We start from the raw sequence: 72,089 nt of genomic DNA, 5'->3' as shown, positions 1-72,089 counted from the left end.
AAGTTGAGAAAAGGCCAATGAAATTGTTATTTCTTCAATTGATCACTATATTGGCAAGGGTTGTCTGGAATTAGCAGCAGCATTGTAACTCAGACATGAATGCTACTTTCTTATCACTGGTCAAACATATTATTTTCTATTAAAGTTTCTATATGGACTTTCAATGGTAATGAAAACTATTTTGAAGATAAACTTATACTTAAGATAGGGTCTTTGATGTAGCACAGGCTGAACTAAAACTCCCAATGTCACAGAACTTGTCCTTGAACTCAATGAAAATCATTTTTTTTCTGAACCTCCAGAATGCCGGAATATCATTTGTAGCAGTAAATATTTTAAGTATCTCTTCCTAATAATAAAGTCTTCAAATAGTGTTGAGTGCAATTTTTTTAATTTCATTTATCAAGGAAAGTATAATACTGTCAGACTTGTGCTGGATCCCACTTTGGGTCTGTCACCAGACCTCCTTTCCCTTATGTTCTTCTCTGTTTTTGTCCCTGCAGTTTTTCAGACAGAGTTTTTTGACTGTTGGATGGTAACCCCATCCCTCCACTTGATGCCCTGTCTTTCTACTGGAGGTAGACTCTGCAAGTTCCCTCTCCCCAATGTAGGGCATTTTCTCTAAGGTCCTGCTCTTTGGGACCTGGGAGTCTTCCATGACCCAGGTCTCTAGTACCTTTTATAGGGTTTCTCCCATCTCTTACCTCCCAAGGTTGCCTATTTCCGTTCTTTCTGCTAGCCCACAGGGCTTTAGTCCTGTTTCCCATGCTGCCAATACTTATCTTGTTCCCCTATTCTCCTTTCCCATCCAATCCAGGTACATCCTTCTCTGTTCCCACCCTCTCCCATGATTGCTTTCATCTCCATGACAAATGGGATTGGGGCATCCTAATTGGGAGCTTTAGCTTGTTAACCTTCTTGAGGTCTGAGGATTGTACCCTGGGTATTCTGTACTTTTTGGCCTAATATTCATGTATTAGTGAATATATACCATGCATGTCTTTTTGGGTCTGCGTTACTTCACTCGGGATGATATTTTGTAGTTCTATCTATTTGCCTGCAAAACTTTGTATACTTAATAGTTAAGTAGGATTCCACTGTGTAAATGAACTATATTTTCTCTATCCATTAATTTGTTGTGGGACAGATGGATTATTTCCAAATTCTGGTTATCACACATAAGGCTGCTATAAATATTTTGGAATGCATGCCACCTGTGGCATGGTAGGTAATCTTTTGGATATATGCCCAGAGTGAAATAACTGGATCTTCTGGATTATCTATTTTAAATTTTCTGAGGAACCTCCAGATTGATCTCCAGAGGGGTTGTACTTGTTTTCTATCCCACCAGCAATGGAGGGGTGTTCCTCTTTTCCCACATCCTCACAAACATGTGCTGTCTCCCTAGGTTTTGATTTTAGCCATTCTGATTAGTGAAAGGTGGAATTTCAGGGTCTCTTTGATTTGAGTTACCCTGAGCTAAGGAATTTGAACATTGAGATTCCTTCCTTGTTATTTTTTGTTGTTGTTGTTGAGTTCTATATCCCATTTTTTGATTCGTTTTTGGTTTCCTGGTGGTTAGCTTCTTGAATTCTTTATGTATTTTGGGTATTAGCCCTCTATTGTATGTGGGGTTAGTGAAAATTTTTTCCCAATCTGTAGGTTGCTGATATTGCCTATTGATTATCTCCTTTGCCATATAGAATCTTTCAGTTTATTAAAGTCCCATTTATCAATTCTTTATCTTAGAGCCTGGGCCATGGGAGATCTGCTTAGGAAATTTGAATCCAATGCCTATGAGTACAAAGTTCTTTCCCAGTTTTTCTTCTATAGATTCACTGTGTCTAGTTTTATGTTTAGATCCTTGACCCACTTGGACTTGAGCTTTGTGCAATGTGACAAATATAGAACCTTTTTTTTTTTTTGATGCATAGACTGCCAGTTAGACCAGAGCTATTTATCGAAGATCCTTTCTTTTTTCTATTGTATACTTTTGGCTTCTTTGTCAAAAATCAAGTGTTCATAAATGGTAAGTTTTATTTCTGGGTCTAAATTTCTATTCCATTGATCAACGTGTCTGTCTCTGTACCAATCAATACTGTATAATTTTTTATCACTATTCGGTTATAGTACAGCTTGAAGCCAGGGATGAAGATTCCCTCAGAAGTTCTTTTATTACTAAGAATTATTTTGCTCCCTCTTGGCTGTTTGATTTTATATATGAAATTGAGAATTTTTCTTCCTCTATCGGGTTGATTTCTTCAAAGAACCTGCTTTTGGTTTTGATGATACTTTGTATAGTTATCTTTGTTTTTATTTGGCTGATTTTATCCTGGAGTTTGACTATTTCCTGCTCTCTAATCCTCTTGGGTATTTCAGGTTCATTCTGTTCTAGAACAGTCTAGTGTGCTGCTAAATTGCTAGTATAGAATGTCTATAGTAGTTTTTTAATCAGAACAGTTAGTTCTACGAATTTTCCCCTTTGCACTGCTTTCATTGTGTCCCATATGTTTGGGTATGCTGTATAATTATTTTCATTGATTTCAGGAATTTTAATTTCTTTCTTTCTTTCTTCCCTGACCAAGTTATCATTGTATAAACAGTTATTCAGTTCCTATGTGTATATGGGTTTTCTCATGTTTTGGTGTTATTGGAGACCACCCTTAGGCTGTAGTGGTCTGTCTGCTAGGATGCATGGGATTATTTCAATTGTTTTATATCAGATGAGGCTTGTTTTATGACTGATTATATGATCAATTTGGGAGAAAATAACATGAGGTGCTGAGAAGACAGGATATGCTTTGGTTCTAGAGTGAAGTGTTCTGTAGATATCTGTTAAATTCATTTGATTCATAACCTCTATTAGTTTCACTGTGTCTCTGTTTAGTTTCTGTTTCAATGATCTGTCCATTGATGAGATTGAGGTGTTGGATTTGTGTGGGTTTCATTGTGTTTTTTGATCTTTAGTAAAGTTTAGTTCATGAATGTGGGTGCTAATGCATTTATTTAGGGTATAGATATTCGTAATTGCCACTTTTTCTTGGTGGACTTTTCCTTTCATGAATATGACGTATCCTTCCCAAACTCTCAAGATAACGTTTGCATTGAAAATCTATTTTATTGGATACTATAATGGCAATCCCTGCTTTTTTCTTGTGACTATTTGCTTGGAATACCTATTCTTTCCCTGCTTTTCACTCTGAGATAGTTTCTGTCTTTGTTATTGAGGTATATTTCTTCTGTGCAACAAAGTGCTGGATCCTGTTTGTTTATCTAGTCTGTCAGCTTATGTCCTTTGATTGGGGAATTGAGTCCATTGTTATTGAGAGATATTAAATCAGGTGATTTTTAGTTCCTGTCATGTTTGTTGTTGTAAGTGGCACTATGTGCATGTGATTCTCTCCTATTTGCTTTGTTGTGAGTTGTTCAATAACTTTCTTTTTCTTTGGTATAGGTACCCTCCCTATGTTGGAGTTTTCCTTCTAGAATCCTCTTTAGGGCTCATTGGTAGATAAATGTTGTTTGAATGTGTTTTTGTCCTGGAATATTTTGGTTTCTCTGCCTATGTTGATTGGTAATTTTGTTCAGTATAGTATCCTGGGCTAGCATTTTCTTTCTCTTAGGGTCTGAATGATTTCTGTCCAGGCTCTTCTGGCATTTGCTGTCTTTTTTGAGAAGTCTGCTGTAATTCTGATCTATCTGCATTTGTATGTTACTTGACTTTTGTCCCCTACAGTTTTTAATATTCTTTCTGTGCATTTAGTGTTTTGGTTATTATGTGATGACAGTACTTTTCCCTCCTCCAATCTATTTGGTGTTCTATACACTTCTTGTCTATTTATGACCATCTCTTTCTTTATGTTGGGGGAAGATTTCTTCTATGACTTTTTTGAAAAAGTTTTCAGGTCCTTTGCTCTGGGAACCTTGGCACTTCTCTATTTCTATTAGTCTTAGGTTTCGTATTTTCATTGTTCCTGGATTTCCTGGATGTTTTTGGTTAGGAGTTTTCTTATGTTTTGAATTTTCTTTGACGGTTGTGTCAATATCTTTTTAGGTATCTACACTTGAAATTCTCTATACTATTTTTTTGTATTCTGTTGGTGATGCTTTCATCTGTAATTCCTGACCTCTTTCCTAGGTTTTCAAATTCAAGGGTGGTCACTTTTTGTTTTCTTTTTGTGTCTACTTCCACTTTTAAGTCTTGGACCACTTTCTTCATTCCTTCACCTCTTTGATTGTTTTTTTTCCTATATTTCTTTAAGGGATTCATTTGTTTCCTCTATAATAGCTTCTACCTGTTTACCTATGGTTTCATGTTTGTCTTTCCATGAATTATATCCTCCTTAAAGGAATCTAACATCTTTATGAGATAGGATTTTAGGTCAGCTTCCTTATTTTTCATTGTGTTCACGCAATCAGGGCTTACAGTGTTGGGCGAACTGGATTCTGATGATGCCGAAGTATATTGGCTTCTGTTTCTTATGGTCTTGGGCTTGCCTCTAGCAAACTGCATATCTTTGGTGTCAGCTGTTCTGGCTGTCTCTGTCTTGATCCTATCTCTTGTGTCCCTGGGTGGTTGCAGTTGTCTGAGTAGGCTTGTGTCCCTGCCTGTAGCTGACCTCTTGTGAAGCCTTCAGAGTATGAGGTCTTCATAGGGGCATGCAGTGAATGACCTGTTGCCCTGGCTACAGCAACTCTGAAAGGTCTTCAGACTGTGGAGTCTTCATATGAGAAGACAACCCGCTCATCTGTTGCCCTGCCTGCAGCAGGTCTCTGCGGAAGCCATCAGACTGTGAGGTCTGTTGCCTGGTGTGCAGCACAACTCCTGAGAGGCCTTCAAACTGGTCAATTATCCTGCATGCAGCAAACCTCATGGGAGGCCTTCAGACTGTGGTGTCTTCAGAGAAGCAGACAAGCATTGCAGAAGTTGCAGGCTGGAAAGCATTCTCTTTTGGGAGGATCCCTTACTTATTGCTCTGTGTGCAGTAGGACTCCTGAGAGACATTCAGGCTGTGATGTCTTCAGAAGAGTAACCAAGCTGGTTGGACCTTATTTCTGTTTTTTCTTCATGTTTTGGAGGAGGCATTCTCAATAATTTAATGGTTGCATGCACTTTTCAATGCTTTTGAATACACAATTTGAGTGTGCTATCTCTAATAGTTGCCTAAACCCCTGTTACTGAAGTCACCCTAAGTGTTTGTGTATCATCATTGATTAATGCTGACATTTTATCTTCCAATGAGTAAGTAGAAACTGAACTTACCTTCAAAATTCAATTATTTTTCACATTTTCTATGTTTTTGTAAATATTCCTTCAGAGTTTTCTGTTACATATATTAAATGCCATTCTTTTTTGTTTTTATTTTTTCAGAGTCCTTGTTTCATATAATTACTCTACTTCTTAGTTTTGTTCTTTGAATAAATCTCTTTTTTTGCTTTTCATCATTACTCATCAAGTTTTTCTTTCTTTTTATTATTTTATTTATTTAGTGCCAAATGTTGGCTCCCTCCCCAGTCCCCCATTCCTAAGCTCTTCATTGTACCCCTTTCCTTTGCTTTGGAGAGGGTGATCCCTGACCTATTCATCTACCTACACCTCACCCCTACCAGCATAACTCTTCCCTGGTGCATCAAGTTTCTACAGGATTTGGCTGTTCCTCTCCTACTGAGGTCAGAGAAGGCAGCTCTCTGCAATGTATGTACCAGGGGCCATGGATCTGTCCATGTATTCTCTTTTGTTGGGACCTTAGTCTCTGGGAACTTAGTTCTCGTTATTTGATACTGTTGTTCTTCCTGTGGGATCACAATCCCCTTCAGCTCCATCAATCCTTTGTTTAACCCAACCATAGAAATCCCAGAACTCATTTTACTGGATGGCTGTAAGTATCTTCATATGTTTCAGTCTGCTGCTAGTAGAGCCTCTCAGGGGACAGCCATGCTAGGCTTCTCTCTGCAAGTACAACATGGCATCAGTAATAGTGTCAAAGTTTGGTGCCCATGCATGGAATGGATTCCAAGTTGAGAGGGTCACTGGCTGGGCTTTCCTTCAGGCTCTCCTCAATTTTTATCCCTGTGCTTCCTATACACAGGAAAAATTCTTGGTCAAATATTTTAAAGGGGACTGGGTGATCCCATCCCTTAACCGGGGGGACATGTCTACCTACTGGTGGTCTCTTTGGATTCCATCTCTTTACTGTTGGACATTTTGACTAAGCTTATCTCCATTGGATCCTAAGAGCCTCCTCTCATATCGTTGCTTTCTAAGACATTCTAGGGTTTCTCAAGTCCCCCAGCCATTCATAGTAAATATTTCTATTCATTCCTAAGGCCCTCTAGGATTCTGTCCTGTCTCCCACCATATCAGATCCTGACCTTCTTCTTTTCCCTCCTCATCCCCTCTGCCATTCATGTCCTCCCTCCCTCTGCCTCCTATGATTACTTTTAACACTATTTTTATATGCTAGTTTTCACTTGAAACACAAATTGATTTTATGAAAACAAAGATTATCTACTCTATACCCTTTATTTTATAGTTAAAATTTTCCTACCCTTAATTTTAATTTTTACTTATGTAATGAATTCTAATGGTTATTCTTTAGGAAGAACTCTTTGCTGTAGATTAATCCCCTTTGTCTTCTTTGATCTGATACTGTCTCATTAATGTCTTTATTCGAAAGGCAAACACAACAGGATGTAGAAATTAAGGCTGACACTCATTTTCTTCTCCTTGCTATGGTCTGCATGGTGAGAAGATAGGAGTCACTTTCTTTGGGACCTTGGTCCAGTGTGATTGATGATGACTTCCTACTGATTTTTCTTCAACATGTTTTCTTTAAACAATTTCAGTAGATGGATCTCCAGGAGCTACATGGGACTTGTCCTATTTGACTTTACTCAGCTCTTGAAAATGTACAGTCATGTATTATGGAGAATTATTTTCATTTTCCCTCACACTAAACCATTAATTTTGCTTGAATCTTGAATATGTTGGTTTTATCTAAAAAATGATTGAGTTTGTCTCAGATGCATGATGTTCCTCTTGAGATCTTTTAAAACAGAATCAATACTTTTGAATTCAGACTTTTCCTGTATCCTCACAAGAGCAATCAATAGTCTGAAGAAAAGCATAGGACAATATTATACTGATAGATGAGTTCTGAAATTCTTTGCTAGAATTTCCAATGTCTCATCTTTTCATATAATGTTTACGAAAAATACTATATCCAAGCATTTCAGATATATCTAGCTAAAGTAAAACATAGATGTGCATGTTTATGTTGACACTATCAGATACCCAGAAAGCCTCATTAGCCTTCTGTAATATTAAAAGTTTTCAAGTCTTGTTTACAAATGTATTTATATGAAATGGTAAAGAGTGGGAATATATAGGGTTATATACTATCGAGTTTCTTAAAAAATTGCCTATCTGTATTGGCATCTGTGTGCTTAGAAGCTGTTAAGATATTTACTAGTACTTGAGGGTTTTCTGAAACATGTTTGCTGTAATTAAGTGCTTAATGTGAAAAGGAAAGAAGAACTTGTAACTCTCAGTTTATATTACTAATCTTTCTTCAAATAATCATTTATTTAACCAGAAATCACTAAAGTGTTAATACTTCATTCTTTTTGGCTCTGCATAAGCCTGTACTTTGACTTGATCGCTTGACTACTCAAATGTTGTCTCCTTAGAATCAGCAGGGAAATGTGGGCCTCCTCCACGTATTGACAATGGAGACATCACCACCTTGTCATTACCAGAATATGCACCATTATCATCGGTTGAATATCAGTGTCAGAACTACTTTTTACTTAAGGGAAATAAGATAATAACATGCAGAAATGGAAAGTGGTCTGACCCACCAACCTGCTTACGTAAGTATCTTATTCTCATAGGTTATAAGAGATTCTGTTTTATATTATGGATACTTTTCTGTTGATGATAGAACATTCACAAAAACAAGTGCTGTTTTGTCTGTTCTTCAGTGCCAAACATCAGCATGTGATAAAACAAGATTATTAGATTCTTAAAAAAATAACCTGTTAAATAAAATTGTGCATATTATTCTTTATAATTAAGGTTTTACCAACATGTATAAATGTCTACACAAGAGGATGCCAGGATAATATTTTATACCTCTTTTCTTAGTCAGTGTTCTATTGCTATAAAGAGGCAGTATGACCATGGCAACTCAAAAAAAATCATTTGGTGGGGATTGTTTACAGTTTCATAGATTTAATCTATTATCATCATGTTTGGGAGCACAGGGGCACAGAATTAAACTTGATGGTGGAGAAGTAGCTGAGTATTCCATATCTGGCTCTGCAGGGAGCAGAAAGAAATAGACGTACATCTAACAAGTCTATACAAACTCCAACAAGGACATAACACATAATTCACAAGTATCACCATTCCCCAGTGAATAATCAATATGTGTGTCTATGGAGTCCAGTTTTATACAAATCAGCAAATCTCTATACATCTTGCAATTATTAAATCCACACATAGATAAGACAGCTAACATCTATTAATCACTGTCATGCATTCTAGAGAAATTATAGTCTTTCTTTTCTCTTTGTGAGAAAGAAGACAAAGTAGTTGTCTTTCTGTGTTTGGTTTATTTCACCTAGTGTCCTCCAATTTCATTTTCTAACTAAAATATTAAAAATATATCTTCAATGTCTGAACAATATTTTACATTTAAATATACCATGTTGTCTTTATAAATTCACTAGTTAGTATTAGTTCAGACAGTTTTTCATCTTATCTGTTTTCATGTAGCAGTTTAATATATATATATATATATATATATATGCAGATTGAGTAATTTGATTTTATTTCCTTTGTATACATACCAGAAGTAACATACAGGAACAATAAATTTTTAAGAAATCTCAATTGTTATCTATAGTAACTTCAGAAAGTTATAGTCCCATGAATGGTTTGTGAGTTTTTCACAACACACTCATGAGCACTTGTAATTTTAAGGGCTCCTTTCTCGGGTGCTATTTAACTGAGTGAGAAGATATCTTATTATGGCTTTGCCAATGAAATGACAGCTAATGATACTTAGGTGTTTTTTCAAAGAAGAATCTATTCATTTATCCAGTTTTAATTGGCTTATTTTTCTTTTAAAATGCTTTTTTTAACCACAGACTAATGATGGTTCAGCTAAAGGTTATCAACGAACTGAAATCTTTTAAATTATTTAAGTATAATTTGAGACAGATATAGTGCAAAGCCTTTTCACATTCAATTTACTAAAAATGGTGTTGCAACTTCTAGCAGAACAACAGGGCCCAAGGCAATCAAATCAAATCAAATAAAAACCAAACCAAACCAAATAAATGTATTTTCAAATCTTTTTTTTCTTGACATAGGACACCCCTATAAAAGACATGTAAATACCTGGAAACAAAGAATAGACAACCATTTACTTCAATTAAACTTGCTGCCAATTTCTTAGTTGTATTGACTATGCTCTGTGATATGCACAAGAACCACAATGGGATCAAATCCATAGGTCAAAGTTTGCTTTTTGCCTTGTGATTTGGAGTCCCAGCCAAACACGCAGTGTTCAAAACCGTGAAATGTTTCCCTGTTGTGCTTCCTTATACTTTCAGTGGTTTGTTCTTACATCAATGTCTTAGACCAACTTTCAGTTGACTTTGCCCAGAATGACAGATGACAAATTTTAATTATCTCCATGTGGATATCAATTATTATTACATCATTTATGAATATGGTATCTGTTCTCTAACATAAGTTTGGGAGAGTTTATTAAGATCAGCTAACTGTAGATGCATAGATCAATTTTCAAATCACTTTTCTCATTCATTGGAGTCCTCAGAGTGTTCTGGTTACTGTGGGGCTCCGTGTACATGTTGAAACAAAGTATGATAGCTCCAGATTTTTCCTTTCTGCTCTAATTATAGTTGTCTATTCATTCTATTGAATTTCCACACAAATTTTAGATTTTTATCCCAAAAGTATGAAAAATGATATTGATATTTCAGTGTGGGCTCATAGAGACTGCTAGTTACCGTAGGAGATATGGACATGTCGATACTAATATTAATTCTTACAACCCATTAATATACAACTTCCTCTATTTTTACCTTTTCAAATGCTTTTATCAGTTAACTAATATTTTTGATTGAAATTTCACTTGTTTATAAATTCATAGCTGAATTGATTTTTGAAGTTACTGATAATGACATTGCATTTATAGTTAATTCTCAGAAAAAAATGGAATTTGTCTATAGAAAGGGGGTGATTTCTATAGGTTTATGTATTAATTAATGAACTTTGGCAATTTATCTTTCAGATGCATGTGTAATACCAGAAGATATTATGGAAAAACATAACATAGTTCTCAGATGGAGAGAAATTAGAAGGATTTATTCCCAATCAGGGGAGACTATTGAATTCTTGTGTAAACCTGGATATAGAAAATTAAGAGAATCGCCTCCATTTCGTACAAAATGCATTGATGGTCGCATCAATTATCCCACTTGTGTGTAAAATCACAATAGATTTATTAGTAAACCTTATGGATGAACCTTTGTTTAGAAATACACATGCTTACTACTAATTCAATTTCAATTTACATTTGAAATATTGGTTAGTTCATTTCTTCTAATAAGCATATAAACTTTTTTGTTATATGGTGATTAATCTTAGCGACTGTTGCTACAATGCAAGAAGACTGAATTCAAAACTTCTAATCCAAAACATGAAATGCATATAACTAGGTACCGTATGCTACTTTTGTATCAATAAGACTCTAAGAAAGTTCTTGCATATGAACCTCTAATATTTTGTACATTGAAATGATAAAATATTCATACAATTATACAAAGGGATTAAATTTTTTCCTATGTGCATGATTCTATTAATGTAATAATATTTACATTTAAACTATAAATTTTGGGATCACTTATAAACAGGCAATGAGCATTGTCTTAGACAGGGTTTTGCTGTTTGGAAGAGACAAATTAACCAATCCAACTATTATGAATAATAACAATTAATTGGGACTGGCTTACAAGTTAACATATGTAGACCATTATCATTATGGTTGAAAATATGGGAATTTTTAGGCACACATGATGCTGGCAAAGAAGCTGGGAATTCTACATCTGGATCCATAAACAGCAGAAGAAACAGCATAAAGAGCATAGCTTGAGCCTAGAAACCTTCAAAGTCTGCCTCCACAGTGACATACTTCATCCATCAAAACCACATCTACTTAACAAAGCTATATGTCCTAATAGTGTCATTTCCTATGGATAAGCATTCAAACACTTGAGTATGGGGCCATAGGCATTGAAACTACCACATACACATGAACACTGTGTACCCAAGTTAATAAAAAACGAAAATAACAATGAATATATTTTAACTTATTAAAACTATAATTAGCTTTGGATTTAGTATTATGACGGGTTCCTATTCATTATCTTTAAGGAGTTTCTTATAGTGTATGGACATCTCATAAATATTTTGATAGAGAAAGTGATATTTATTCAGCAAATATTGAGTTTTTAATTTTTCTGTTATATATATCCTTTTGTTCATATACATATGCACATGTATAAATATATATTATATATACACATTATATACACATGTTTATATATGTAATAGGTATATTATATATCTTTATATGCACATTCACATATATATATATTTGTACATGTTTGTGTGTATATAATATGACAGTCTGATAATGAGAAGAAGTAATCCACCATAGTTCCTGTTTGACTAAGGAAACCAGTTGTCATTTAAAAACCTCTGTTACTGAACATGATTAATAATCTGTTAGATATTTATATTAGATTTAATCTAGACCTGTTTTCAGTGTACCTTGGTGTTTTAATCAAGTTTTTCTAGAGTTACAGAACATATGGAATGAATCATACACACACACACACACACACACACACACACACACACACACACACACATGATTTATTAATATGACTTACTTGATGCATGCTGGGTATTTAAGACTGACTGTAAAGGAACAGAAAGTCCAAGAATTCAACATTTGTTCAATTTGAAAGGCTGCATGAACTAGTTGGTTTTTGTGTACTCTGCAATCCCAAAGACATAATCTCTAGTTTTAGGGAATGAATCGGACTGGTTAGCAATGCGAGGACAAGAAGAGAAAGAGCAAAAGAGCAAAAGCCATTTCTTCTATGTCCTAATGTAGTCTTCCAGAAGAAGTCGTGCCCCAGATCAAATGTGTGTCTTCCCTCTCAAATTCTGGACTAAAGCCATTTGTCTTCCTGCTTCAAGTTCCAGAGCAAAAGTGTTTAATTTCCTAACGCAAAGATTCAGACTAGAAAAGAGGATTTGCCTACTTCAAATCAAGTAGAAAAATCTCTCATAGGTATGCACTCTATCTCTGGATTGTACTTTGTTCAAGAGGGAATCGACTTGACAATCAAGATCAGCCATCACAAGCTTGACAATTATCAACTTGACACACAAATATATCTCCTCATTTCATGATTAATTTCCAAATTAAATCAATATCCAGTTTATAGTCACACTTAAATATATTGACTGTTCTATATACAATTATAACTTCATTATAAATCTAGCATAGAATAGAGCATTTATTGTGATTATCAAAAACTTTAAGAGAACCATTGATATTCCCTTTTTTGATGTTAGAGCACATGATCATGAAATACAGCAAATAGAAAGAAAACAGAAATATGTGTACAAATGCATTCTCAACAAAATAAAACCAAAGCACTCATTTCACCTATAATACTTGTTTCTCAAATTGGTTACACTGTCTTAGCTGATGGCCTTGTTAGGGTGCTATTGCTGTGAAGCGACACCATGGCCATAGTAACCCTTACAAAGGAAAGCCTTTAATTTGGTCTGGTTTCCTGTTTCAGAGGTTTTGTCATTATCATCATGATGTGAAGCATGGCAGCTTGAAGGTAGCAATGTTGCAGAAGGTGAGATATTTTTTACATCTTGATCTTCCAGCAGCAGAAGGAAACTGCATCACACTAGTCATAGCTTGAGCATAGTCCTCAAAACCTGTCCCAACAGTGATACACTTCTTCCACTAAGACTATATCTAGTCAAAAAGGCCATATCTCCTAATAGTACCACTCCTAATGTGCCAGCAATTTTATCAGGTGCTATATGTGGGTCATTCTTATTTAATTATCACATCTGGTATTTATAACTATATTCCTTTAGTGTCCATTTTGTATTTCCTCCACCATCTGCAAGCACCTCAGCAGGTCTTGGCTCTCTTCCTGGATGAATGACTCATTTTCACTCCTGAAACGTCTGTTATCTTTGTCATGTTGCCTAGATTAGGCTATGGCAATTCCTGTTGACTTTCATCACAGGACAATGTAGCACCAAGAGAATACCAAAAGTATTCTATGCATGCAAGACTTAATCTTTCTTACCTCCATTGTGGAGTTGGAATCCAATTTTATCATCATAATTTGGATCAATCAACCCCCTTAATTCTGTTATTCCTCTCAACCTGTTTGTTAAAGAATATTCGAAACTCAAAGTGGCCATATGGAAGTGTGGAATTCTAGGTCAATAGAATGTTTGTTGTAGAGATGCAGGATCATTCTCTAATCTGAAAACAAAACTTCCAGGATAGCAGAACTTAAGGTCTCAGGAGCAGGAAGTAATTTTTTTCTGAGTCCACTACTAGGGATGATTGTGGGTTTCTGTTTTGCAACCCATGATTCTTGACCCATGGATCCTGGCTATAAGAGACATCATACTATATATTAGCTGAATATTCAAAATATATTCTGCCCTCTGGAGAACTCTGCAACAGCTCTCCTAGCTGTTGTCATGTTATTTTACACTATAGCTCTGCCTTCAAAAGGAATTTTAATCTCTCCATTAGGTCAGTTGCTGCATAAAAATGGGGAACATAAGTCCAGTGCATTCAATGACTATGGGCCTTCACCAGATGCAATACTGTGTAGAATATCATGATGGTGAAAAAGGCATTCTTTAAGTCCACATATGGTCATTTGCCAGAGGGATTATTGGCAGGAGAGACAAATTTATAACCAAAATATGTATATGCTCCAGGAGGACAAAAAGATGTGCTTCCTACAGAAGAAGATATAAAATATCAGTCAACCTGTCATCAGGTTCCTGGCTAGTCTCTATCAGGAATGGTGCCATATCAGGAGCTCAGTACTGGTCTATGTTGTAGGCAGAGTTGACACTCAGAATAAAGGTGTAGCCAGTGCAGGCTTGGAGAGTGGAAGTCAGTGTTGCCAAGCCCATTTATATACCTCATTTTGTCACTACTTTGTTCATGGGCACATTGGACAATGACAGAGATGTCTGTGAAAAGAAGCTGACTAACCACAGAATGCAGCATTAAGACTACTTGATTGTTGAACTCTTCCTCAGCATCAGTCATGTATTGATGAACATTTCCATGGGACACAAGTTTCTTCACAACTTCTGACAATGTGGACACATCTATCCACACAGAGCTTCTTACTCAGACGTCATTAGCACCAATATTTCAATCATGATCTTCCTCAAGCCCCATCCAAGCAAAAAATTAGCTATAGCCCATGATTCAGTGAACAACTGGACATCCAACTATTTCTCTCTTTAAACAAATTATGTATCCATGTGTACTCTCTGAAGTTTTCCATCTGTGAAGATTTCTGCTAAAACATGACTTTCAGCATTGCTACAAGAGTTTGTAACACTGCAGCTATCCACTTCTGTGGTTGCCTGTATAATAATCAGAATCCATAGTAAACCAGGCCGTAGTCTTCTCCATCTCAGTCAATCAATCATAAGGAACACACCATAAGGCTCTAGGTATATAATTTTCATCTGACATCATTTCAGGAGGAGTAAAAATCATTTGGCCAACTTCTTCGTGTAATTTACTTGTTCTTGCCTTCAGGAGCTGCTGAGACCCACTCTTGTATATATCACTTTCATTTGATAATAAATTGCGGCTGCGTACATCTTGCTTTATGATTGGCACATCAGATAACACTTATCTCATCATGGACTTCTCAGGTCACATGATAGATAGGGCCCCAAATAGCAAGCCAAGAACTGTCTTTCGAATGGAGAATAGACTGTTTACAGCTTATGGTAGAGATTTGCTTCTAAATCCCAAAGTTCTATTTTTCAATTCACCAATGGAGGCCTGTGGCAGGCTCCAAAGACCATTCCTATCTGCCATTGGCACTTCAAGTACCATCTACTCTTCTGGATCATAAGGTCCAAGTAGTAGATCAGTCATAGACCTTTCAAAGAGATTTCACCTGTTTTAGGCTAACCAAAATCTACCAGTCACTTGGTATATGCACCAGAGTAGCATACCTAAGTGAGGAATGTGATTTCTCTGGAATCAAAATAGGCCCTGTAAACATTTTATTTTAAGGGGGTGAGATACACCAGGTATAATAAAAAAAAATCTATCCTCTATAAATTTCCTACTTTTATGAATATTAATATAAGTATCTGATATTCAGGATATCTGATAAGCACATTTATGAAATTGATGTTTGGTTCCCCATAGGCAGCATAACACATGGCTGAGGATTCCCTTAAGGAAGATCTATGTCAGATGAAAACCTAAGATATGGTGTCTTATCAATGTTTACCTTCCCTTTTCATGCTGCTTCATGGTAGAATCTTGGTAAAGAAATGCTGTGTGCTTTGCTTGTAATGGATCTAACTTTATTATTGAGGAAACTCCCACCTTATCCAGTTGCCCAGAAAACCCCATTATCTTTACTATCTTGAAGGTGATGTGGAAGAATCAAGTAAATGTTAGGTAGAATCTACCCTGTTGCCTCTGCCTGTCGTCGACTATTCCAAAACTACCTGAATCCCTGGAGACCTGCTGCTGCTCAGGAGAAACAGAGGCTTGCACCCATCAGGAGCTCCCAGCTCTACCTGTACTCCTGGAAGCCTGCCCCCATGCAGGACAACCATCTGTTTAAAGTTATCAGAACCTACCATCTCTGCCTGCATACATGGAAACCTGTCACCACCAAGAACACACAGTTCTAACTGAAATGCCAGTAGCCTGCTGACTTAGGGATTAGGAGCTCTACTTATAAACCCAGAGACCTGACCTCATCAGGGATTACCAGGAATGCCAAAACTAGGGCCAATCTGATGATGAAAGGCAAGTGTAAGAGCATAATCAACAACAGACAGGCAATATGGCAACACCAGTACTTAGGAATCCGATAACAGCAAACCCTAAATATCCTACCATACCTGAGTCACAAGAAAATGACCTTAAATCTAATCTTATGAAGATAATAGAGATCCTAAAAAAAGAAATGAACAATACTTTTTTTTTCTTCCATCATTATTAAATTGGGTGTTTCTTATTTAATTTTCAAATGTTATTCCCTTTCCCGGTTCCCAGGCCAACATCCCCCTAGTCCTTGCCCCTCCCCTTTTATAAAGATGTTCCCCTCTGCATCCACCCTCTCCCCATAACGCCCTCCCCCAACAATCCGGTCCCCTGCGGGTTCAGCCTTGGCAGGACAAAGGATTCCTTTACCACTGGTGCTCTTACTAAGCTATTCTTTGCTACCTATGAATTTGGAGCCCAGGGTCAGCCCATGTATAGTCTTTGGGTAGTGGCTTAATCCCTAGAAGCTCTGGTTGGTTGGCATTGTTGTTCGTACGGGATCTCAAGCCCCTTCAGCTCTTCAAGTCCTTTCTGTGATTCCTTCAACAGGGGTCCTGTTCTCAGTTAAGTGGTTTGCTGCTGGCATTCGCCTATATATTTGCCATATTCTGGCTGTGTCTCTCAGGAGAGATCTACATCCCGTTCCTGTCAGCCTGCACTTCTTTGCTTCATCCATCTTATCTAGTTTGGTGGCTGCATATGTATGGGCCACATGTGGGGCAGGCTCTGAATGGGTGTTCCTTCAGTCTCTGTTCTAAACTTGGCCTCCCTATCCACTCCTATGGGTATTCTTGTTCCCCTTTTAAAGAAGGAGTGAAGCATCTGCATTTTGGTCACCCTTCTTGAGTTTCATGTGGTCTGTGCATCTTCGGTAATTCAATCATTTGGACTAATATCCATTTATCAATGAGTGCATATCAAGTGCATTTTTCTGTGATTAAGTTCCCTCACTCAGGATGATATTTGCTAGTTCCATGCATTTGCCTAGGAATTTCATGAAGTCATTGTTTTTATAAAACTGCATTCTTTATTATAAAACTGCAGGTATAAATGACAAAGTCAAAACTGAATAGATATCTTGAATCTTTTTATCACATGATATTGGAGAGTTGAAAGATAAATTATCCAAACTTCAGTGAAATGCTTTACTCTTAACAGTAAAAGTACTTTACAAAAAGAATTGTGTTTAACAGCTGTGAAGTTAGTTGTCTAAAAGCACTAATGGAATAAATTACCATAAGCAGGATGTTCTAGCTGAAAAGACACTCATCTCTTGAAGTTCTACAGGATGACATGTCTAAATGTCTAAGATGATGGCATAAGATTTGGTGTCAGACCAGGGCTTGCCTTCCCTTTTATAAGTTTGCTTTCTGGCTGCACCTTGGCAAGGACAAACTCCGAGATTTATTTGTAATAAAATTAACTCCATTAGTGAGAAAAGAACCTTCTTGACCAATAATCTGGCAAACCCCATCATATCTATCATCACAGAGGTGATATAGAAGCAACATACAAATGTTGAGGAGAATTTCTATTAGGACTATAACAGAGGAATGAAAAGAAACTATTCATGGATTGGGAAGCAAGGATATCACTAAGGTTACTAACATCAGAAAAATAGAACTTAAAAACTAAAAAGAGGAAACCACAAATAAATTTGTAATTATGAGATAAGTTCATAAAATATAGCTGACAAGTAGGTGTATGTATAACTAACTTATAAAAATATATTTATTTGTATACACCCAAATCCAAAGGAAGAATACACTTGTGGGCCTTAACTATTAGAGTCTTGCACAGCACTATTTAAATTTGTATTAATTAGACAGACAGAAACACTATACGATGATAGTAGAATATTACACATATTGTCTTGTTCTTCAAAATAATATTATTTCACAAAAATTTAAAACTAATCTGACAAAATTTACACTATTGCTGAGTATAAAACTTGAGTCTGTCAGATATATGCAGAGCATGCTAACTAAAAAGAGCGTGGTGCACGTCATTTTCAGAGGCATTGAAAAATATTCTAAAAGATAGATCCTATGCTATACAAGGAAACTCATCTTTAAACAATAATTGGGTTTTCATTTCAGCCTACTCACAACTCCATATCCATGCCATGTAAACATCAGCATCTGCATCCTTAGCCATTATAGCCTTGTGCATTCACTGTGGGAAGCTTTTCAAAATGCTGGAACCCCAAAGCCTGGCTGTACAATGACCAGCATCTGACTCCCTAGTACATTAACAAGGAGCACTCTGATCTCTCTCCCCTTGTCATCTGATATCCTATGCTGTCTGAGAAACTTTTTAACCTAATGGTCACATGCAGTACTTTTTCTCTCATACCTCGAGACTTAACTTCATAGGAACCCAAGTGTTTAAGCTTTCTATTTCCTTCATTGAAAAATAATAATACATTTTATCTGGGTCATGCTTTTCTAAACTCTCTTGTCTCATAGGCTTCACATACACCGAATCCATGAGGGGCTTTCTCATTCTCTTTAGAAAACAAATGGGCCAAAGAATAAAATCAATCAAACAAACTAATAAGTAAAAAATGCAAAAAGCATACACAGAATTCAAACAGTAAAAACACATTGCCAATCACATAAATAAGACAAAAGAAACACTCAAGGAAATATGAAACAAAAAGTCTATAAATATACCATTGACTTTGTTTGTGTTTTCTTCCTCCTGCTGGTCATGGCACCTACCTTTAAGTGTGGTTCACATGCCCTGTGCAACTGTACTGAAGCAAACCAATTTCTTTCATTCTTCAAACAATGTCCATAGCATTTTGGTTAGTAGTGGGAGCCCCAAACCACTTCTCTCCTTAAACACCGATGTTACTTCCCTAAGGACATTCTGCTACACCCAGAGATAAGTGCCTTGCCCACTTAAAATTAGAGACCATCCTCTTGTATTAGACGGGAACTAAACCGGATATTGTTCAGCAGGAAAATGTGCTGGGTATAAGGGATACTGGAACATGCAGTTCTAAACGGGATGTCTGCATCAAAGCCTCCACTCAGGTCTCTGGGAGCTATGCAGAAGCAGAAGTAGAAAGAGTCTAAGAACCAGAGGGTGAAATATCCAACATTATACTGAATGGGAAAAAATTAATGGTTTTTCTGATATGGAAAATAAGACAAGGTTGTCCACTTTTACCACTCTTGAACAATATAGTACTTGAAATATTTCACACAACAATAAGAAAAAGTATAAATTAAAGAGAAGCTTACAGCAAATTAACTGAAATTGCATATATTATGATGTTATCCATGAAAGGCCCTGATGACTTCTTCAGAAGATTGCAATATTTGATAAGTAATTATGGTACAATATCAGAGTACAGAATCAACACCCAAATATCCAATACTTTAAACACGGTAAGAATGATTTCCTGAGATATATACAGGAAGCAATTTCATGCACCACAGAAATCAAAATTACCTGAGAAGTAGTACAATATAGAATGACTTAGTAAAGTATCTGCCACACAGGTAGAAGGATCCTCAGGTTCTGTATCAAAAATGGGGTGTGACAGTATGGGTAACTAATCCTAGAACGGGAGAAGCAATACAGTTGATTTCTAAATAGCTACACACACACACACACACACACACACACACACACACACACACACACACACACACCTCGAGAATAAACAGGCTCCCCAGCCCGTTATGTTTGATGAACTAGATTTTAAAAAATAATGTTTACATGGAAACACAAATAGCCAAAAAAAAAATCCTAAGAAATTAGAGCAAAGATGAAGGTCTCGCAAACCTGATTACATGTGATATTTCAAAGCATGAAACTGTACAGAAGTAGATGTCAAGCCCAATAGAACAAATGGGATTTAAATTAGCCCATGAAACTATAACCAGCTGATGTTTTTTATGAAAGAGATAAAAACTTCATTTAAAGGAAAAACAAAATATATAATAATTAGTGCTGGGACAACTTGATATCTATACAGAATTTTCAAACTTAACTCTCATGCTATGGAAAATATCATCAAATGCCTTATCATAGGACTGAAGCTTTCATACTGCTGAAAAAAATGCAAGTATATCAAAGAAATAATTGTAACCCATTGCTTTCTGGTAGGATTCCAATGGTTAAGGAAATAATGTTGATAATCAATAAAAACATTGCATTAAATTGAGTGTTTTTTTCAATACAGAGGAGGAAACAATCAGCAAAGACCACAGTTAACCTATGGATCAGGAGAAAATGTTTTCTAGCTGGACATAGGATGGGGGGGATAATGTATAGAATGTACAATGGGTTTAAATCATTTACCACCAAAAAACAAAAATTCCACCACAAAATTGGGTAATGTTTTAAGTTTATAACTTTCAAACATTTTTGCTTACACTGAAGATTCCTACTTCTAAATCTTCACACATATGTCCACATCCTGGAGTAACTACAGAAATGGGGAAAGTAAAGACAGACTTTTGCCATAGTAATTTGGTGGGTGAGCAATGGAAAGGTGAAAGGCAGGATACAAACGATCAGACAGGGGAAAGGGGAAAGTAAGATGGCCCTAATTAGGGAGAGCTGAAAGAAATAAGTTCACGAGGGAGAAGGTAAAATAACAATAAGGATGTATGAGAAAATCATAACAAATCATGCTATTAACTCTCCACATTCAGAATGAACTATCATTTGAGTAATTCTATGTACACAAATATCATACAAATAGAAATTATTTATATGGATATTATTATGTAAATATAATATTAGATAAAATTTTCTCTTCTAGGTTGATAATGTTCCCTCCAAACACCAATGATCACCTAATAAATACAGTAATACTAGACAAGAGAAATACTCTTGTAAGTTGTTGGTCAGGGTTGTCTTATAGAACCTAAGAGACTACTTACTTGCATTGCATTTGTTGGAAGATAAACACATATTGCAGAAGGCACAATGTACTTCATCACAGGACCTGATGCACCTTGAGCTGGAACTGTTCTGAAAGTCTCCTACCTAAGGACCAGCATTCATCATACCAGCAGTTGCCATATAAGGATTCAAAGAAGAAAATCAACCAACAGCCCAAACCAGCTAGCATACCTATAAGCAAGGCAAGAGGAAGTGCTAACTTTCATCTTCTTTTCTGAATAGTTCAGTTTGATTGTCTAGGATACTCACACCAAAAATAAAAAAATAAATAAATGCTAGCATATTGCTAAATAAATGGTAAATGTGAGTGCTGGATGTTAATGTAAAATGCACATTGGATGTTGTTTATTTGTTTAGCCCCTCCCTTGTGACCTTTGATATTTACCAAACTGGCTGCCAGTTATACACTGAAACTCAGTGTCATGCACTGTTAATGACCAGGTTCCCAGAAGGAGCACCACGGCTGGAGTGCCCTCGGCTTCAGAAGATGGGGTTCTGTATCCTGTTGTTCTTAGCCAATGTCCTCCTAACTTCATGGTTCTCTTTTGCCAAAGGGGAAGGTAAGCAGAAAGATATGGGAAACATTCACATCCTGTTTTGTATATTAGCATATTTTTGATTTATTTTATTTTTAATACCAACCAACCAGAGCTCTCAGGGATTAAAATACTCCCCAAAGGGTACACATGGACAGACCCATGGCTCCAGCTGCATATGTAGCAGAGGATGGCCTTGTTGGACCTCAATGGGAGGAGAAGCCCTTGCTCCTGCAAAAGCTGTTAACCCCCTCAATCCCCACCCCCAGTGTTGAGGAATGTCAGAGTAGGAAGACAGAAAGGTGTGGGTGGTTGGGGATATGGAACACTCTTATAGAAAAGAGGAGAGGGGGATAGGATAGTGGGCTTATGGATGGGAAACTAGGAAATGGAATAACATTTTAAATGTAAATACAAAATGTCCAGTTAAAATGAAAAATAAACTATAAAGTATTTTAAGTGAAAAATAAGAAACACTTTGAAGTGTAAACACCAGTGTACTTATGAATATAGTTTCTGGTAGGCAATTAAAGGAAAAATTGAATAAAAGGGTTTCGCTCCTGTTTTCTAAACTTCCAATGCAATTTAGACAAAACAAACAGTAATATTTTAAAATGCATAGATAATGAGCGTTAACAAGATTTATTTTCAAAGATAATGGCGATATAAATAAACAGAGCCACTGACAAAGCCAAGCTCCATACGGACCCTAAAGTCTCCTGAATCTGTGTGAAGTTGATTTTCTTTTCACAGATTAGACTTAATTCTGTCGTCATCAAAACGTGTACGTCTTTCCTTTTCAACCAAATTCACCTTTTATCAACTGGAAATGTCTTACGAAAGATTACATGAGGAAACCGGGAAAGGGAATAACAATCGAAATGTAAATAAGAAATACTCATTTTAATAAAGATGAAAAAAATCATAAAAAAAAGATTACATGAGGAACACTGTTATTTTTGATATCACTTCCATGAAATCTCAAATGACACTTTAAACAAGGGGTGGGGTTCTGGAATTTAGTCACTGTACTTGAATCTAGTTTCAGAAAGACTTTATTTTGCGATATATATTTTTGCTAATCTTCACATAAAATTAACAGTTATTTAAAGAGTGATTCATTTTTCACTTAAGAGAATAAATTAAGAACAAGATCATCATTTTTGTTTTGAAATGCATCCTAAGAAATTTTACAATATTATTTCAGAGATTAAAACATGTTTTTTTTGATTACTACATCTCACTGTGAGAAATAATAGTTACAGAATGAGAGAAGAATTTTATCCTGCCAAATGACAGAAAATACTTATTTTTTGAGTTTGTAGTGTATTAAAATTTATCTTTCCCTTTTGTCTCTACAAAGCATTGTGTGTGTGTGTGTGTGTGTGTGTGTGTGTTCCTAAATACAGTTAACTATGTCACACAATTTCATTTGTAAATACTGAGAGTTTGGTATTCTGTACAGTATGGAAAATGACCTATGATATTCAAACATGTAATTTTGACTTAGTTTACTAAGAATGAAGCAAGTCAGAGTTAAAAATAAGTAGCAGCTAAGAAATTTATGAATAGATGAGAGATCAGCAGACAGGGTGGCATGCAGACAAACAGACACAGAGAAGTAGATTGAGGGAGAGAGAGAGAAAGAGAGAGAGAGAGAGAAAAGAGAGAGAGAGAGGGAGAGAGCACAAAACATTATTTTTCACAAAATGATGTCCAGCAATAATCCTCTAGGGCTGCTAATTTATAGCAGGCATCATGACTTCACCTCTGAGAGTCTTTTTAGATGACACATTTAAGTAATAGAACAGTCAGCAACAGATATCACATGATCAGTTCTCACAATATCCAACAGAAACTGACAGAAAAGGTTGAAATCGTAGGCTGAAGTGTCCAGTGAATTTTCCTTCAAAGATAACTTAGCCACAGCTGATTTCTCAGTTGTTTTCTCTGCTCTCCTGGGAATCTGGATGGGGTTCTCCAGTTGGCTGCCTTAGACACCCTTTCTAAGTTTCTGCAGGATACTTGATGATGCTCCATTTCTGTTACTTTTGCTATTTACTTGTAATTCTCATCTAATGGGACATGTCTTTGCCTGTTGGACCTCTACCTGACTGTCATTAAAAAACAAAGTTTCCCTCACCTATTTCTTCAGGGTATTCTGGACATACAACGTGTGTGTGTGTGTGTGTGTGTGTGTGTGTGTGTGTGTGTGTGTGTGTGTGTGTGTGTGTGTGTGTGTCCTATAGTAGAGGTATTTGTAAGTTCACATCAGAATCTATAGGAAAAAATCATTTTCCATTTCGTAGTGGGTAGTTGAGTAAAGGCAGCATAACAAGGGTGGTAAACATTTCTGGTCAATGGCATCAATGAGTAAACTCAATAATAGGTGATTGGTGTAAAATATTTTGAAGGAAGTCGGAATGTTGTTGGTGGATAGGAGCAATATTATTAGAAAACACAAAAATGTGCAAATAAGTGTATGCTCAATAATTATAGACTATTACTTACCTTTTTTATTTTTTCCAAGGGATATATTGTAATTTTCCAAATATAAGACATGGAATAGTGTACGATGAAAAGAAATATGAGCCATTTTCACTGGTTCCTGGTGGGAAGATTTTATACTACTCCTGTGAATATAATTTTGCGTCTCCTTCAAGTTCCTTCTGGAATCCCATAATTTGCACAGAAGCAGGATGGTCACCAGTTCCAAAGTGTCTAAGTGAGTAAACACCCATCCTTAGATGAACACTGAGTCCATGAAAACAAGAACATGTAGGAAGGGAAGTGGGGTCTGGAAAATCCCAGAATTAGGCTGGAGAAGGGGCAGATAAAGCCTTTCTTTTAAGAGTATTTTTGTCCTCAGAAAAAATCCAATGAAGAACATATTGTCAACAGGTTGTCTACAAAGAAAAGTATGAATTGGAAGCTGATGATGAATATATTTAACTACTAAGAGCTCTTGTCAGGAATGTACTTAAAACCAATATGGCCACTCTTTTATGGAAAAATAAACACGTAACTATACACTGTATTTGAATTATTTTTCTCATAATGTCTAGCAAGACATTTTACTAGTCTATTTTCCAAAACTTACTTCACCCTAAGACTTGTTATCTATAATACATAGATCCTTAAGTGAATGCATGCAAACCCCGTGATGAAGGATATATTTTAAAAAAATGAAGGGAAACAATATAGATCAGTGAAGAGCAGATTAATAAAGTCATTATTTGTTGAAGAAAGAATCAGGAAACCTGTATATCATAACTATTCTATACAGAGAAATTTATCAGTGAAAATAATTTATTCAAAGAATATTTCAAAAGCACCATGAATATGGAGATTGATTGGTAGATGAGATGCTTGACCTATAAACGGGAATACCAGAATTGAGTCATACAGAACCCACATGAAATGCACAGTGGCCATCTACAGTCTCAGCACTAGGGATGTGGAGGTATAGCATCCTTGGGGAACCTCTCTATCTGGACCAGCTAGGATTCACAAGCCTCAGGAGATTCATTTGTATAGTTTGCGTTACTGTGTCATTCTTGTAACAATATTCTAAAGTGTAACCTACCTTTCAATTAACATCCCTCATATTGGGAATTGATATTTTTTTCTCTCTCTTAGGGCTATGCTTCTTTCCTTCTGTGGAAAACGGTCATTCTACATCTTCAGGTCAAACACGCAAAGAAGGTGATATTGTACAAATTGTTTGCAATCAAGGCTACAGCCTTCAGAATAATCAGAGCACCATCACCTGTGCTGAACAAGGCTGGTCCAGTCCTCCCAAATGCATTTCCCCCAGTAAGTACACAAACGCTGTCCTTTCAGATCCTTCCATGATCCACGATACTTAAAATCAAGTTTACTGTTATGGGTTAAATAAAGTTCTTTCTACTGACTTTTACCATTAAGCACTTGGATTTAGGTTACAGCATGTCTTCATTCTCACCATTTCCTATTTCTACAACCATAATTAGAGGAATACAAGAAATGGTTAAACAGTAAAAAGTAAACTTAATTATAAATTTGAACTATAATTTGCATATTTTTGATCTCAAAAGAAGTTGAGGAAAGGCCAATGAAATTGTTATTTCTTCAACTGATCACTATACTGGCAAGGGTTGTCTGGAATTAGCAGCAGCATTGGAAGTCAGACAATGAATGCTACTTTCTGATCACTGATTAAACATATTCTTTGCTATTAAAGTTTCTATATGACCTTGCAATGGTAATGAAAACAATTTTGAAGATAATCTTATACTTAAGATAGGATCTTTGTTGTAGTGCAGGCTGAACTAAAACTCACTATATTATACATGTCTTTGAACTCAATGAAAATCAATTTTTCTGAACATCCTGAATGCAGGAATATCATTTGTAGCAGTAAATAAATTGAAGTAACTCTTCCTAATAATAAAGTCTTCAAATAGTGCTGAGTTGTGCAAAATAATGCTGTTCCTTGAATTTCATTTATCAAGAAAAGTTTCCTCCAATTCAAACAAAAATATAGACTATATTCAGAAATCGGCACTAATGGGTCATTATAAATAGCAGACTCTAACTTCCCTCTCCAAATTTTGGGAAGTGTGAGAAGAAACATTAAACCTGCTCTACATGTTTAGCAGGATTAAATACTCTCTCGATTTTATCCCAGTCTTCTCCTTGTTAGTGTTTATGCTCCCTAAGTCCATTCGTAATTCTTTGCACCATGTTTCAATGTAGTGGATCACGGGTGTTTAGGATTTGTTTCTTCTAAATTTTCCAATTTACTATCATCAACTCTGTCATAGACATCTTCTATGAATTAAAGCTGTAATGCATGTTTTAGGTATTTATTCCACATGAGCTCTGAGACAGCCCCCCCATGCTCAAGCCTGGGTATAGGGATTTGTGATGAAGTAACTGGCAACCTTGTCAGTGGTGTCCATTGAGACTGTCTGCTTCATGCTGTCTACTGTGGTACAGATTGTCCTCCCTTAGAAAAACAGTCTCACTTTAGCTCATGTTGTAGCTCACAGTTCCGGCACTGCTTCAGTTATCTTCATTCTCCAATGCTTCTTTGTATCTTTTCTTTGGTAATTTTTGGTTTCAGAGTGGGACTACTACTACTGAGTCTGTTTAGTCTTCTGTAATTTTTGATGTTTACTATATTGTTAGATACAAATATGGTGTGTGGATAATCTTTAAAAAAATTTTTTTTTGGAATTGTTACGTATAACTAAACATCTCCAAATATTCTGTCACCTTTAAATCTATGATACTATAGCTATTAAAGGTATTCTGGTGATAATACCTCTTTAAACTACCTTTTACTTTTTGTTTGGTTTTTAATATCTCTTTTATTTAAACTTTTTTACAGTCTAGATTTTATCCCAGTCCCATTCCAGCATCTGACTGATCCACGTTACATACCTCCTCCCCCACTCGCTTTCTCCATGAAGATGTTTCCACCTCCCCAACCACCACCCAACCAAACCTCCCCATCCCTGTGGCCTCTAGTCTTTTGAGGATTAGGTGCAATTTCTCTCAGTCCAAACCTGGAAGTCTTCTGATGTAAATGTGTTGGGGGCTTCATAACAACTGATGTATGCTGGCTGGTTGGTGACCCAGTGTCTAAGTGATCTTGGGGTCCAAGTTACTTGAGACTGCTGGTCCTTCTACAGGGTTGCCCTCCTTCTTATCTTTTTCTGGCATTTTCCTAATTCAACCACAGGTGTCAGAAGCTTCTCTCAATTGCTTGGGTGTAAATATCTGCGTCTGACACAGCTGCTTGTTGAGTCTTTAGGAGAGCAGTCTGTCATGGCAGGCCCCTTTATGTGAGCATAGGATAGCCTGAGTAATCGTATCAGGCCTTGGGCCTCCCCTTGAGCCTGTTGTTGGACCTCCTTTCCCACAGCCTCTTCTCCATTTTTCTTCTGCAGTTCTTTCAAACAGGAATGAATATGGGTCAGAGTTTTTGACTGTGGGATGGAAACTCCATTCCTCACTCTATGCCCTGTACTTCTACAAGAGGTAGGCTCTACAAGTTCCCCCTCTCCACTATAGGGCATTTCATCTAAAGTCCCTTTCCTTTGAGTCCTGAGAGTCTCTCACCTCTCAGGTTTCTGGTACATTCCTGAAGTTGCCTGCTTCCATTCTTTCTGCTGCCCCTCAGAACTTCAGTTCTCTTCCCCTAAGCCAATAGGTGACCCTTTTCCCCTTCCTGTCTGCTTTCCTACCCAGGTACCTCCCTCCCTCCCCCCTCCCCTCCCTCCCTCCCTCCTACTGTGATTGCCTTCTTCTTCCTCCCAAGTGGGATTGAGGTATCCCCACTTCTGCCTTCAAATGTGGCAAGATTCTCATTGAGTTTGTTTTCTGTTAACCACTTACTACTCCGCATGGTACATGGCATTCAGCATGACTTGTTTACCCAAATAAACAAACATGGAAAAAGAACTAACTTTTCCATTGTGAGCTAATATCACTTCAAGATAGCTTCTGGGCTTGAGTTCTCTTCTTCTCTCAGGTCATGGACAACATCTAGCTTAGTCCATGCATGCTCTGTGCACGCTGTCAGAGAGTCTGAGTTCATGTGTGCCTGCTGTGCTTAGAAGTCCCTTTTCTGGTGTCCTTCATCACTTCTGACTTAGACAATATTTTGCCTCAACTGCCTGATTGGATTGTTAGCCTGGTGAACCTGGTTGTTTTACTAAATAAATCAATATCTTAAACAGATACTATAAGTGAAACACATATTTTAACAATTATTTGTATTGTTTAGGATTGTATAACATATAAAGTTGATAAAATACATGAAACCTATTTAATAATAAAATATCTTGATAACTTATACAGATATCTATGTGAAGTTGTTCTCACCTACCCAAAGAGACCATTTGTCCTGTAATTCCACTTTCTTTCTTGGAAAAGAGGATTGGATAAAAACAAAGAAAAAATAATTGAATGACAGTTAATGGTGAAAGAAACTAGCAAGGTTTCTTTAACTCAGTGTTATAAATGAGGCATTTTCACAGTTTTCTTTGCCATTTAAAATTATCTGTGCTCTATAGCTGTGGGCGTGGTAAACATATCCTCAGCACAGTTCATGAGAATATCCTAAATCTAATTTTTATTTTCTAATGTGAAGGTAGAGAGAGCAAAGATGTTTAGATCATTACAACATGTAAATATTCGTGAGAAATAGGTAGTGGGCTTTAGTTTTAGAAAATAAAGAATACCAATTGGTGTCTGACTTTACAATTTCAGGAAAAAAAATTGTATCTTGTTTAATGTAACCAAAAGCCATAATTTGGATTTGCAGTTAAACAGGCAGAAAGGTTTCCTCCAAATCCCATATCTCCTCCTTGTCCCCCTATTTCCATGAGGATGTCTCCACCCCACTTCACCCCACCCTCCTCAAACCTCTGAACTACATGTGGTCTCCAGTCTCTTGAAGGTTAGGTCCATCTTCTCTGAATGAACCCAAATATGGCAGTCGTCTGCTGTATATGTGTTGAGGGTCTCATATCAGCTGGTGTATGCTGTCTGGTTGGTTTGTCATTGTCACAGAGATCTTGGGGATTGAGGTTAGCTGAGACTTCTGGTCTTCCTATGGGCTTGCCTCAGCTTCTTTCAAGCTTTTCTGTAATTCAACAGACACTGGGTCAGCAGCTTCTGTCCATTGGTTGGCTGACTTTTTCAGCTTCTAGTCTGGTCTTTTGGAGGGCAGTCATGATAGGTACCTTTTTGTGAGTGCTCTATATCCTCAATAATACTGTCAGGCCTTACAGCATCCCCTTGAGCTGGATCCCACTTTGGGTCTGTCACCAGACCTCCTTTCCCTCACGTTCTTCTCCGTTTTTGACCCTGCACTTTTTTCAGACAGGAACAACTCTGGATCCGAGTTTTTTTGACTCTTGGATGGTAACCCCATCCCTCCACTTGATGCCCTGTCTTTCTACTGGAGGTAGACTCTGCAAGTTCCCTCTCCCCAATGTAGGGCATTTCCTCTAAGGTCCTGCTCTTTGGAACCTGGGAATCTTCCATGACCCAGGTCTCTGGTACTTTTTATAGGGTTTCTCCCATCTCCTACCTTCCAAGGTTGCCTATTTCCATTTTTTCTGCTAGCCCACAGGGCTTTAGTCCTGTTTCCCATGCTGCCAATACTTACCTTGTTCCCCTATTCTCCTTTCCCATCCAATCCAGGTACATCCTTCTATTTTCCAACCCTCTCCCATGATTGCTTTCATCTCCATGACAAATGGGATTGGGGCATCCTAATTGGGCTCTTTGGCTTGTGGACCTTCTTGAGTTTGTGGGCATTGTATCCTGGGTATTCTGTACTTTTTGCCCTAATATTCATGTATTGTGAATACAAACCATGCATGTCTTTTTAGGTCTGAGTTACTTCACATGGAATGATATTTTATAGTTCTATCTATTTGCCGGCAAAACTCCTTACCCTTAATAGTTGAGTAGTATTCCACTGTGTAAATGAACTACATGTTCTCTATCCATTATTCTGTTTTGGGACAGATGGATTATTTTGAAATTCTTGTTATCACACATAAGGATGCTATGAATATTTTGGAATGCATGCCACCTGTGACGTGGTAAATAATATTTTGGTTATATGTCCCACAGTGATATATGTCTTCAGGTTTATCTATTTCCAATTTTCTGAGAAACCTCCAGATTGAACTCCAGAGTGGTTGTACCTGTTTTCAATCCCACCAGCAATGGAGGGGTGTTCCTCTTTTCCCACATCCTCGCAAACATGTGCTGTCTCCCTAGGTTTTGATTTTAGCCATTCTGATTGGTGTAAGGTGGAATCTCAGGGTCTCTTTGATTTGAATTTCCCTGAGCTAAGGAATTTGAACATTTCTTTAAGTGCTTCTGGGCCACTCAATATTCCTCTCTTATGAATTTTTTTGTTGAGTTCTAAATCCCATGTTTTCATTGGGTTCTTTGTTTTCTTGGTGGTTAGCTTCTTGAGTTTTATATGTATTTTGAATATTAGCCCTCTATTTTATGTGGGGTTAGTGAAGATTATTTATCTGTAAGTTGATAATATTGCCTATTTATTATCTCCTTTGCCATATAAAAACTTTTCAGTTTCATGAAGTCCCATTTATCAATTATTTACCTTAGAGCCTGAGCCATTTGCTTAGGAAATTTGAACCAAATGCCAATGAGTACAATTTTCTTTCCCTATTTTTCTCCCATAGATTCAGTGTGTCTAGTTTTATGTTTAGGTCCTTGATCCACTTGGATTTGAACTTTCTGCAATGTGACAAATATAGAAACTTTTTTTTTAATGTATAGACTGCCAGTTAGCCAGAGCCATTTATCGAAGATGCTTTCTTTTTCCCATTGTATATTTTGACTTCTTTGTCAAAGATCAAGTGTTCATAAATGTGCAGTTTTCTTTCTGGGTCTTAATATCTATTCCATTGATCCACATGTCTGTCTCTGTACAAATCAATACTGTGTAATTTTATCACTATTCTGCTATAGTATAGCTTGAAGCCAGGGATGATGATTCCCTCAGAAGTTCTTTTATTAGGAATGGTTTTTGATCCTTCTTGGCTTTCTTAACTTATATATGAAATTGAGAATTTTTCTTCATCTATCAGGTTGATTTTCTCAAAGAACCTGCTTTTGGTTTTGATGGTACTTTGTATAGTTCTCTTTGTTTTTATTTGACTGATTTTATCCCGGAGTTTGACTATTTCCTGCTCTCTAATCCTCTTGGGTATTTTAGGTTCATTCTGTTCTAGAACCATCTAGTCTAGTGTGCTGTTAAATTGCTAGTATAGAATGTCTATAATAGTTTTTTAACCAGAACAGTTAGTTTTATGAATTTTCCCTTTGTACTGCTTTCATTGTGTCCCATATGTTTGGGTATGCTGTATAATTATTTTCATTGAATTTCAGGAATTTTAATTTCTCTCTCTCTCTCTCTCTCTCTCTCTCTCTCTCTCTCTCTCTCTCTCTCTCTCTGTGTGTGTGTGTGTGTGTGTCTCTCTCTCTCTTTCTTTCTTCCTTCCTTTCTTTCTTCCCTGACCAAGTTATCATTGTATAAACAGTTATTCAGTTCCTATGTGTATGTGGGTTTTCTCTTGTGTTGGTATTATTGGAGACCACCCTTAGACTGTAGTAGTCTGCTAGGATGCATGGGATTATTTCAATTGTCTTATATCAGATGAGGCTTTTTTTATGACCGATTATGATCAATTTCGGAGAAAATAACTTGAGGTGCTGAGAAGACAGGATATGCTTTGGTTGTAGAGTGAAGTGTTCTGTAGATATCGGTTAAATTCATTTGATTCATAACCTCTATTAGTTTCACTATGTTTCTGTTTAGTTTCTGTTTCCATGATCTGTCCATTGATGAGATTGACATGTAGGAGTTTCTCACTATTTTTGTGTGAGTTTCATTGTGTTTTTGATCTTTAGTAAAGTTTAGTTTTTGTATGAGTGTGCTAATGCATTTAGAGCATAGATGTTCATAATTGCCACTTTTTTCTTGGTGGATTTTTTCTTTCCTGAATAGGAAGTATGCTTCCCAAACTCTTATAACTTTTTGATTGAAAATCTATTTTATTGGATGCTATAATGGCAATCCCAGCCTTTTTCTTGGGACTATTTTTTTGGATTACCTTCTCTTTCCCAGCCTTTCACTCTGAGATATTTTCTGTCTTTGTTATTGAGGTATATTTCTTCTATGCAACAAAATGCTTGATTCTGTTTGTTTGCCCAGGCTGTTAGCTTATGTCTTTTGATTGGGGAATTAAGTCCATTGGTATTGAGAGATATTAAATCAGGTGATTGTTAGTTCCTGTCATGTTGGTTGTTGCAGGTTGCCATTATGTGCAGGTGATTCTCTCCTATTTGCTTTGTTTTGAAAGATTTAATAACTTGCTTTTTCTTGGGTATAGGTACCCTCCTTATGTTGGAATTTTCCTTCCAGAGTCCTCTGTAGGGCTCATTGGTAGATAAATATTGTTTGAATATGTCTTTGTCCTGGAATATTTTGACTTCTCCATCTATGTTGTTTGGTTGTTTTGATGGGTATTGTAGCCTGGGCTGGCATGTGCTTTCTCTTAGGGTCTGCTTGATCTCTGTCCAGGCTCTTCTGGTTTTTGCTGTCTTTTTTGACAAGTCTGCTGCAATTCTGATCTGTCTGCCTTGGTATGTTACTTGGCTTTTGTCCCTTATAGCTTTTAATCTTCTTTGTTAGTTCAGTGCATTTAGTGTTTTGTTTATTATGTAATGACAGTACTTTTCCTCACTCAAATCTGTTTGGTGTTATATACATTTCTTGTTTATTTATGACCATCTCTTTCTTTATGTGGGGGAAGTTTTCTGCTATGATTTTGTTGACGAAGTTTTCGGATCCTTTGCTCTGGAATCTTTGCGCTTCTCCCTTTCTATTATTCTTAGATTTGATATTTTCATTGTTTCTGGATTTCCTGGATGCTTTGGGTTAGGAATTTTCTTACGTTTTGAATTTTCTTCATCAGCTGTGTCAATATCTTCTTAGGTGTCTTCTACACCTGAAATTCTCTATTCGATTTCTTGTATTCTTTTGGTAATGCTTTCATTTGTGATTCCTGACCTCTCCTAGGTTTTCCAATTCAAGCGTTTCCTCTTTGTGTTTTCTTTATTGTTTCTACTTCACTTTTAACTCTTGGACCATTTTCTTCAGTTCCTTTACCTCTTTGATTTTTTTCCCTGTATTTCTTTAAGGGATATATATTTTTGCTCTATAATGGCTTCTACCTGTTTACATGTTTTTCTATTTGTCTTTCCATTACTTACTTATATCCTCCATAAAGTAATCTATTATATTTATGAGATAGGATTTTAGGTCAGCTTCCTGATTTTCCATTGTTTTTGCACAATCAGGGCTTGCTATGGTGGGAGAAATGGTTTCTGATGATGCCAAAGTATATTGGTTTCTGTTACTCATGGTCTTGGGCTTGCCTATAGCAAAGTGGTTATCTTTGTTGTCAGCTGTTCTGGCTGTCTCTGTCTTGATCCTACCTCTTGTGTCCCTGGGTTGCTGCAGTTTGCTGGGTAGGATTGTGTCCCTGGCTGTAGTTGACCTCTTGTGAGGTATTCATAGGGGGATGTACTCCAGTGGCATGTAGTCCTAGCTATATGAACTCTCCTGAATACCTTCAGACTGTGGAGTCTTCTGAGGAGAAGACAAACTGCTAATCTGTTGCCTGGCCTGTAGTAGGTCTTTTGGAGGCGATCAGACCGCAGTGTCTGATGCCCAGTGTGCAGCAGAACTCACCGGAGGCCTTCAAACTTGTCAGTTACCCTTCATGCAGCAAAACTCCTGGGAGGCCTTCAGACTGTGGTGTCTTCAGAGAAGCAGATAAGCTGATGATCTGCCATTGCAGAAATTGCAGCCTGGAAAGCATTATTTTTTGGGAGGGTCACTTTTTTGTTGCCCTGTGTGCAGCAGAACTAAGAGGCCTTTTGAAAATGTAAATTTGCAGCTAGCAATACATGCTAGATATCCTAAATAGGAAGACATCTAAAGATAAGACCTTCAGTCTCCTATAATGTCTTTTTGGGGATCTGTGTATGACTAAGTTTGGAATGTGCTGTAGACTGTAAGTATTTGTTAATACATTGTTCAATAATTAGCTTTCTATTGAAATCTTCCTTATATCTCATTTTATCGAATTCATTAGACTATTAGGATATTTTATTTTGGTTATCACTTTCTTATGACTATATTACTCTTAAAACAATGTTCTTTTCCTCTAACACTGCAAATAGATTTTTTCTCACACAGTACATATCCTGAATGTTTTCTCTTCCCCCCACTCATTCCAGCTCCTTCCTACCCTTTTTCTCATCTAATTTTTCCCCTTTCTGTATTTCAGGAGACAGGAAAGTCTTCTAAGGAGTAATACTAATAAAACAAAAATGAAACAAACACAGTAGGAGGTAACAAACAAATAATTTTAGGGAAAACAGCAGAAGAAAATAGATAAGAAACAAAATAGACACAAAGTCCTGCTTTATACACTCAGGAATTTCATAAGAATACTCATCTGAAAACCATAATATATAGAACAGCATGCAAAGTACCTTCCTATACCAAAGATGCTTGCCTTTAAGGGGTGAAGGCTCTATGTAGGCATCAGTGGGTGCAATGATCAGTGAGTTGCATATTTGTTGTTTTTCACAGTGTAGACTTGACTTCAGGTTGTTGGGTACAATCTATAGTCTTCTCAACAGCCTGCCTGTGTTATTCGGAAGTTTCCATGTGACCCCTCTGACACACATTTAATTAGATGAAACCTTATCACAGTATTAGAAGCTTCATTAGTGACATGATATGTCCATCGGGGCTCTGTTTCCTTACATTTTTGGTGATTCCATTTATATTCCCTTTATATATGTATGTATTTTAGAAAGCTTATATTGTATAAAGTTTTTATAATGTCCCTCAAATGACACTTAACTTTTGCTGTTCCTCTCTGTATTCTGTTTTTTTGTCTCCCCTTCCTGACATCCACAATTATCTACTCTTTCTCCATCCTAAGGAGACAAAACTTTGCCCCCAATCACTTACTCTACACCAAAACTCTGTTGTTCTATGGATTGTAACTTGGCTTTCTTTGACTTTACACCTAATATCTACATATAAGCTAATATATGCATGTATGTCTTTCTGGGTCTGAGTTACCTCACTAAGCTTGAGATTTTGTCTACTACTCACCATTTACCTGGGACATTCATGCTTTCATTTTTCGCATGTAAATAAATATAGCAAATTTTCTTTATCCACCAAATAGAAAACAAGAATATAATTTCCTTGTAATGAAACCAAAAGAGAGACAAACTAAGATAATTCCACCTCTAACAATAAAAATAACAGGAAGAAACAATCACTATTCCTTAATATCTCTCAACATCAACAGACTCAATTTCCCAATAAAAAGACATAGACTAACAGAATGGATACATAGAGAGGACCCAGCATTTTGCTGCATGCAGGAAACAAACCTCAAAGACAAAGACAAACACTACTACCTCAGAGTGAAAGGCTGGAAAACAAATTTCTAAGCAAATGGCCGGAAGAAACAAGCTGGAGTTGCCATGCTAATATAAAATAAAATTGACTTTCAACCAAAAGTCATTAAAAAAGATCAGGAAGGACACTTCATATTCACCAAAGGAAAAATCCACCAAGATGAACTCTCAATCCTAAATATCTATGTTCCAAATGGAAGGGCATTTACATTCATAAAAGAAACCTTGCTAAAGCTCAAAGCACACATTGCACCTGACAAAATTATAGTAGGAGATTTCAACACCTCACTCTCATCACTGGACAGATCATGGAAACAGAAATTAAACAGAGATGTAGAGAAACTAACAGAAGTGTTGAAACGAATGGATTTAACAGATATTTATAGAACATTCTATCCTAAAACAAAAGGATATAATTTCTTCTCAGCACCTCATAGAACCTTCTCCAAAATTGACCATGTAATCGGTCACAAAACAGGCCTCAACAGATGTAGGAAGATAGAAATAATCCCTTGTATTCTATTAGAACACCATTCACTAAGACTGGTCTTCAATAACAACAATAATGACAGGAAGCCCACATATAAATGGAACTTGAACGATCCTCTACTCGATGACAACTCGGTCAAGGAAGAAATAAAGAAAGAAACTAAAGACTTCTTAGAATTTAATGAAACTGAAGATGCAACATTCCCAAACTTATGGGACACAATGAAAGTGGCACTAAGAGGAAAAATCATAGCTCTCAGTGTCTGCAAAAAGAAACAGTATAGAGAATATGTCAGCAGCTTGACAGCACACCTAAAAGCTCTAGAACAAGAAGAAATAAATAAACCAAAGAGGAGTAGAAGGCAGGAAATAATCAAACTCAGAGCTGAAAACACCCAAGGAGAAATGAAAAGGACTATACAAAGAATCAACAAAACCGGGAGCTGATTCTTTGAGAAAATCAACCAGATAGATAAACCCTTAGCCAGATTAACCATAGGTCACAGAGAGGGTATTCAAATTAACAAAATCAGAAATGAAAAGGGAGACATAACAGCAGAATCTGAAGAAATTAAAAAAATCATTAGATCCTACTACAAAAGCCTATATTCAACAAAACTGGAAAATCTGGAGGAAATGGACAATTTGCTAGATACGAGGTACTAAAGTTAAATCAGGAACAAATAAACCATCTAAACAACACATAACTTCTAAAGAAATAGAAACAGTCATTAAAAGTCTCCGAACCAAAAAGAGCCCACGTCCAGATGGGTTCTGTGCAGAATTCTATCAGACCTTCATAGAAGACCTCATACCAAAACTGTCCAAATTATTCTACAAAATAGAAACAGACTGAGCCCTACCAAATTCATTCTCTGAAGCCACAATTACTCTTATACCGAAACCACACGAAGACCCAACAAAGAAAGAGAACTTCAGACCAATTACCCTAATGAATATTGTCACAAAAATAGTCAATAAAATTCTTGCAAAATGAATCCAAGAACGCATCAAAAAAATCATCCATCATGATCAAGTAGACTTCATCCCAGGGATGCAGGGATGGTTTAATATATGAAAATTCATCAATGTAATCTACTATATAAACAAACTCAAAGATAAGAACCACATGATAATTTCATTAGATGCTGAGAAAAAGCATTTGACAAAATTCAACACCCCTTCATGATAAAAATCCTGGACAGATCAGGAATTCAAGACTCATATTTAAACATAGTAAAAGCAATATACAGCAAACCAGTAGCTAACATCAAACTAAACTAAATGGAGAGAAACTTGAAGCAGTCCCACTAAAATAAGGGAATAGACAAGGCTACCCACTTTCTCCCTACTTATTCAATATAGTACTCAAAGTCGTAGCCAGAGAAATCAGACAGTGAAATGAGGTAAAAGGGATACAAATTGGAAGGGAAGAAATCAAAATTTCACTATTTTCAGATGATATGATAGTATATTTAAGTGACCCCAAAAGTTCCAGCAGAGAACTACTAAACCTGATAAACAACTTCAGCAAATGTCAGGGTATAAGATTAACTCAAACAAATCAGTAGGTTTCCTCTACTCAAAGGATAAACAGGCTGAGAAACAAATTAAAGAAATGACACCCTTCACAATAGTCCCAAATAATGTAAAGTAACTTGGTGTGACTTTAACCCAGCAAATGAAAGATCTGTATGACAAGATCTCCAAGTCTCTTAAGAATGAAACTGAGGATGATCACAGAAGATTGAAAGATCTTCCATGCTCATGGATTGGCAGGATTAATATAGTAAAAATGGCCATTTTGCCTAATGCAATATATAGATTCAATGCAATCCCCTTCAAAATTCCTACTCAATTCTTTTTTTTACTTGTTTATTTGTCCCTTTATTATTCATATATTGTTCCCTTTCAATTTTCATGTAGTTTTTCCAAATCTAGATTTTACATTCTCTTTTAATTCATAGATGTCTACACAGAAAGGGTATATATATATATATATATATATATATATATATATATATATATAATCTTTATGTTTGTTACATAAATTTATGAGGTGATCTCTCGTTCTCTTTTTTTAAATTTTATTTATTTTTTTCGATCAATATGTAAATAAGAAATACCCAGGTCAATTCTTTATAGAGATAGAAAGAGCAATTTGTGAATTCATTTGTAATAACAAAAAACCAAGGATAGTGAGAATTAGAGTCAACAATAAAAGAACTTCTGGGGGAATCACCATTCCTGACTTCAAGCAGTAATACAGAGCAATAGTGATAAAAACTGTATGGTATTGGTACAGAGACAGGCAGATAGATCAGTGGAACAGAATTGAAGATCCAAAAGTGAATCCACACACCAATAGTCACCTGATCTTTGACAAAGGAGCTTAACCATTCAATGGAAGAAAGATAGCATTTTCAACATATGGTGTTGGTTCAACTGGATGTCAGCATGTAGAAGAATGCAAATCGATCCATTCTTTCACCATGTACAAAGCTTAAGTCCAAGTGGATCAAGGACCTCCACATCAAACCAGATCCACTCAAACTAATAAAAGAAAAAGTGGGGAAGAGACTAGAACACATGGGCACTGGAATAATTTCCTGATCAAAACACCAATGGCGTATACTCTAAGATCAAGAATCGACAAATGGGACCTCATAAAACTAGAAAGTTTCGGAAAGCAAAAGAAACTATCATTAGGACAAAATGGCAACCAACAGATTGGGAAAAGATCTGTACCAATCATACATCTGATAGAGGGCTAATAATCAAAATATACAAAGAACTCAAGTAGTTAGACAACCCTATGAAAAATGGGGTACAGAGCTAAACAAAACATTCTCAGCTGAGGATTATTGAATAACCAAAAAGCACCTAAGTAAATCTTCAGCATCCTTAGTCATCAATGAAAAGAAATCAAAACAACCCTAGATAACACCTCACACCAGTCAGAATGGCTAAGATAAAAAAAACTCATGTGACAGCAAATGCTGGGGCAGATGTGGAGAAAGAGGAACACTCCTCCATTGTTGGTGGGATTGCAAACTGGTACAACCATTCTGGAAATCAGTCTGGAGGTTCCTCAGAAAACTGGACATTCCACTACCTGAGGACCCAGCTATATATCTCTTTAGCATATACCCAAACGATGATTCAACATACAACAAAGACACATGTTCCACTATGTTCATAGCAGCTTTATTTATAATAACCAGAAGTTGGAAAAGACCCAGATGTCCTTCAACAGAGGAATGGATTAAAAAAATGTGGTACATCTACACAATGGAGTACTTCTCAGCTGTGACTTCATGAAATTCATAGGCAAATAGAATGAGCTAGAAAATGAGTGAGGTTATTCAATCACAGAAAAACACACTTGGTATGCACTCATGGATAAGTGGATATTAGCCAAAAAACTCAAATTACCCAAGATGCAATCTACAGACCACAGGAAGCTCAAGAAGAAGGATAACCAAAATGCAGATGCTCCCACTCCTTAAAAGGGGAAAAAATATCCATAGGATAGGTTATGGAAACAAAGTTTAGAACAGTTACTCAAGGAATGGCCATTCAGAGCGTGACACACATGGGACCCATATATGTACAGCCATCAAAACTAGAATAAAGCCAAAAAATTCATGCTGATATAGATCTCTCCCGAGAGACAAATCCAGAACATGTCCAATACACAGGTCAATGCTAGCAGCAAATGACTGAACTGAGAATAGGACCACCTTGGGGGGAATTATAGGAAGAATTGAAAGAGTTGAAGGAGTTTGCAACCCCATAAAAAAAATGCCAACCAACCAGAGTTTCCAGGAACTAAACCATTAGTGAAGAACTATACATGGACTGGCCCAGGACTCCCACTGCATATGTAGCAGAGAATAGCCTTGTTGGGTCACCAGAGGAAGGAGGAGCCCTTAGTCCAGCCAAGGTCAGACCCCCAGTGCAGAGGAATATGGTGGGAGCAATAAGGGGGATGTATAGGAGGAATACCTGTATGTTGAGGCGGAGGGAAGAGAATGTGTGCTTATGGACAGGAAACTGTGAAGGGAAATAACATTTGAAGTGTAAGTAAAGAAATAAATCTAATAAAAAAAGAACTAGCTCCTAGACTAAAGAAACAATCCCTGTCCCCATGCAAAATTGAATAAAGGATCTGAATGAACTATTCAAAGAAAAAATATATTTGGAATCTTATGCACTACCTGGACACTCAAGATGAGCAAAAGGAAGTAATGCTATTTTTTTTTTTTTTTGCTCTTTAGATAATTCCTGTGTGAATCCACCACATGTGCCAAATGCTGTTATACTAACAAGGCACAAGGATAAATATCCATCTGGTGACACAGTACGTTATGAATGTAATAAACCTTTTGAACTATTTGGGGATATGGAAGTGATGTGTCAAAATGGGATTTGGACGGAACCACCGACATGCAAAGGTAGAGCATCATTTTCCTTAATGTTTATTTGACAATGCAATTTAGTTATTGTACATTAGTGAAAGTAAACTGAAGCAATCTTTAAAACTTTAAAATTATTTTATTTATTTACAAACCAAATGATGTCCTCTCCCAGTCCCCCCTCCAAGAACTCTTTCCCCCATACCCTATTAGTTCACCTCTGAGATGGTGCTTCCCCATCCCTCTTCCCTGGGCCATCAATTTTATAAAGGATTAGGTGCATCCTATCCCTCTGAGGCCAGAAAAGGGAGTCCTCTGCTAGATATCTGCCAGGAGCCTCAGGTAGCCTCTGTATGCTCTTTGGTTTTGTGGCAGAGTTTCTGTGAGCTGTGAGTGGTGAGCAGTCCATGTTAGTTGACACTGTTGGTCTTCCTGAGGTTTCCATTCCCTTCAGCTTCTTCAATACAGCCCCTGACTCTTCCATAGAGGTCCCAGACCACTGTCCAGTGTTAGGCTGAAAATGCCTACATCAGTCAACTGCTGGTAGAGTTTATTAGAGGAAAGCCATGCTAGGCTACTGTCTGCAAGCACAGCACAGCATCAGTAATAGCATCAGGGTTTTTTGGTGACCATCCCCACCTCCATGGGAAAGTACTCATATTGGGCCAGGAACTGGTCAACAATTCCTTCAGTCTCTGCTCCATTTTTGTTCCTGCATTTCTTTCAGACAGGAATATTTGGAGTCAAAATTTTTGAAGTTGGGTTGGTGGTCACACCCCTCCTCTGGGGGTATTATTGAACTATTGGAGGTGGTTTCTTCAGGTTCCTCTGCCCACCATTGAGTATTTTGCTTAAGGTCACCCACATTAAAACCCGAGAGTCTCCTCCATCCTGGTCTCTGGGATTTAAAGCATTATCTCCTGATTTCCTGTCCCTAGCAACTTTATGTTTCCACTTATTTTCCTGGCCTGCTGGGCTTCTCTTCTGTTTTGCCCCATATCTGAACTCCCCCCCCAATCCCTTCCCCTCCCACCCAGGTAACCTCCTCCCTGTACCTCCCATGATTATTTTTTTCATATTCTAAGTTGGATTGAAGCATCCACATTTGGGCCTTCATTCTTGTTTAACTTCTTAGGGTATGTGGAGTATATCATGGGTATTCTGTACTTTTGAGCTAATAGCCACTTACCAATGAGTACATACCATGAATGTCCTTTGAGTCCTAGTTTCTCAATCAAGATGATTTTTCATTTCTTTTTATATTTTCTTTACTCCTTTTTTACACTCCAAATGTATCCCCCTCTTTGTCCACCCTCTGACTCTTCCACATCGCATATCTCTTCCCTGCTCTACCTCCCATCTATGAGGATATCCACAGCCCCTAAACAGTACCCCGCCAGCAGATCTCTAAACTGCCTGGAGTCTCCTGTCTCTTGAAGGTTAGGTGCCTCTTCTCTGACTGAACCCAGACCTGGCAGTCTAGTGCTGTATATGTGTTGAGGGTCTCATATCAGCTTGTGTATGTTATGTGGTTGGTGGCTCAGTGTCTGAGAGATCTCAAGGGTCCAGGTTAGTTGACACAGCTGGTCTTCCTATGGGGCTGCCCTAATCCTCAACTTCTTTCAAGCATTTCCCTAATTCAACCAAATAGGTCAGCATCTTCTTTCCATTGGTTAGGTGCAAATATCTGCATCTGAATTTTTCAGTTTCTTGTCGGGACTTTTGGAGGGCAGTTATGAGAGGTCCCTTTTTGTGAGTGTTCTATATCCTCAGAAATACTGTCAGGCCTTATAGTCTCCCAGTGAACTGGATCCCACTTAGGGCCTGTCAACAGATCTCCTTTTCCTTTTGTTCTCCATCTTTTTCCCTGTAGTTCTTTCAGACAGAAACAATTCTGGGTTAGAGTTTTTTGAGTGTGGGATGGCAACCACATCCTTCATTTTATACCCTGCCTTCCTACTGGAGGTAGACTCTACCAGTTCCCTCTCCCCACTATAGGGCATTTCCTCTAAGGTCCTGCTTTTTGGAACCTGGGAGTCTTCCATGACCCAGGTCTGTGGTACTTTTTATAGGGTTTCTCCCATCTCCTACCTCCCAAGGTTGCCCATTTCCATTCTTTCTACTAGCCCACAGGGCTTCAGTCCTGTTTCCCATGCTGCCAATATTTATCATGTTCCCCTATTCTCCTTTCCCATCCAATTGAGGTACAACCCTTCTCTTTTCCCACCCTCTACCATGATTGCTTTCATTGGGCATCCTACTTGGGCCCTTTAGCTTGTTAACCTTCTTGAGGTCTGAGGATTGTACCCTGGGTATTCTGTACTTTTTGGCCTAATATTCATGTATTAGTGAATATATACCATGCATGTCTTTTTGGGTCTGAGTTACTTCACTCAGGATGATATCTTGTAGTTCTATCTATTTGCCTGCAAAACCTTTTATACTTAATAGTTAAGTAGGATTCCATTGTGTAAATGAACTACATTTGCTCTATTCATTATTCTGTTTTGGGGCAGATGGATTATTTTGAAATTCTGGTTATCACACATAAAGGCTGCTATGAACATAGGGGAATGCATGCTACCTGTTGCATGGTAGGTAATCTTTTGGATATATGCTCCAGAGTGATATAGCTGGGTTTCAGGTTTATCTATTCCCAAGTTTCTGAGGAACCTCCAGATTGATCTCCAGAGTGGTTGTACCTGTTTTCAATCCCACCAGCAATGAAGGGGTGTTCCTCTTTTCCCACATCCTCACAAACATGTGCTGTCTCCCTAGATTTTGATTTTAGCCATTCTGATTAGTGAAAGGTGGAATTCCAGGGTCTCTTTGATTTGAGTTACCCTGAGCTAAGGAATTTGAACATTTCTTTTGGTGCTTCTGGGCCACTTGAGATTCAATCCTTGTTAATTTTTTTGTTGAGTTCTATATCCCATTTTTGATTGGTTTTTGGTTTCCTGGTGGTTAGCTTCTTGAATTCTTTATGTATTTTGGACATTAGTACTCTATTGCATGTGGGGTTAGTGAAGCGTGTTTCCCAATCTGTAGGTTGCTGATATTGCCTATTGATTATCTCCTTTGTCACATAGAAGGTTTTCAGATTCATGAAGTCCCATTTATCAATTCTTTATCTTAGAGGCTGAGCCACTGGAGATCTGCTTAGGAAATTTGAACCCAAGGCCAATGAGTACAAAGTTCTTTGCCAATTTTCTACTATAGATTCAGTGTGTCTAGATATATGCTTAGGTCCTTGATCCACTTGGACTTGAGCTTTGTGCAATGTGACAGATATAAAACCTTTTTTTTTAATGTATAGACTGCCAGTTAGACCAGAGCCATTTATCAAAGATCCTTTCTTTTCCCATTGTATATTTTTGGCTTCTTTGTCAAAGATCAAGTGTTCATAATTGCGCAATTTTATTCCTGGGTCTTAATTTCTATTCCATTGATCAACGTGTCTGTCTATGTACCAATCAATACTGTGTAATTTTATCACTATTCTGCTAAAGTATAGCTTGAAGCCAGGGATGATGATTCCCTCAGAAGTTCTTTTATTAAGAATTGTTTTTGATCCTTCTTAGCTTTCTTAACTTATATATGAAATTGAGAATTTTTCTTCATCTATCAGGTTGATTTTCTCAAAGAACCTGCTTTTGGTTTTGATGGTACTTTGTATAGTTCTCTTTGTTTTTATTTGACTGATTTTATCCCGGAGTTTGACTATTTCCTGCTCTCTAATCCTCTTGGGTATTTTAGGTTCATTCTGTTCTAGAACCATCTAGTCTAGTGTGCTGTTAAATTGCTAGTATAGAATGTCTATAATAGTTTTTTAACCAGAACAGTTAGTTTTATGAATTTTCCCCTTTGCACTGCTTTCATTGTGTCCCATATGTTTGGGTATGCTGTATAATTATTTTCATTGAATTTCAGGAATTTTAATTTCTTTCTTCCTTCCTTCCTTCCTTCCTTCCTTCCTTCCTTCCTTTCTTTCTTTCTTTCTTTCTTTCTTTCTTTCTTTCTTTCGTTCTTTCTTTCTTCCCTGACCAAGTTATCATTGTATAAACAGTTATTCAGTTCCTATGTAGTTCCTATGTGTATGTGGGTTTTCTTTTGTTTTGGTGTTATTGGAGACCACCCTTAGACTGTAGTGGTCTGCTAGGATGCATGGGATTATTTCAATTGTCTTATATCAGATGAGGCTTGTTTTATGACTGATTACATGATCAATTTGGGAGAAAATAACATGAGGTGCTGAGAAGACAGTATATGCTTTGGTTGTAGAGTGAAGTGTTCTGTAGATATCTGTTAAATTCATTTGATTCATAACCTCTATTAGTTTCACTATGTCTCTGTTTAGTTTCTGTTTCCATGATCTGTCCATTGATGAGATTGAGATGTAGGAGTTTCTCATTATTTTTGTGTGGGTTTCATTGTGTCTTTTGATCTTTAATAAAGTTTAGTTTTTGAATGTGGGTGCTAATGCATTTAGGGCATAGATGTTCATAATTGCCACTTTTTCTTGGTAGATTTTCCTTTCCTGAATATGAAGTATCCTTCCCAAACTCTCTTGATAACTTTTGCATTGAAAATTTATTTTATTGGATACTATAATGGCAATTCCTGCCTTTTTCTTGGGACTATTTGCTTGGATTACCTATTCTTTCCCAGGCTTTCTCTCTGCGATACTTTCTGTATTTTTTATCGAGGTATATTTCTTCTATGCAACAAAATGCTGGATCCTGTTTGTTTGCCCAGGCTGTTAGCTTATGTCTTTTGATTGAGGAATTGAGTCCGTTGGTATTGAGAGATATTAAATCAGGTGATTGTTAGTTCCTGTCATGTTTGCTGTTGTAGGTGGCATTATGTGCATGTGATTCTCTCCTACTTTCTTTGTTGTTAGAGGTTTAATAACTTGCTTTTTCTTCTGTGTAGGTACCCTCCTTATGTTGGAGTTTACTTCTAGAATCCTCTGTAGGGTTCATTAGTAGTTAGATATTGTTTGAATGTGATTTTGTCCTAAATTATTTTGGTTTCTCCATCTATGTTGATTGGGAATTTTGCTGGGTATTGTAGCCTGGGCTGGCATTTACTTTCTCTTAGGTTCTGCATGATCTCTGTCCAGGCTCTTCTGGCTTTTGGTGTCTTTTCTGACAAGTCTGCTGCAGTTTTGATCTGTCTGCCTTTGTATGTTACTTTGCTTTTGTCCCTCACAGCTTTTAATATTCTTTCTTAGTTCTGTGCATTTAGTGTTTTGTTTATTATGTGATGACAGTACTTTTCCCCCCTCCAATCTATTTGGTGTTCTATACATTTCTGTCTATTTATGACCATCTCTTTCTGTATGTTGGGGAAGTTTTCTGCTACGATTTTGGTGAAGAAGTTTTTTAGGTCCGTTGCTCTGGGAATCTTTGAGCTTCTCTATTTCTATTATTCTTAGATTTGGTATTTTCATTGTTCCTGGATTTCCTGGATGTTTTGTGTTAGGAATTTTTTTAGGTTTTGAATTTTGTCAGTTGTGTCAATAGCTTCTTAAGTATCTTCTACAGTTGAAATTCTCTATTCTATTTCTTGTATTCCTTTGGTAATGCTTTCATCTGTGATTTCTGACCTCTTTCCTAGGTTTTCCAATTCAAGGGTTCCCTCTTTGTGTTTTCTTTGTTGTTTCTATTTCACTTTTAAGTCTTGGACCACTCTCTTCAGTACCTTTAACTCTTTGATTTTTTTTCCCTGTATTTCTTTAAGGGATATATTTTTTCCTCTATAATGGCTTCTACCTGATTACCTGTTTTTCTGTTTGTCTTTCCATGACTTACTTATATCCTCCTTAAAGGAATCTATTATATTTATAAGATAGGTTTTTAGGTCAGCTTCCTGATTTTTTCAATGTGTTTGCACAATCAGGGCTTGCTGTGGTGGGCGAAATGGTTTCTGATGACGCCAAAGTATATTGACTTCTGTTTCTTATGGTCTTGCGCTGTCCTCTAGCAAACCGGATATCTTTGGTGTCATCTGTTATGGCTATCTCTGTCTTGGTCCTAGCTCTTGTGACCCTCGGTCCTGCAGTTCTCTGTAGGCTTGTGTCCCGGGCTGTAGCTGACCTCTTGTGAAGCCTTCAGAATGTGAGGTCTTCATAAGGGAATGTACTCCAGTGACCTGTTGTCCTGGCTGTAACAACTGTCCTGAAAGGCCTTCAAACTGTGCAGTCTTCTGAGGAGAAGAAACCTGCTGGTCTGTTGCCCTGCCTGTAGCAGGTCTCTTTGGAGGCCATCAGACCGTGGGGTCTGCTGCCCAGTGTGCAGTAGAACTCAACAGGAGGCCTTCAAACTGATCAGTTATCCTGTATGCAGCAAAATTCCTGGGAAGCCTTCAGACTGTGATGTCTTCAGAGAAGCAGACAAGCTGATGATCTGCTATTGCAGAAGGTGCAGGCTGGAAAGTATTCTTTTTTGGGAGGATCCCTTACTTATTGCCCTGTGTGCAGCAGAACTGAGAGGCCTTCAGACTGTGATGTCTTCAGAAGAGAAGCCAAGCTGGTTGGACCTTATTTCTGTTTTTTCTTCATGTTTTGCAGGACTTGTTCTCAATAATTTAATGATTGCATGCATTTTTATTGCTTTTTAATACACAATCTGACTATGTTATCTCTAATAGTTTCCTAAACCCCTGTTACTGAAGTCACCCTACGTGTTTGTGTATGTAAGATCACTGATTAATGCTAACATTAATCAGTGACCTGCTACATGCAGGGCAACAGATCAGCAGATTGTCTTCTCCTTGGAAGACTGGACAGTTTGAAGGCCTTTCTTCCAATGAGTCAGTAGAAACGGAACTTACCTTCAAAACCAATTATTTTTCCCATTTCCTATGTTTTTGAAAAGATTCCTTCAGAGTTTTCTGTTACATATATTAAATGCCATTCTTTTTTATTTTTATTTTTTCAGAGTCCTTGTTTCATATAATTACTCCACTTCCTAGTACTGCCCTTTGAATAAATCTCCTTTATTTATTTTTCATCATTACTCATCAAGTTTTTTTTCTTTTTATTATTTTATTTATTTAGTTCCAATTGTTGGCTCCCTCCCCAGTTCCCCATTCCCAAGCTCTTCATTGTACCCTTTCCTTTGCTTTGGAGAGGGTGATCCCTGACCTACACCTCACCCCTACCAGCATAACTCTTTCCTGGTGCATTAAGTTTCCATAGGATTTGGCTGTTCCTCTCCTACTGAGGTCAGAGAAGGCAGTTCTCTGCAATGTATGTACCAGGGGCCATGGATCAGTCCATGTATACTGTTTTGTTGGTGGCTTAGACTCTGGGAACTCTGAGGTGTTCTGTTTATTTGATACTGTTGTTCTTCCTGTGGGATCACAATCCCCTTCAGCTCCATCAATCCTTTGTTTAACTTATCCACAGAAATGCCAGAACTCATTTTACTGGTTGACTGTAAGTATCTTCATATGTTTCAGCCTGCTGCTGGTAGAGCTTCTCAGGGGACAGCTATGCTAGGCTTCTGTCTGCAAGCACAACATGGCATCAGTAATAGTGTCAAAGTTTGGTGCCCATGCATGGAATAGATTCCAAGTTGAGAGGGTCACTGGCTAGGCTTTCCTTCAGGCTCTGCTCAATTTTTCTCCTTGTGCTTCCTTTAGACAGGAAAATTCTTGGTCAAACATTTTAAAGGGGACTGGGTGACCCCACCCCTCACCTGGGGCCATGTCTACCTACTGGTGGTCTCTTTAGATTCCATCTCTTTACTGTTAGACATTTTGACTAAGCTTATCTCCATTGGATCCTAAGAGACTCCTGTCACATCCTTGCTCTCTAAGATATTCTAGGGTTTCTCAAGTCCCCCAGCCATTCATGGTAAATATTTCCATTCATTCTCAAGGCCCTCTAGGATTTTGTCCTGTCTCCCACCATATCTGATCTTGACCTTCTTCTTTTCCCTCCTCATCCCCTCTGCCATTCATGTCCCTCCCTCCCTCTGCCTCCTATGATTATTTTTAACACTATTTTTATATGCTAGTTTTCCCTTGAAACACAAACTTAACTTTATGAAAACAAAGACTATCTACTCTATACCCTCAATTTTACAGTTAAAATTTTCCTACCCTTAATTTTTATTTTTTCTTATATACTGAATTCTAATGGTTATTCTTTAGGAAGAACTCTTTGCTGGAGATTAATCCCCTTTATCTTCTTTTATCTGATAATGTCTCATTAATGTCTTTATTCAAAAGGCAAGCACCACAGGATGTAGAAATTAAAGCTGACACTCATTTTCTTTTCCTTGCTATGGTCTACATGGTGAGAGGATAGGAGTCACTTTCTTTGGGATCTTGGTCCAGTGTGGTTGATGATGACTTCCTACTAATTTTTGTCCAAGATGTTTTCTTTAAACAATTCAGTAGATGGATCTCCAGGAGCTACATGGGACTTGTCCTATTTGACTTTACTCAGCTCTTGAATATGTACAGTCATATATTATGGAGAATTGTTTTCATTTTCCCTCACACTAAACCATTAATTTTGCTTAAATCTTGAATATGTTAGTTTTATCTAAAAAATGATTGAGTTTGTCTCAGATTCATGATGTTCCTCTTGAGATCTTTCAGAACAGAATCAATACTTTTGAATTCAGACTTTTCCTGTCTCCTCACAAGGGCAATCAATAGTCTAAAGAAAAACATGGGACAATATTATGTTGATAGATGAGTTCTGAAATTCTTTGCTAGAATTTCCAATTTTGTCACTGTCAGATACCCAGAAAGCCTCATTAGCCTTCTGTAATATTAAAAGTTTTCAAGTCTTGTTTACAAATGTATTTATATGAAATAGTAAAGAGTGGGAATATATATGTTTACATACTATCAAGTTTCTTAAAATATTGCCTTTCTGTATTGGCATCGGTGCGCTTAGAAACTGTTAAGATATTTACTAGTACTTGAGGGTTTTCTGAAACATGTTTGCTGTAATTAAGTGCTTAATGTGAAAAAGAAAGAAGAACTTGTAACTCTCAGTTTATATTACTAATCTTTCTTCAAGTAATCATTTATTTAACCAGAAATCACTAAAGTGTTAATACTTCATTCTTTTTTGGCTCTGCATAAGCCTGTACTTTGACTTGATCGCTTGACTACTCAAATGTTGTCTTCTTAGACTCAACAGGGAAATGTGGGCCTCCTCCACCTATTGACAATGGAGACATCACCTCCTTGTCATTACCAGAATATGCACCATTATCATCGGTTGAATATCAGTGCCAGAACTATTTTTTACTTAAGGGAAATAAGATAATAACATGCAGAAATGGAAAGTGGTCTGACCCACCGACCTGCTTACGTAAGTACCTTATGTGCATAGATTATAAGAGATTCTGTTTCATATTATGGATACTTTTCTGTTGATGATAGAACATTCACAAAGACAAGTGCTGTTTTGTCTGTTCTTCAGTGCCAAACATCAGCATGTGATAAAACAAGATTATTAGATCCTTAAAAACTTGTCAAATAAAATTGTGCATGTTATTCTTTAAAATTAAGGTTTAACTAACATGTATTAATGTCTACAAAACAGGGTGCCAACATGATATTTTATATCTCTTGTCTGAGTCAGTGTTCTATTGTTGTAATGAGGCACTATGACCATGGCAACTCTTTTAAAAGAAATCATTTGGTGAGGATTGCTTACAACTTTAGAGATTTAATCTATTATCATCATGTTTTTGAGCTTGGTGGCACAGAATTAAACTTGATTGTGGAGAAGTAGCTGAGTATTCCATATCTGGCTTTTCAGGAGACAGAAAGAAATAGACATATGTTTAACAAGTCTACACAAACTCCAACAAGACCTTAGCACATAATAGTCCACAAGTATAACCATTGTTCAATGTATAATCAATATGTGTGTCTTTGGAGGCCATTATTTCACAAATCAGCAAACCTGTATACACCTTGCAGTTACTAAATCCATGCAACAACTCCTTCCCCATAGATAAGACACCTAACATCTATTAATCACTGTCATGCATTTTAAAGAAATTATAGTCTTTCTTTTCTCTTTGTGAGATAGAACACAAAGTAGTTGTCTTTCTGTGTTTGGTTTATTTCACTTAATGTCCTCCTTTTTTCTAACTAAAATATTAAAATATATCTTTAATGTTTGAACAATATTTTACATTTAAATATACCGTGTTGTCTTTATAAATTCACCAATTACTATTAGTTCATGGAGGTTTTTTCATCTTAGTTGTTTTCCTGTAGCAGTTTAGAATGGATATATACATTCAGGTTGAGTAATTTGACTTTATTTCCTTTGTGTACATACCAGAAGAAACATATAGGAACAATGTATAAAAATCTATTTTTAAATTTTTAAGAAATCTCAATTGTTATCTATAGTAACTTCACAAAGTCATATTTCCATCAATGGTTTGTGAGTTTTCACCACACACTCATGAGCACTTGTAATTTTAAGGGCTCCTTTCTTGGGTGCTATTTAACTGAGTGAGAAGATATCTTATTAAAGCTTTGGCAATGAAATGACAGCTAATAATCCTTGGGTGTTTCTTTTAGAAATATCTATTCATTTATCCAGTTTTGATTGGCTTATTTTTTCTTTTAAAATGTTTTTTTACTGCAGACTAATGACAGTTCAGCTAAAGGTTATCAACAAACTGAAATCTTTCTCAATTATTTAAGTACAATTTGAGACAGATGTAGTGCAAAGCCTTTTCACAATTTGCTAAAAATGGTGTTGTAACTTCTAACAAACCAACAAGACCCAAAGCAATTAAATCAAATTAAATAAAAAACAAAACAAAAGCAAATAAATATACTTTCACATCTTTATATTTTCTTGACATAGGACACCCCTATAAAAGATATGTAAATACCTGGAAACAAAGAATAGACAACCATTTACTTCAATTAAACTTGCTGCCAATTTCTTAGTTGTATTGACTATGCTCTGTGATATGCACAAGTACCACAATGGGATCAAATCCATTGGTCAAAGTTTGCTTTTTGCCTTGTGATTTGGAGTCCCAGCCAAACACGCAGTGTTCAAAACCATGAAATGTTTCCCTGTTGTGCTTCCTGATACTTTCAGTGGTTTGTTCTTACTTCAATGTTTTAGGCCAAATTTCAGTTGACTTTGCCCAGAATGACAGACTGATATTGAATTTCAATCATCTCCATATGGACATCAATAATCCTTATATCATTTATTGAATATAGTATCAGTTCCCTAACATAAGTTTTGGGAAAGTTTACTAAGATCAGTTACCTGTAGACACATAGATCATTTTCAAATCACTTTTCTCATTCATTGGAGTCTTCAGAGTGTTCTGGTTACTGTGGGGTTCCTGGTGTATACTGGAATAAAGTACCATGGTATGTCCTGATTTTTCCTTTCTGTCCTAGTTTCAGTCGTCTATCCATTCTATTGTAGTTCCGTTCAAGTTTTAGATTTTACCCCTATAAGGATGAAAACTGTTATTGGTATTTCAGTGTCGGCTCACAGAGTCTGCTGTTAGCCATAGGATATGTGGACATGTCTACACCTATATTAATTCTCACAACCCATTAATAGACAAGCTTTCTCTATTTCTGTCTTTTCAGATTATTTTACCAATTAACTAATATTTTTGATTGAAGTTTTCACTTCTGTTTATAAATTCATAGCTGATTTAATTTTTGAAGTTACTGATAATGCATTGCATTTATAGTTAATTCTCAGAAAAATGGAATTTTTCTATAGAAAGGGGGTGATTTCTGTAGGTTTATATATTAATTGTTGAACTTTTGTAATTTATCTTTCAGATGCATGTGTGATATCAGAAGATATTATGGCAAAACATAATATAGTTCTCAGATGGAGGGAAAATACAAAGACTTATTCCCAATCAGGGGAGAATATTGAATTCATGTGTAAACCTGGATATAGACAATTCAGAGGATCACCTCCATTTCGTACAAAGTGCATTGAGGGTCACATCAATTATCCCACTTGTGTATAAAATTGCTATACAATTATTAGTAAACCTTATGGATGAACATTTGATTAGAAATGCACATACATATTACTAATACAGTTTGAATTTACATTTGAAATATTGTTTAGCTCATTTCTTCTAGTAAGTATATAAACTTTTTTGTTATATGGTGATTAATCTTAGCAACTGTTGCCACAATGGAAGAAGACTGAATTCAAAACTTCTAATCCAAAATACGACATGTCCAAGGACAAACTATGTCCAAGCAAGAAAATAAATTCTTCAATTTCTGTTTCTGTTCAGAACTTTTCAGATTTTCATGGATACCTTTTAATGTAAGGTTCTGATTCACAGTTAGTAGAAACATACTGACTCTGGCTTCAAATTAGTATTATGTCCCAAACATATAACAACCAAACTATCATATATAATATCACAAATGGATATAGCTAAGTACTCTAAGCTACTTTTGTATCAATAAAGAAATGTAAGAAAGTTCTTGCATATGAACTTCTAATACTTCATACATTGAAATAATAAAATATTCAAATAATTATACAAAGGGATTAAATAATTTCCTAAGGATATGACTCTATTACTGTAATAATATTTACATTTAAACTATAAATATTTTGGATCACTTATAAACAGGTAATGAGTATTGTCTTAGGGTTTTACTGTTTGTAAGAGACATATTAACCAATAAAACTCTTATGAATAATAACATATAATTGGGACTGGTTTACAAGTTAACAAATTAGACCATTATCATCATGGTGGAAAGTATGGAAATTTTTAGGCAGACATCATGCTGGCAAAGACACTGAGAATTCTACATCTGGATCCATAAACAGCAGAAGACCATGTGCCACACTGAGTATAGCTTGAGCATAGAAACCTTCAAAATCTGCCTCCACAGTGACATACTTCATCCATCAAGACCACACCTACTTTAACAAAGCTATATATCCTAATGTTGTCACTTCCTATGGATAAGCATTCAAGGACTTGAGTATACAGGCCATAGGTATTGAAACTACCACATACACATGTACCCAAATTAATAAAAAAGTAAAATAACAATAAACACACTTTAATTTATTAAAACTACAGTTATCTTTAGAGTTCATATTGTTAAGGGTTGTTATTCATTATCCTAAAATTGTTTCTTACAGTGTATGGACATCTCTTATAAATATTTTGATAGAGAAAACTGATATTTATTCAGCAAATACTGAGTGTTTAATTTTGTATATATAACCTTTTGTTCATATACATATACACACGTATAAATATATATTACATACACATTAACTACACATTTATACGCATATATAATAGGCATATTATATATGTTTATATACATATATATATGTATATGTTTATATAATAAGACAGTCTGAGAAAGAGAAGGAGTAATTCACAATAGTTCCTGTTTAACTAAGGTAACAAGTCAACATTTCAAAAATCTCTGTTACTGATTAATAATCTGTTAGGTATTTAAAATAAATTTAATCCAACCCTGTTTTCAGTGTACATTGTTGTATTATTCAGATTTTTCTAGAGTAACAGAACATATGGGATGAATCTTATACAAGATACATTCCTGGTATCTAAGAATGACTGTAAAGGAACAAAAAGTCCAAGAATTCAGTAGTTGCTCAATTCGTAAGGCTGCATGACCCAGTTGGTTTTTAATGTACTCTGCAATCCCAAAGACATAATCTCTAATTCCAGAGAAATAATTGGATGTGCTAGCAAGGTGAGGGCAAGAAGGGAAAAAGCAAAAGAGCAAAAGTCCCTTCTTTTATGTCCTTATATAGTCTTCTAGCAGAAACTGTGCCCCAGATTAAATGTGTGTCTTCCCTCCTCAAATTCTGGACTAAAGCCATTTGTCTTCCTGCCTCAAGTTCCACATCAAACGTGTTTAATTTCCTAACTCAAGGATCCACACTAGAAAAGAGGATTTGCCTATTTCAAATCAAGTAGAATATCTCTCATAGGTATGCACTCCATCTCTGGGTCCCACTTTGTTCAAGGGGTAATCAAATTTACAATCAAGATCAGCCATCACGAACTTCACACACAATCATATCTCATTTCCTGATTAATTTCCAAATTAAAACAATAACCAGGTTATAGACACACTTATACATATTTACTGTTGCTATATACAATTGAAACTTTGTTATAAATTTAGAATGGAATAGAGCATTTATTTTGATTATTTTATTATCTCAAAGTTTAAGAAAACCATTATCCCCTTAGTTGATGTTAGAGGATATGATTAGGAAATAGAAGAAATAGAAAGAAAACAGAAATATGTTCACAAATGCATTCTCAACAAAATACAACCAACGCACCCACTTCACCTATAATATTTGTTCCTCAAATTGGTTACACTGTCTTAGCTGATGGCATTGATAGGGTGCTATTGTGGTGAGGAGACACCATGGCCATAGGAACTCTTACAAAGGTAAACCTTTAATTGGGGCTGGTTTCCTGTTTCAGAGGTTTTGCCATTATCATCATGATGTGAAGCATGGCAGCTTGAGGGTAGCAATGTTTCAGGAAGTGAGATATTTTACATTTTGATCTTCAGGCAGCAGAAGGAAACTGCGTCGCACTAGTCACAGTTTGAGCATAGTCTTCAAAGCCTGCCCCAACATTGACACACTTCTTCCACCAAGAATACACCTTATTCAAAAAGGCCATATCTCCTAATAGTACCACGCCTAATGTGCCAGGAAATTTAAAAGGTGGTATATGTGGGTCATTCTTATTTAATTATCACATCTGGTACTTATAACTATATTCCTTTAGTATCCATTTTGTATTTCCTCCACCATCTGCAAGCACCTCAGCAGATCTTGGCTCTCTTCCTGGATGAATGACTCAGTTTCACTCCTGAAAGGTCTGTGCTTTTGGTCATGTTGTCTAAATTAGGCCATGGTAAATTTCTATTGACTTTCACCACAGGACAATGTAGCACCAACAGATACCCTAAAGTACTCTATGCATGCAAGACTTAACCTTTCTTACTTCCATTGTGGAGTTGCAATCCAATTTTATCGTGGTAATTTGGATTAATCAACCCTCTTAACACTGTTATGCCTCTCTTACCCTGTTTGTTAAAGGACATTAGAAACCCAAAGTGGCCATATGGAAGTGTGGAATTCTAGGTCAATAGAATGTTTGTTGTAGAGATGCTGGAGCATTTTTTACTCTGGAAACAAAACTCCCAGGATAGCAGAACTTAAGGTCTCAGGAACAGTAAACATTTTTTTCCGAGTACATTACTAGGGGTGGGGGTGGATTTCTGATTCACAACCCTTGATCCTTGACTCATGGATCTTGCCTACAAGAGACATCATACTATATGTTAGCTAAATATTCAAAACATATTCTGCCCTGTGGAAAACACAGCTCTCCTGGCTGTTGTCACATAATTTTACACTATAGCTCTGTCTTCAAAAGGCCTTTTTATCTCTCCATTAGGTTAGTTGCTGCATAATAATAATAATGGAGAGCATAAGACCAGTGCATTCTGTGACTATGGACCTTGATCAGATGCAATACTGTGTAGAATACCATGATGGTGAAAAAGGCATTCTTTAAGTCCACAGATGGTCATTTGCCAGAGGTATTGTTTGTAGGAGAGGCAAATTTATAACCAAAATAAGTATCTACTCCAAGAGGACAAAAGGATATACTTCCCACAGAAGAAGACATACAATATCAGTCAACCTGTCACCAGGTTGCTGGCTAGTCTCTACCAGGAATGGTGCCATATCAGGAGGTAAGTACTGGTCTATGTTGTAGACAGATTTGACACTTAGAACAAAGCTGTAATCAGGGCAGGTTTGGTGAGTAGAAGTCCATGTTGTCAATCCCATGTATATAACTCATCATGTCACTACTTTGTTTGTGGGCACATTGGACAATGACAGGAATGCCTGGGAAAAGAAGCTGACTATCCACAGAATGCAGGCATTAAGACTAATTGATTCCTGATCTCTTCCTTTCATAAGTTACATATGGATGAACATTTCTGTAGGACACAAGTTTCTCCACAACTTCTGACAATTTGGAGAGTTCTATCCACACAGAGCTTCTTATCCAGATGTCATTACCATCAATTTTTCCAACCATGATCTTCCTCACATAAGTACAGGAAAAATTTTCCTGAACAAAACACCAGTGGCTTATGCTCTAAGATCAAATGGGACCTCATAAAATTGTAAAGCTTCTGTAAGGCAAAGGAAACTGTAATTAGGACAAAACTCCAACCAATAGATTGGGAAAAGATATTTACCAATCCTACATCTGAGAGATGGCTAATATCTAATACATACAAATAACTCAAGAAGTTAAACTCTACAGAATCAAATAATTCTTTGACAAAGGAGCTAAAACCATCCAATGGAAGCAAGATAGATAGCATTTTCAACAAATGGTGCTGGTTCAATTGGAGGTCAGCATGTAGAAGAATGCAAATAGATCCATTCTTATCACCATGTACAAAGCTTAACTCCAAATGAATCAAGGACCTCCAGATACACTCAAACTATTAGAAGGAAAAGTGGGGAAGAGTCTTGAACTCATGGACACTCGGGAAAATTTCCTGGACAAAACACCAATGGCTTATGCTCTAAGATCAAAAGAATCGAAAAGTGGGACCTCCATAAAACTGCAAAGCTTCTATAAGGCAAAAAGACATTGTCATTAGGGACAAAATGTCAGCAAAAGATTTGGGAATTATCTTTACCAAATCTTTCATGTGATAGAGGCTAAGAGATCAAAATATACAAAAAACTCTTGAAGTTAGATTGCAGGGGAGACAAATAACCCTGTTAAAAATGAGGTTCATAGCTAAACAAAGAATTCACAGCTGAGGAATGATGAATGGCTGAGAAGCACCTAAATAAATGTTCAACATCCTTAGTCATTGGGGAAATGCAAATCAAAACAACCCTGAGATTCCACCTCACACCACTCAGAATGGCTAAGATCAAAAACTCTGGTGACAGCAGATGCTGGCAAGGATGTGGAGAAAGAAAAACACCCCTCCATTGTTGGTGGAATTGCAGACTGGTACAACGATTCTGGTAATCAGTCTGGAGGTTCCTCAGAAAATTGGACATTGCACTACCTGAGGACCCAGCTATACATCTTTTGGGAATATACCCAGAAGATGCTCCAACATACAACAAAGACACATACTCCACGATGTTCATAGCAGCCTTATTTATAATGAACAGAAGCTGGAAAGATCTCAGATGCCCTTCAACATGGAATGGATTCAAAAAATGTGTTACATCTACACCATGGAGTACTACTCAACTATCAAAAACAGTGACTTCATGATATTCATAGGCAAATGGATGGAACTAGAAAATGTCATCTAGAGTGAGGAAATCCAATCACAGGAAAACACACATGGTATGCATTCATTAATAAGTGGATATTAGCCCAAATCCTTGAATTACCCAAGATGCACAGACCACATGAAACTCAAGAAGGATGACCAAAATGACGATGCTTCACTCCTTCTTTAAGAGGGGAACAAGAATACCCATAGGAGGGGATAGCAAGGTGAGGCAAAATTTAGAACATTGTCTGAAGGAACAGGCATTCAGAGCCTGCCCCACATGTGCCCCATACATATACAGCCACCAAACTAGATAAGATGGATGAAGCTAAGAAGTGCAGGCTGACAGAAACCAGATGTAGATCTCTCTGGAGAGACACAGCCAGAATATGGCAAATATATAGGCAAATTCCAGCAGTAAACCACTGAACTGAGAATGGTACCCATGTTGTAGGAATCAGAGAAAGGACTGAAAGAGCAGAAGAGTTTGAGATCCTATATGAAAAACAAGTCCAACCAGAGCTTCCAGGGACTAATCCACTACCCAAAGACTATACGTGGACTGACCCTGGGCTCCAACCTCCAGGTAGCAGTGAATAGCCTAGTAGAGGCACCAGTTGAAGGGAAAGCCCTTGGTCCTGCCTAGGCTGACCCCCCAGTGAACAGGATTGGGGGGAGGGCAGTATTTGGGGGTGGATGGGGAGGGGAACACCCATATAAAAGGGGAGGCAGAGGGGTTAGGGGGATGTTGGCCTGGAAACCGGGAAAGGAATAACATTTGAAATGTAAATAGGAAATACCCAAGTTAATAAGGATAGAAAAAATATAAATGTTAGTAAAATAAAAAAAATGTTCTATATCCTTAGCCATCAAGGAAATGGTAATCAAAACAACCCTAAGGTTATACCACACAGGTCAGAATGGCTAAGATTAAAAACTCAGGTAACAGTAGATTCTGGGAGGGTGTCAAGAAATAGGAACACTCCTTTGGGGGCAGTGGGCAATGAAAGGTACCCTGATTCCTTGTCAAGATAGTTGAATTCCCAGGAGACCCTAAAAGGGACAGCAGGTGCATTCCCAGTCTCCTATGATATCAGGGCCTCACTTAACTGTGCCCCCAAAGACCCCTGTAAAGAGGTTTGAGACAGACAAGTCACAAAGGACAATACCCCAAACACCTCCTCCACAGGTAAAGACATGAACATACATCACGTAAGCTCAAGACAGATCAGTCATAGAGGCAGGTCCATACCTCTGATTATGTAGATAAGATCTTTCCATGCTCTCAGGCCAAACCAATAGGAAGTACCTGCTGTCAGACACTGACCCATCTAAAACTGTATTTAAGTATTGTGTTCAGAACTAAAGGTGTGCAGGAATTATTCCATCATCCTAAACCTTCTGTCATAGAGCTGTAACACTGACTCTTGGGGAAGAGATTTGTTCTCTCGAAATCACTGTCAAAAGCTTCCCTGCACCCCTCAGTCTCCTGCTGACTCAGCCCAGCCCGGGCAACAGAAGCAGCAGCAGAAATGGAGGTGGAGCAGGACCAGCTGGAGAGGTGGCAGAAGCAGTTCCCTCTTCCTGCCTGAGTTCTCTCCCCTGGCTTGAACCCATGCACCTAGCCAGGCAAGAGATCTCCAAGAAGAGCCCCTGGAACCAGAATCTCTCACACTCATCTCTTGTTTTATCTCAGAATGGATCATCTGTGCTGGCCAGCTATACCTCATCCTATGGTTAAACTTTTATGACGTAAGAATGCAGACCACTGACCACTTGTGACTCCCTAACACCCACCAATGAAATTTTAGATTACATAATCCTTCTAGAGTGCTCCTTCAGGTCCTTATAAGAAGGCCTACAACCTTTGACTAGGATGACTATTTCAAACAGTGTTGACCCTCGAATGCTGATTGTTACAGCAGAATAAACTCTTTGTCTTCATAGTGTTTGAGTCTGGGGTCTTCATTGATTTTTGTACTCTTACAAGATATTAAGCACACCCTTGTCTCCTGTACCTATTCTGTCTCTAGTTAGCATGGAGTCTACAGTCTGAGGCTCAGGACAATTTGAGCTGACTTGGGGGATCCCTGCGAAGAGCCTGGGGCTATAGAGTTCCCTTGGCTGAGAGGACATTCCTTGAAGGAATAAAGGGAAAGAATGTACATTATTATACACACCACAACCATCAATACTCAAGGAGTCCCACATCCTGCTGGTTCACTTCCAGGGGCAGGAATAGCTATGCCATGTCATCCCTTATACATGGCCAGGCAGGACTCAGCAAAAGGTATTATCTTTCTCAGATCATTTGCCATTTGTGCATAAGAGACGTACTGATGTTCATTAACTGATCAACGGTAAGAGTTCCCAAGTAGAGATTTGGGGGGTCATGTACTGTAGGGTTGTGGGTCCCACATCCATTCCAACACAGAGCTCTGCTGCTTGGGGAGGCAGGACATGGGGAGTTTGGCTAGCCTTACCCCATGCCATCACCAGGTGAGTGCTGAGATATAGCGAAGCACAGAGGCAACACTTGGAATGGGAAACTACAGTCCAAGGCTCAGGACAATTTGAGCTGGCTTGGGGGATCCCTGGGCCTGCAAAGAGACTGGGGCTGTGGAGTACCCAGAATCTTGGACACCCATGCATAGCTGGGAGTTGTGGAGAGCTGAGATAAGAATCCAGGCCCATGGGCTGGATATAGACCGGGATGGGGAGATTGGAAAGGGAGGAGCTCGGGCTGGTTCCGTGGGGAGAGTTCTTAGCTTGATGGCAGTGGGCTTGATGGTGGTTGTGATTAGAAGTGTAGAGAGGCCTTCTATGGGAGATTAGATAATAGCTCTATAGGCAAAGGATTTCTCCATGGCTTCCCAAGGCAGATCCTGATGAAAGAGACAGTTCATAGTTCTGAATCATTTATTGCCATGGTGGAAAGTCGATGTGTAAAACCATACCCCACTTCTCAGTTTGGGTCTGAGTAAATACCTGTTGCAGGGAGGAATATCTGGCAAGGAAAGCCTATTGACTAAGCCTTCCAGGTCTCTAGGTACATCATTAGAATGACAATCTCTGTCTTGAGCCTTCATGATCACGTCATGTCCTTTTTCTTATTTACATGTCTTTATTTTGCATTGTCTTTATGTGACTGATGGCCACAAATCTATAGGGGGGAGGGGGCTGTGGCTAGTGACAGGGGACTGGTGCCTGGGAACAGGTGAAGCTCCTAGTGTACCTTCAGGATCTCCAGGGCTTCTAGCCTTAGCTTATTTAAGGACCAAGCTACATTTTAAGGTCCAGTTCCCCACAATGGTCTGTTCTGCCCCCGTTATATAGCTGTAGCCATTTTGTTCCATGCCTTTTATCTATTTCATATTCTTGCTGCAACATGCCTGTCAGTCATTGACAGAGAAGTTATTTGGCTCAAAGACATGCTGACTATATACCCTGTTTAATTTTGTTTTGTTTTATATGTTCTGAATATTCTGTATGAGGTTTACTAATCTCAAAAATTCCACAAAGCTTTACATAGGACCCATTAAACCAACAGTCAATATGAATTGTTATATCTAAATTTGCTTGAGTGAGAGCTGACCAGTGGGCAACCCTTACTGCATAAGCCAAAAAGTTATGTTTATAATACTCGTGCTCTGTTATTTCAGTATTCTAAAATTCCCTGTTCACCACCTATCTACCACCCCGTTGGGAGCGATGCCCTTAAAACCCTCCATTATTGATGTTAATAATATAGTTAGAGTTAAGTATGACTGGGTTCATGGAAAATCCACCAAACTAGATAAGATGGATGAAGCAAAGAAGTGCAGGCTGAAAGGATCCAGATGTAAATCTCCCCTGAGAGACACAGCCAGAATACAGCAAATACATAGGCGAATGCCAGCAGCAAACCACTGAATTGAGAATGGAACCCCCGTTGAAGTAATCAGAGAAAGAACTGAAAGAGCTGAAGGGGCTTGAGACCAACCAACCAGAACTTCCAGGGACTAAGCCACTACCCAAAGACTATACATGGACTGACCCTGGATTTCAAATTTATAGGTAGCAATGAGTAGCCTAGTAGGTGAACCAGTGGAAGGGGAAGCCCTTGGTCCTGCCAAGACTGAACCCCCAGTGAACGTGATTGTTGGGGGGAGGGCAGTAATGGGGGGAGGATGGGGAGGGGAACACCCATATAGAAGGGGAAGGGGAGAGGTTTGGGGGATGTTGACCTGGAAACCAGGAAAGGGAATAACATTTGAATTGTAAATAAGAAATACCCAATATAATAAAGATGAAAAAAAAAAAGAACCAAGGGAATAAAAAGAGGTAGAACTCTAATTTCCATCTTCAGTACCATGTCTGCTGGATGCTGTTCTGTGTCCACCATGATGATCATGAAGTGAACCTCTGAAACTGATGCCTATGTAGCCCTAGCTGTCCTGGAACTTGATATGTAAACCAAGCTTCTAAGCCAGCCTGGCCGTGGATAAAATGTCTTCTGGTTTTTGTTTTTTTTTTTTTTTTTTTTTTTTAGGCTCAACAAGGACAAGCTGAGGTAGCACTCCATGGAAGAAAAACTCAGCAATGACCAGGTGCTATTAATAAACCTTTTCAACTGAATGCCAGGATCATTTTATCAGTGAAAAGCACTAAACTGTTAACTAAGCCTTTCTGGATGCTAATATTGTCGTTCCATGTTCCACCTCTGCACAGGGGTGTGGGAACTCTGTCCAGCCTGTGAAATGCAGACCCTGTACAGGATTTACCCTACAGCACCACAGCATCTGGTGATGGGATTGTGGGAAGCACTGATGCACTGTTCAGGGGGTGGGAAAATGCAACCTAAAATGTGGACTCATCCCAGATGAGAAACAATGTAGTCTGAGGCTGAAGCTGGGGATTCCAAACTTTTGGACATCCAGACACTGCTAGAAGTCAAGGGGAGTTGGGAATGGGGCCCTGTGCTGATAATGATGAGCCTGGGGCCAGGGGAGGGAACCTCTGGCTTAGCTCATGGGTGAACGTCCAGGAATACAGAGGGGCCTTCTGTGGGAGACTTAAGTGGCTAGGCTGTGTAGATGAAGGCTTCATCCCCTTGCTCCCTATGGGGTTTCTTGATGAGGGAGGCAGTCCTTGGTTCCAAACTGTTTATTGATTATTCATTATGGAAAATGGATGCTTAACCCTTCCTCTGGGCGGAACAGAGATTAAATATCTTTTTCAGGAAGGAATATCTGTGCCCCTACACCGAGTGCAAAAAAAAAAAAAAAAAACAATTAATGTTTTCTGATTTTCCATTTATATATTCATTCAATATCATTTCCATTACTTTGTGGCTCCATGTAGACCTACAGAATGGTTCTCTACAAGAAGCTTCATTACCATCACATATGGCTGGGAATAGGAGAGCTCAGGGTCATCATTTGATGAAATAACAGAGTGGCAAACAAGACAAAAGTAAAACTCTCACTCAGCAAATTTCAAACCAGTTATTTGCATGAAGAACCACTTCGAATATTATAAATCCAGATGATTACTTATGTCCTAGCCCAAAAATACAAATATGAACAACCAAGTCAGGACGCTTCCTCCAGAAGCCAGACCCTATGAAGGAAAACTGAACTGAAGCAAAAGAAGAGCTTCAAAATGGCAACTGTTGAAGAATGTTTAAAGGATAAAAATAATTACCTAAATGTAGATAGTAAAAACAACACACAAACAGTGGAATGAAATTATGAAAACAATTCCAAACAAAAAATAAAACTCATCTTTGACCTGGAAATTACCCTGTACCACAGGTATCTGTACCCTAGACTCACTCAGAGAGAGCTGGTCTACCAGGAGTGCTGATACACCCAAGATCATAGCTAACAGCACCCCCAAACCTTCCTGGAGAGAGCTAGTCTCTCAGGAGTGCTGACGCATCTAAGACCACAGGCTCAGAGGGTCACAGGCTCACAGGAGGAATAAGCTCCAGTCAGAGACAGCAAGACCAGCTAACACCAGAGATAACCAAATGGCGAAAGGCAAATACAAGAACATAAGCAACAGAAACCAAGGCTACTTGGCATCATCAGAACCCAGTTCTCCCGCTGCCCTGGATACCCCAACACATCAGAAAAGCAAGAGTTATATTTGAACAGATGTGTGTAGCAATGGGGAATGGGAAACTAGGGTAGCCACCATAAAGTCCCAGATGCCAGGAAAGCAAGAGATTCCCAGGACCCAATGGGTACAACTTTAGCTGAAATACCCAACAAAGGGGAGTGAGAACCTGTAGAGACCACATCCAGAGGTTAGGAACAACCCTGGTTGAGGGATGAATCACTCAGACGTTTCAAAATTTTAACCCAGAATTGTACCTGTCTAAAGGAAACACAGGAACAAAAAGTTGAGTAGAGACAGAAGGAAAAGCCATCCAGAGACTGCCCCACCTGCAGGTCCATCTTATATGCAGCCACCAAACTCAATCACTATTGCTGATGCAAGTGGAGGAATTAGGGGAAGGACTGAAGGAGCTGAAGGGGTTTGCAACTCCATAGGAAGAACAACAATATCAACTAACTAGACGCTCCAGAACTCACAGGGACTAAATCACCACCCAAAGAATACACATGGAGTGACCCATGGCTTCAGCTGCATATGGAGCATGCATTTGGCCTTATCTGGCATCAGTAGGAGAGAAGGCCTTGGTTCTGTGAAGGCTTGATGCTCCAGCATAGGAGAACACTAGGACATTGAGGAAGGAGGAGTAGGTGGGGGAGCACTGTCACAGAAGCAGGGGGGAGAGGGTGGGTAGGGAGTTTTCAGATGGGAAACTGTGAAGGGGCATTAAATTTGAAATGTAAATAAATAATATAACCAATAAAAACTTTTTAAAAAGAAAATTGAATTTAATTAATGAATAAAATCAATAATGAAATGTCAAACTGAAGTGAAATTCAAAAAGCTCAGGATATTGAATAAAAATGCAGTTTAATGGACTGATGTAATTAAAAGAGTAATTTCAATTCTTGAAGGCAAGATGGAAGAAATGAAGAGCTCAGTTAAGAAAAATGTTCATTCGAAAAGAGAATAAATAACAATAATTAGAAGGAGGAGGAAAAGGATAAAGAAGAGGAATAAGAAAAATATGAGCAAGAGGAGGAGGAAAGAAAAGAAAAAAATTCAAAAACATCCAGAGAATCTTGGAACCACAAGAAGATCAATAGTTACAGGAAAAAGTAACATCGCAGAAGAATGGCACAGAAAATATTTTTAACAAAACAGAAGAAAATTTCCCTCAATCTAAAGAAAGATGCATGTATAATTATGTAATAGTCTTACATGAAGGGTAGTAGACAGAGCCAAAAAATAAATTTTCCATGAACATAATAATTAAAATAGGAAATGTGTATAATAAAGGATTTAAAAGTTTCAAGGAGCCAGGAATAATAGCACTTGGAAGGCAGAGGCAGACATATTTCTTGAGACCATCCTGGTCTACAAAATGACTTCCAGGATAGTCAGGGTTGTTGCACAGAGAAATCCTATCTCAAAAAAAAAATACAAGGGGAAAAGATGAAGACCATAGTAACACATAATGTCAGATACAATTTTAAAAAAGCAAAAACTAACCGTGACTTCTAAATAGAGACTCTTGATTTATAAGTAGATACTGAAAGCCATGAGGATATAGATGTGTGTTGTACAAACTCTGAAAGGTCACAGACACTAACTCAGATTACATATACAGCAAACTATTAATTAAAATCAATGAAGAAAGAAAATAATTCGTGAAAAACATTAAGCAATTACTGTCTCCACCAATCCATCTCTGCAGAAGGCACTAGTAGGAAAGGTTCAGTCTTCAGAGGTCTAACTATGCCATAAGTATAAAGAAAAATAAATTCCAGAAAAGCAATTTAAAAGTAAGGCCATAGTCATACCACGACAACAAAATACCAATAATCAGCAGTACTCCTCAAAAATACTCTCAATATTAATGTTTCCAATTCCTCAATCATGCAAACCCTCAAACCATGATTCCTGATTAAAAGCTGTACCACAGAGCAATAGTAATAAAAACTGCATGGAATTAGAATAAAAAGTCAGCTTAATCAACGAAATTGAAGACCCAGAGATAAATCCACACACTTATGGACACTTAACTTTTGGGCAAAGAAGTCAAAACTATGCAATGGAAAAACAAAAGAATTTTCAACAAATGGTGCTGGTCTAATTGGATGCCAGAAGCCAGAAGAATGCAAATAGATCAATACTCATCTCCCTGCACAAAACTCAAGTCCAAGTGAATCAAAAACTTTAACATAAACAAGATACATTATACCTGATAGAAAGGACAGCCTTGGATGGATTGACGCAGGAGACAACTCCCTGAAGAGAACACCCATCCTAGCTCAGGAACTAGGATCAATAATTAAAATGGGACCTTATGAAACTGAAAAGCTCCTGCAAGGCCAAAGACACCATCAAAATGGCATCAGCCTATCAAATGGGAAACAATCTTCACCAACCCCATATCTGACTAGGAAGAATGTCCTGTGGAGGACTGATATCTCTGAAACTCAAGAAACTAGGCGTTAAAAAAAGCAAATAGTCCCATTAAAAATGGGGTATAGATCTAAATAAAGAATTCTTGACAGAAAATTCTCTAGTGTCCAAGAAGAACTTAAAAGAAAAGTTAACTTAAGCTCCCAGGAAAATGCAAATTAAAATGGCTCTGAGATTGAATCTTGCACCTGTCAGAAGAGCTAAGATGAAAACACAAGTGACAGTTCATGCTGTCATGCTGAGATTATGGAGTGAGAGGAATACACCTCCATTGCTGGTGGGAATGCAAACTAGTACAACCACAATGCAAATCTATATGGCAGTTCCTTAGAAAATTGGGAATCAATTCGCCTTAAGATGCAGATATACAGCTCCAGAGCATATACCCAAAGGACACTCCACCATGCCACAAGGGCACTTTCTCAACTATGTTCACAGTAGCTTTACTCATAATAACCAGAAGTTGGAAAAAATCTAGATGTCTCTCAATGAAAAATAAATGAAGAAAATGTGGTATATTTCCACATTTGTTGAAAAACAACAGTATCATGATGTTTTCAGGCAAATGAATGGAACTAGAAAAAAATCATCCTGCACCAATCTTAGAAGACAAACATGGTATGTACCTGTTTATAAGTGGACAGTAGTCCTAAAGTCAAGGATAGCCATGCTATAATACACAGACCTAGAGAAGCTGAGAAACAAGTAGGGTTTGGGAGTGGGAGTATTCATGAATCTCACTGTGAATAGAGAAAGAGAACAGAATGGGAAACAGAATAGTGGATAGTGGAGATGTCTTGATTCAGGACTGGGATTGGAGCAGGAGGGATTATGTTGCTGGTAGATGGAAAAAGATAATACTGAGAGAGTTAACTGGAATCTGGGGGAATCTCTAGGATGAATTAGAAACCTAGTAAAATGAAAACTATGATATATCTATGAGGGTGACTCTAGCTAACGACACCTAAAATGGGGGATAAGGTTCCTGAACCATCCATGTTCTGTAACCAGGCAAGATTTCTTGTTAGAGGAATTGGTCAGCCAAGCATCCTTTTAAACATAAATAATAAAATATTTACCCCTTTCTTTGTAAACTCAAATTGCTTTCTGCCAGTAAGAGAAACTGGCTGAGGAAATTACCAGGCTTGCTTAACTTTGTTAATTTATAACAAGTTGCTTAGTTACGAATGTACGTGGATTGTTGGGAATAATTTGTTTTCTTTACCTGTACTACATAATGTGATTTCTTGTAAAGGTATTGGGTAACACATTGCTTTTTCACAATCATTCACTAGAAGAAAACGAAAATGAAATCACATTGTAATGTAATACTCCTTGAAAAATTTTGCTGAGATATATGTTATGGAAGAAAAAAATCAACCTCAGGGTTGTCACACTGCTCCTTTCACCTATCAATTGTATGCATATATATATACATATATATATATATGTGTGTGTGTGTGTGTGTGTGTGTGTGTGTATGTGTGTGTGTGTGTGTGTAAAGCTTGTCTGGGTGTGAGTTAGAGCTCGCTCTGTCTACTAAATTGGTTGTATATATGTATGTTTGTATATGTATGAAATGATGAAATGATTGGAGCCTGTTTGCTGCAGCTTTGCTCTAACCATTCTATGTGTAAATATGCACATATCTGTCTGTAGGTATGTATGCATGTATGTATGTATGTATGTGTATATGTATGTATGTCTGCATGTATGTATGCCTATATATGTGTGCATGAAGTTATTGGACTCTCCCTTTTGTATATGTGTATGTGTGTGTGTGTGTGCATATGTGTAAATTTTTTATCTTTATTTCTTTTTCTTGCCTACCTCTAAGAATTAAAAGAGTTCAAAGTTTTTTACTGGTCACAGAGAATAATTTAAGCCCCAGTAATTTAAGCTTTGTTTTTTTCTCAGGAAATCTGCCGAGTAACTTCTCTAACTACTGGCTGCCATAGGCAGCAGCCCCTGTAGGCATCTGGATCCAAACCCATGAGCCAGCAGCTCTAAGGACTAACCCTAAAGGCTGGCTGCCTTAGTTTACCCACCTCATAGATGTTTCTTTAGAGGTGTATAAAGAAGAATCTTCAACTTCATATGTTAACACAGTAATCTCACAATAGCTATAAACAATTCTAAATGATTAAAGAATTCCCTGGGATATCACTTTCCTAGATTTCAAGTTATACTACAGACTAATAGTAATAAAATTGACATGGTATGGACATATGAACAAATCCATGAATTATAATTCAAAACCCAGACATAATTTCACAACATTTTTGACAAAGACAACACACACAAACACACAAACACACACACACACACACACACACACACACACACACACACACACACACACACACGGAAAAAGACAACATCTCAGCAAAAGGTGCTGGTCAAAGTGGATGGTTCCTATGTAAGAGAATTCAAATATATCTATCTATATTTAAATTGAAACTATCATCCTATATAAAAATCAACTCCAACTGGATCATGGACCTCACAAAAGACCATATATCCTGAATCTGGACTAAGAAAAAGTGGGGAATTCACTTAACTTCATTGGCACAGCAAATTACTCTGAACAGGACATCAATAACACAGGCCTTAAGACCTGTGAATAGCATTTGTAATCCCCTAAAGCTAACACCCTTTTGTACAGTAAAGGACATAATCATTTAAACATAATCCCAACTTACAGAGTGGAAAACTTTGCTTATTAAAAAATGGGGAATGTAATAACAAACATACAAAGAAGGAAAATAAAGAGATCATAGATACTCTCCCAAACACAGTAGCTTCAAAGAAAACAAAATATCTAGGAATAAACTTAGAAAATGAAGTGAAGGATCTCTACTATGAAAATTTTAAACTTTTGAGAAAAAGGACAGAGAAAAGCACTAGGAAGGGGAAAGGCATCCATGCTTTTGAATTGGTAGAATTAACACTTTGAGAATGATCATTTATCTATATACACTCAAGGAAATTCCAACCCAAATCCCAATGTCAGTTTTTACAGAAATAAAAAAAAAACCTCTCCTAGATATCTCCTGTGATAACAAAAGAATCTAAATACCCAATATTCTTGAGAAAAAATCAACAATGCCAGATAAATGATGATTTGAGATCTTAAGGTATATTACAGAGTCAAAGAAATAAAAAGATTATGCTATAGGCACAAAACCAGACACATAGACTAGTGAAAAAAAAAAGATCCAGACATAAGTAAAATTAAGTTCAACTAATTGATATTTAACAAAGTTATAAATAACACATCCTCATGAAAGCAAAGCATCTTCAACAAAGGTGAGAAAACTAAATGTCCACATGCAGAAGAATTAAGCTACAGAAAAGGACTTTCTAAATTGAAGTCCTTTTGTACCAAGAAGGCCAGCTCTTAACGAGGGGGACTTCTTCTTTTTTTTTTATTATTAACTTGAGTATTTCTTATATACATTTCGAATGTTATTCCCTTTCCCGGTTTCGAACCAAACATCCCCTCCCCCCCCCTTCCTTATGGGTGTTCCTCCCCCCCTCCCCCCATTGCTGCCCTCTCCCCAACAGTCTAGTTCACTAGGGGTTCAGTCTTAGCAGGACCCAGGGCTTCCCTTTCCACTGGTGCTCTTACTAGGATATTCATTGCAACCTACGAGGTCAGAGTCCAGGGTCAGTCCATGTATAGTCTTTGGGTAGTGGCTTAGTCCCTGGAAGCTCTGGTTGGTTGGCATTGCTGTACATATGGGGTCTCGAGCTCCTTCAAGCTCTTCCAGTTCTTTCTCTGATTCCTTCAACAGGGGTCCTGTTCTCAGTTCAGTGGTTTCCTGCTGGCATACGCCTCTGTATTTGCTGTATTCTGGCTGTGTCTCTCAGGAGCGATCTGCATTCACATTTTGATCATCTGTCTTGAGTTTCATTTGTTCTAGGCATCTAGGGTAATTCAAGCATTTGGGCTAATAGCCACTTATCAATGAGTACATACCATGTATGTCTTTCTGTGATTGGGTTAGCTCACTCAGGATGATAGTTTCCAGTTCAACCATTTGCCTCATTTAATTTCACAAAGTCATTGTTTTTGATAGCTGAGTAATATTCCATTGTGTAGATGTACCACATTTTCTGTATCCATTCCTCTGTTGAAGGGCATCTGGGTTCTTTCCAGCTTCTGGCTATTATAAATAAGGCTGCGATGAACATAGTGGAGCACGTGTCTTTTATATGTTGGGGCATCTTTTGGGTATATGCCCAGGAGAGGTATAGCTGGATCCTCAGGCAGTTCAATGTCCAATTTTCTGAGGAACCTCCAGACTGATTTCCAGAATGGTTGTAGCATCTGCAACCCACCAACAATGGAGGAGTGTTCCCCTTTCTCCACATCCTCGCCAGCATTTGCTGTCACCTGAGTTTTTGATCTTAGCCATTCTCACTGGTGTGAGGTGAAATCTCAGGGTTGTTTTGATTTGCATTTCCCTTATGACTAACGATGTTGAACATTTCTTTAGGTGTTTCTCAGCCATTCGGCATTCCTCAGCTGTGAATTCTCTGTTTAGCTCTGAACCCCATTTTTTAATAGGGTTATTTGCCTCCCTGCTGTCTAACTTCTTCAGTTCTTTGTATATTTTGGATATAAGCCCTCTATCTGTTGTAGGATTGGTAAAGATCTTTTCCCAATCTGTTGGTTGCCGTTTTGTCCTAACCACAGTGCCCTTTGCCTTACAGAAGCTTTGCAGTTTTATGAGATCCCATTTGTCGATTCTTGATCTTAGAGCATAAGCCATGGGTGTTTTGTTCAGGAAATTTTTTCCAGTGCCCATGTGTTCCAAATGCTTCCCTAGTTTTTCTTCTATTAGTTTGAGTGTATCTGGTTTGATGTGGAGGTCCTTGATCCACTTGGACTTAAGCTTTGTACAGGGTGATAAGCATGGATCGATCTGCATTCTTCTACATGTTGACCTCAGTTGAACCAGCACCATTTGCTGAAAATGCTATCTTTTTTTTCCATTGGATGGTTTTGGCTCCTTTGTCAAAAAATCAAGTGCCCATAGGTGTGTGGGTTCATTTCTGGGTCTTCAATTCTGTTCCATTGGTCTATCTGTCTGTCTCTGTACCAATACCATGCAGTTTTTATCACTATTGCTCTGTAATACTGCTTGAGACCTGGGATAGTGATTCCCCTGAAGTCCTTTTATTGTTGAGGATAGTTTAGCTATCCTGGGTTTTTGTTATTCAGATGAATTTGCAAATTGTTCTGTCTAACTCTTTGAAGAATTGGATTGGTATTTTGATGGGGATTGCATTGAATCTGTAGATCGCTTTTTGGTAGAATGGCCATTTTTACTATATTAATCCTGCCAATCCATGAGCATGGGAGATCTTTCCATCTTCTGAGATCTTCTTCAATTTCTTTCTTCAGAGTCTTGAAGTTCTTATTGTACAGATCTTTCCCTTGCTTGGTTAAAGTCACACCGAGGTATTTTATATTATTTGGATCTATTATGAAGGGTGTCATTTCCCTAATTTCTTTCTCGGCCTGTTTCTCTTTTGTGTAG

The 72,089-nt window shown here is 37.4% G+C and overlaps 2 protein-coding genes across 3 annotated transcripts in view; both read left to right on the top strand.

Moving 5' to 3' along the window:
- LOC116911307 (complement factor H-related protein 2-like) overlaps positions 1-10,741 on the top strand; it is a 14,933-nt gene extending 4,192 nt beyond the window's left edge. Inside the window, exons 4-5 of the mRNA XM_032915222.1 lie at positions 7,690-7,872; positions 10,326-10,741. Of these exons, the coding sequence (XP_032771113.1) occupies positions 7,690-7,872; positions 10,326-10,522 (380 nt within the window). The 3' untranslated portion in view covers positions 10,523-10,741. The remainder of the gene's footprint in view (positions 1-7,689; positions 7,873-10,325) is intronic.
- Positions 10,742-21,563: 10,822 nt separating this feature from the next.
- Positions 21,564-54,144, top strand: LOC116911306 (complement factor H-related protein 1-like). 2 transcript variants are annotated; one of them, XM_032915220.1, is made up of 6 exons: positions 21,564-21,688; positions 24,195-24,389; positions 25,304-25,480; positions 40,489-40,665; positions 49,784-49,966; positions 52,447-54,144. In XM_032915220.1, exons 1-6 carry the CDS (start codon positions 21,616-21,618, stop codon positions 52,641-52,643), a joined length of 1,002 nt encoding a protein of 333 aa, XP_032771111.1. In that variant the 5' UTR covers positions 21,564-21,615; the 3' UTR covers positions 52,644-54,144. The 2 variants fall into 2 exon arrangements, with proteins under 2 accessions (XP_032771111.1, XP_032771112.1); XM_032915221.1 differs by lacking the exon at positions 40,489-40,665 and having other exon boundaries at positions 21,616-21,688; positions 52,447-52,769.
- The last annotated feature ends 17,945 nt before the right edge of the window (positions 54,145-72,089 follow it).

The sequence above is a fragment of the Rattus rattus genome, chromosome 10 (genome assembly GCF_011064425.1).
Source record: "Rattus rattus isolate New Zealand chromosome 10, Rrattus_CSIRO_v1, whole genome shotgun sequence".
NCBI lineage: Eukaryota > Metazoa > Chordata > Mammalia > Rodentia > Muridae > Rattus > Rattus rattus.
Note: the sequence above shows the minus strand (reverse complement) of the source record. Positions and strands in the feature narration are given on the sequence as shown.

Coding starts and splice junctions, on each gene's coding strand:
- LOC116911306 (XM_032915220.1), top strand. CDS start 21,616: ATGGGGTTCTGTATCCTGTTGTTCTTAGCCAATGTCCTCCTAACTTCA. Junction 21,689..24,194: donor CTCTTTTGCCAAAGGGGAAG/GTAAGCAGAAAG, acceptor ATTTTTTCCAAG/GGATATATTGTAATTTTCCA. Junction 49,967..52,446: donor TGACCCACCGACCTGCTTAC/GTAAGTACCTTA, acceptor TTTATCTTTCAG/ATGCATGTGTGATATCAGAA.